Below are 72,089 nucleotides of genomic sequence, written 5' to 3'. Positions count from 1 at the left end.
TAATCCTCCAATTGCAGAAGGCGATGGCGATAGCTCCGATGGTATTTTTTGAGATGCCGAGATCAGCGAAGGGGCTATGTAGCTGGTCGGTGGTAAACGTGCACGCCAATCCTTCTACGATGGGTGTAGCGTCCTCGCTTCCTCAACATCGGCAAAACTCGAACCTGCGTCACGTATCCCCAACAATTTGCTAATCACCCCACCATCCACCAACAAGACGCTTTTTCCTAGGTTTAACGTCATTGAGTGGGCGTCAAAATTGTTCACGACATGGTAGGCTAGTTTCTCGGGAATCCCATTCACACAGAACCCTAGCAAACCCCCAAATCCCATTTTGTTGATAGCCTCTTTCTGCCAATCAGATAACCCCATCATCACTAAGAATAATTGCTTCGGTGAAGAACGTGTGTTCAATGCTGGGAGCGATTTCTGAACTGCAGGTTTCTGTTTCTTGTACCTTTTCGTTGGTGATCCACCCAACTCAGACTGCTTCCGTTTCCTAGTAGGGCCTTTAACACTCTTCCGTGGGGGGTATCAGCTTCGTCACTCGAGTCAAAGATAAGACCAGACACCTTTCCACTACGCTGAGGCCTAGACCTCGTACCTACACGTATACGGCGAAAAAATAAATAATAACATTCAAAAGTAGTTTGCATAACGGGGTGCCAAAAAAACATTCGTTACTGAAGTTAAGAAAAAAAAAACAAAATATGTTACCTGAACTAATGGATATAACCCCTTTTTCTTCTTCTGTCTTCGTCTTGGTCCGGCTCGAGCTTCGCGTTGCCGCAACCATTTTTCAGCGATTCCTGTGATACAAAAAAAACAATAATTAAAACACACACATCACACACAAACCCCCCCCTATAATGTTAGTTTGCATCTCTCTACACCTGCTAACAAAAATTAACCAAAAAAAACCAAACAGAAACCCAAAGGAAATTACCGAAAGTGTTGTCTACCCACAAAATCCAAAATCAACTCAATACCTAAACCCCTAACCATCCCCCGATGAATCCCAGCTACACATAGATTCAACCTAGTTCCTAACACTCTAATCCCCAGTGAAAAAACTCTAAACCCCAACAAAATTTGCAATCTCCGATTCTATCGTCAATCTTAACCAAGGGACACACACACCACAGAAATGTCAAAGTATAAGAAGGAAAAGGAGACCTGAAACCACCGATTACATTTTCACATTTATGAGAAAAAGGGAACCAACCTTTCTATTTTGCTCGATTGAATCTGTGAGAGACGTCGAACACCGATCCCCTGTGCTCCACCGCCGGTTACAAAATCTGGTAAAACAGGGTCGCCGGACTCTCCAATCGTCCTTGGGAATAAATCGTCGCCGGAGTCCTAAAAGGGCAGAGAGAAATCTAGGTTTTGGTGTTGGGTGTTTTGTTTTTTTGGGAGGAAGAATGTCATTAAGATAGAGAGAAAAAGTATTAATAAAGATTTCACATGCAGACTGGATTCTTCAGACGAAGAGACTACTGGCTCACCAAAACCTTTTACCAAAATACCCTTTTCCTAATAAAATATACAAAAGCAAAAAAGACAAAACATTTGAAAACTAATTTAATATTCAGATCATCTCATCCATCCATCTCATTGATCAAAGGGCTAGAAAGTGGTTCACATGGTTCTTACAACTAGAGGTGGTTTTTATTTTAGCAGTCCTATATATATATATATATATAGGAGAAGGATCCGTTAGGAAACGCCATTTATTGTGAGAACCGCGAGAAACAGTGTGAACACAAACAGTAATACCTAAAAAAAATCTAAAAAACACCCAAAAAAAGTTTTTTTTTTACTATCTTTTTTTTTTTTGTAAAAATCTCTATATTTCGTTTACAATAAAAAAAATTTCAAAACAAAAAAATTCCGAGTCACAGTTTTCTATGCACATGTGCATCTGTATCATTACAAATATTAGACAATTGCACTTTTATTTACACTACCAACTGTAGTACACTACTTTTTACGTTAACAATATTAGAAATGCACATGTGCATCTATATGTATCAACATGAAATAAGGTGTTTTGGTACACTACTTTCTCTTTCTTCTATCATTCCATCCATAATACACAAACATGCACATGTGCATTTTTGTCATTTCTTTGACAAATTCCGTAGTTCATTACAACTATTAGACAATTGCACTTTCATTTACACTACCATGTGTAATATAATATTTTTTTACATAACCAATATTATAAATGCACATGTGCATCTATATGTATCAACATGAAATAAGGTGTTTTGGTACGCTACTTTGAATACACTTTCCCTTTCATCTATCATACCATCCGTAATACACTACCATTACCTCCTACCATCCATAATATAATACCATTACCTCCTACCATCCATAATACAATACCATTACCAATATTTTCACTTTATTACATGTATGTAAACACCATTTATACTATCCAATCAACATATTACATCATAAATTGACAACTATAACCAAACCATCAACCACTAGATATAACTAACCAAAAAACATGTATATGGGCTTACTTCTCCATTCAAAATCACAAACTTTTTGTACCAAAACACGTTATATCATGGTTATAGCTAATGATGCACATGTGCATTTTGAATATTGGTAATGTAAAAAGTAGTGTATTATGAATGATATTGTAAATTAAAGTGCAATTGTCCATTCCTGATAAAGTATTACCGAATTTGTCGAAGTAATGATACATATGCACATGTGCATGGATAACTATTACTCGAAAAAAAAAGTTTTTTTTATGGTAACGAAATATAGCGATTTTTTAAGAAAAATATTTAAAAAAAAACAAATTTTGAGTGCTTTTTTGATTTTTTTTTTAGATTTTATTTTGTGTTCACATTGGTTCTCGCCGGTCTCGCAATAATGGTGGTTCTCGCATGAACCTTACCCTATATATATATACATATATATATATATATGTATATATATATATATATGGTCAGAATTTAGAGAGAACGGTGAAAAGTGTGAGAACGGTGAGAACGATTTTGGTGGTGACATGTGGCATTGATGTTAAATTACACTAAGGGGTAATATTGTCAAAAACACACTCACATGAACTGGGTGTTCAAATAAAACGCCATAAAAACACCCAATTCAGAAAAACTCCATGAAAATACCCAGTTAAAACGCCATAAAACACTCAAAAGCTATTTTTTGAGCTATAATTTATGACAGCTAAAAAAACCATTTTTTTGAACGCCATAAAACACTCAAAAGCTATTTTTTAAGCTATAATTTACAACAGCTCCAAAAAAAACCATTTTTTAACGCCAAAAGCTATTTTTTAGCTATAATTTATAATAGCTCAAAAAAACCATTTTTTTGGAAAAAAAAAAAGCTATTTTTTGAGCTATAATTTACTACAGCTCAAAAAAACCATTTTTTGAGCTATAATTTAAAAGGCCATAAAAACCATTTTGTGTGGTTTATGTGTCTAACCACCTAAATTAATATTTTTTTAGCTCAGAAAAATCATAATAACGCCATAAAACACCCAGTTCAGAAAAATGCCATGAAAAGACTTAGTTGAAAAAGCCATAAAACACTCAGTTCAGAAAAACGCCATGAAAATACCTAGTTAAAACGCCATAAAACACCTAGTTCAGAAAAACGCCATGAAAATACCTAGTCTAAAATGCCATAAAACACCCAGTTCAGAAAAATGCCTTAAAACCAGTTAATTTTTTTTTAAAAGTATATCAATAGTATACTCGTTGGAAAGATAAAAAACGCTGAGTTTTATGGTGTAATTTTTTTCGAAAAATAATCACATATAAAAAACTCATTGTCGTTTAAATATGATGGGGAAAAATGTCATGTGATTACCATGTGCACCTTTGTTTGGATCTTCCTATTTTACCCCTCCTGGTAGTTTCAAGGCCCCTATTATTTACAAAAATGCCACCGCATGAATCTTTGCCACAAACCACTAAGATCTTGTGGCTGAGAATCGTTCTCACCGTTCTTTGAGGCGTTCTCTCCTGATCCTGTTCACATATATATATATAGGGGAAGGTTCACCGGGGAACACTAAAAAGTGGGGAACAACGGGGAACCGACTCAAACGAACTCTGATTGGACTCATTCCAGCGGCGTTGGAACCGGCTCGTCGAACCCTAACTAAGATCTATTAACCCTAAACCCTAAATCCTAACTCCTAAACTCTAAACCCTAAATCTTAAAAAATAAGGCTAAAACCTAAGCTAAACCGTAAAATCTAAATTATAAACCCTAAAAGCTAAACCCTAAAGCTAAACCCTAAACCCTAAACCCTAAAGCTAAACCCTAAACCCGAAAGCTAAACCCTAAAGTTAAACCCTAAAGCTAAACCCTAAAGCCAAACCCTAAAAGCCAAACCCTAAAAGCCAAACCCTAATATATTTAGGGTTTAGGGGTTATGATTTAGAGTTCAGGGTTAAAAGATCCTAGTTAGGGTTCGACGAGCCAGTTCGAACGCCGCTGGAATGAGTCCAATTGGAGTTCGTTTGAGTCGGTTCCCCACTGTTCCCTACTTTTTTAGTGTTCCCTAATGAACCCCAGACTATATATATAAATATATATAAATATATATATATATATATATATATATATATATACAGGGCTGAGTTCATTTCAGAACTCTAAATAACTACAGAACTTTCAGAACTCCTTGTTGGTGCATTACGTCTATTGACTTCATCTTGTATCATGTAATAGGATAGGTTAGGATATCCAGTGCACGAGGTTCGAGAATTAAAGATTAGAAGTTAAGGTGTTGATTTTGCTCATAGTGATTCAAGGTCACTTGGAGCGAAATGAGAAGATTCTGATTTCGCTCATAAGGCATTTGGTCATAAATGCGAAATTAGCTCTAGTATAAATAGTGCTGCCAGATTGTTCTCAGGTTGTAATCAGTGTTAAATCAATACAAGAGACATTATAATTACTTTGAGCGTCCGTATCATTGATTCCGCCTTTGATTCGGATTAACAACTCTTCTGATCGACTCATTCGGGTTCAACAACGATCCTACAAGTGGTATCAGAGTACAGGAGGAAGAGTTTAGCTCAATTGCATCAGTTTTCTGTCTTCTACACCTTATTTTTCGAACTGAACAAGTTTCCACGGTTAAAATCGGCCAAATTTTTCACAGAATGTGTATTAGTGGATATTAACAAAGCCTTGAAAGTTACTGGACAAAATTCGACCTAAAAATGACCAAAATCGACATCCGAAGTGATTTCGCTCATATGGATAACTCCTGATTTCGCTCTAAAATACATCATGAGTTCGCTCCAAACTGACAAAACAGTGATTTCGGTCCTGATTAATCCTTATTTCGCTCAAAGAACATGTTGATTTCGCCCCAAATTGTTAAAGTCGTGATTTCGCTCCAAAGAGTTAGTCTGATTTCGCTCCTAATAGCAAAGACTGCTATTTCGCTCCAAAAGTCAACCTGATTTCGCTCCAGAGTTCAAACAGATTTCGCTCGAAAGTCATAAAGTCTGATTTCGCTCAAAGTGCTAATACTTGATTTCGCTCGATAGTGCTTTGTGTGCTATTTTGCTCGAAATTGCATCTGTGTTAATTTCGCTCGAAATTTTCAAGTCAAAATCATTTCACGACAATCGAGTGTCGGTGTATTTCAGAATATTTGATACTGTTTAAACTGATTGAGTTTGTTTGTTTGTTCTCAGTTGATTGAAGATGTCAAGCAGCGGTGAAGAATTTTACAACACATTCTACAACGCATTCACTTCCGAATCGACAGATAGAAGATCCGAGATGAGAGAATATTCGAAGGAAATCTCAGAGAATTTGAAATTCGAGAACATGTATGGAAGCCAACAGAAACCACCGAAGCTTATGAAAGTTGAAGATTTTAACTGGTGGAAAAACAGATTTGAGGGTTGGGTAAAAGCTTTCGCTCCGGAAAGTTGGTTAAAACTAAAAAGTGAATATAAAGCACCAGTGAAAGAAGGAGGAGAGTTAATAGATGAAAAGGATTTTACAGAAAAAGATATAAAAAATGTTGTGGCTGAATATAAAATGATCACATTAATCAAACAATCAGTAAGGGAAGATATTATCTCGTTACTTGAACAAGAGAAAACTTCAAAGAGTTTGTGGGAAGCGTTAGAAAGAAAGTGTGTAGGAAGTAATGAAATTATTAAAAACAAAAAGAAATTGTTACGTAAAGAGTTTGATCTATTCAGTTGCATGAAAAATGAATCTGTTTGTAAAATGATCGAAAGATTTGGGCATCTGAAAATGGAGCTGGCCAGACACAAAATCAAATATACTGACGAGGAGCTGGTGGATAAATTGTTTGATTCATTGCCAAATGATCAAGATTGGCAATACTTCGCTCTAATGTTGAAAAATACAATCAAGCCTGAAGATTTAAAAGTAGATTTGCTGATTGAAAGGCTTTAAAGCCATGATTTGGAGATAAAGAGATCTAAAGTCAACAATCCAGCTTATCAGCAGAATGTAGAACTTTACTACAGAGGAAATGTACCACAGGCTGGGTCTCCAAGAACAACTTTTTCTGCAGAAGTGCAAATTCAGTGAACAATGAAAGTCTTCACAGTGGTTTTCACAGTGGATCTTCTTCAAACACTTCAAGTCAATCTGCTTCCAAGAATTTATTTCAGTGTAATATCGCAGTGGATTTGGAGAATGGGCAGAATTTCAGTGAAGAGTCAGCGAAACAACAGATGGTTTTTTTGGCATCTGTACTTGAATCGTATGAAAGACTCGTTGCAGGGAAGATCGGCAATACCAACTTAACGAAAGAAGATTATGATCAATTAGACCCCGAGGAGATGGAACTAATGGATATAAGATGGTGCATGGCCAGTGTTGTTCGTCGAGCACAGCGGGTCATGGAGATCACAGGGAGAAAGTCAATTGGTGGACCATCTACCAAACTGGGATTTGACAAATCTAAGGTGACATGCTTCAAATGCAAACAAAAAGGTCATTTTAAGCGCGAGTGGAGAAATGCGTATGCTGATGATGATTCTGAAAACCCGTTCAAAGAAGATTATTACAAGAAAGAGATTTACCATCAGAACAAATCAGAACCGCCAAGATTGAAGCAATCAGAAGAAAGATCAAGGGCTCTTGCAGTTATACATGACGATGAAGGTTATGACTGGAGTCAAGTTTGCCCTGAAGAAGATGCAGTTGGATATGCATTTGTTGCAAATGATGATCATGATACTTGGTGGAGAAGAGACAGTGCAAGATGGGAGATTAGCAAGTTGTATGAACCATTTCAAGAAGCACAAAGAACCAAGAGATGGAATGAAGAATTGGAGTGTTACATGGATCCATAGGGTAATCCAGTAGTTGATGCGTCAAAAGTGGATTTTGATGCAGTAACCAATTTGTTTCCAAGTGAGGGCACTTTCAACACAAGAAGGCTTTCTGATAAAAGTTACTTGCCGGATTTGACGAACAAGTTAAAAGAAGTTTTTGAAGCAAGTCTACCGAAGGTAGTAGAAATGAAGAAGAGAAAAGAAGAAGAATTGAAGAAGATGATTGAAGAAGTGAAGACTATCGCAAAGCTTGCTGCTGAAGAGGAACAGAAAGCTGAAGAAGGACAGAAAAAGAAAGAAGCACTGGTGCTGAAAGAAACTGAGATTAAGATTGAGAATTTGAAGTCGGTTAGTGATGATGGTGCTGGTGACGAGAAGAAACAAGAGCTGAAACAGAAAGAGGCATCTGAAAACACCGAGGTGCCAATCATTGAGGTAAATTCTGATTCTAAAATCTTAAAACCGACTGAACAATGCAAGAAATGCATGGAAACATGTAGAGCTTGTACTAAAAAAGATGAATTAATGAAAACAAAAGAAGTTGAAATGAACAAACTTGAAAAGGTTTTCAAAATAAAATGTAAAGAAATGGTTGAAAAAGAAGAAATTTTGAAATCAAAAGTTGAAAAGTTAACACAGAAATGTCATGGTCTTGAAGAAGAAAATAAGATTTTGAAAGAAAAGTGTACTGCTAAATGTGTTGATTGTGTTGAAAAAGAATCTAAATTTTAAGATTTACAAAAACAATATGATTCTTTGAAGTGGTCGAGTCAGAGAGTACAAGAAGCTTATGATACTTTGAAAAGCCAAGTCAAAAGTTTTGATCAAAGATTGTCTGAAACTTTAGTCACTAAAGAAATGTATGAGAGAAAGTTTAAAGAAAAGCTACTTGAATTGAACAAATGTGTTGATGAAATTGCTAATCTTAAACAAGTCTTGGCTGAAAAAGAAAAGGTTGTAACCAAACTTCAAAGTTATCATAACTCTTCGTACATTCTCGAACGCATTTTCAACATCACACCAGATGACAAAGATACTGACAAGAACAAAAAGGGTATTGGTTAAGAATTTCATCAGGTACCACCACCATTGAGAAACAATTATACTTTTTTATGATGAGGAAAAGGTGGCAAAGGGTTTGAACATAGCTGACCAGTTACCTGAAAGTATCGATGTGACTTACTCCAAATCTGATGATGCTAATGATTCAGAGGTGGTAAGTAAGGTTCTTGAAAGCGTTTTGAAAGATGAGTCTACAAAAGGTAAGTCTGAATCACAGGATGAAGATGAAGGAAATCTTTATGATGGATATCTGAAAAACACAAAATCCGAGAAAAATTTGAATGATGATTCAAAGGGATTGGTTTATACCATGATTGGATCAGACAAATTATTCTTAGATGTTGTATTCCTGATTCAGAATGTGATTTCAGAAAAGGTTGATAAAGTTTTCAAAATGGTTGAGATTGAGAAGTCTGAGATTCCAAAGTTTGCTGGTAAAGGTCATACATCTTTTTATCACAAACCTGGTTTTAAGAAGAAAAACATTGTGACAACTCGAGTTCCCAAGATTCCATCTTCGCACTATTACACGTTAATTGTTTAGATTGTTTGTTTACATGACTGGTTTGTTTCATAACTGTACATGTTTGTAATACGTTGAATCATATTGTGTGTGATTTGAGTATTTGAAGTGCAACATAACTATATTGGTTGATATATGTTTGTATGGTTATATGGGTTATATATGTGTATGTATAATGTTGTTAATGTGGAATCCTCCAGCCGAAACCCCCACCCCTCTCACGAAATCACCCCAACCCAAATGCCCCCACCCGAAAACATACAATGTTCGAAAACACCTAAGTGTTTTCGTCCATTACTCACCAACGAAAACCAAATGGGCTTTGGCCCAGTAGTGTTTGTATATAGGATTTGCTTAACTGTACGCATGATCGGCAATTAGAAAACCCTAATCACATCGTCTCTCTCTCTCGCTTCCTTTGAACCGGACGACTGTCTTCATCTTGCTCGAAATCAGATTCTCTTGTTTAATCTCTCTGTGTTCGGTTAGTAGACTACTTGTTTAAGTTGTTTTTATTCTTAATGTATGCTTATACTGTAAACGTGTTCTTGACTGAAATACATATGATATAAGGAGTGATTTCATGACTCTATGCATTGTTATGAAGTTGTATTGAATAATCCTGTTTCTGTTTGATCTGAATGTATGATCTCGAAATACTATTAATGGATTAGGATCTGAAAACGTGTCAACATATTAATAGTGTTTGAATATGTGTTATGATATGAGAATTGAATGGGAGAATACACAAAATAGGGTTCATGCTAGATACGGAATACTGTGATGTTTTGGTATGATGATTAAGTGATAATCTGATTGTATAGTGGTTAACTAATCCACTTGGTTTCATGAATAGATCTGTTGAATGCAAACGTGGTTATAGTCGATGTATCAATTAGGAAATCATTAGGGTTCTGGGTGTGAAACTGTTAATGATGACACCCTAGCTCACGAAATCACAAGACCAAACGAAAACACTGTGGGTTTTCGTCACCCAAGTGTTTTCGTCAATTAGAGTTTTCGGCCCAAGAGATTTCAGCCAAAATGTGTTTTCGCCAGCAAGAGATTTCGGCCAACAAGTGTTTTCGGCCCAAACAGTTTTCGCCCAAATGTGATTTCGGCCCAAAAGGGATTTCGGCCAGGTAGATTTCGGACATTGTGTTTTCGGCACATGTGATTTCATTGAGTATTTTCTGTTAATTATGTAACCTTGTTAATTTATTTAAAACTTGGTTTAGCCTATTAACTGAGCTAAGATTACTAACTCAGTTAACTTTAATTACTATGTTGAATTCACCTAGGACACTCTGTTTAGTAGTAAACTTCATTAGCTTGTTAACTCTGTTATGCATGAAAAGGATATAAACTCAGTCAGATCTATCAACTCGGGTTAGTGTATGTACTCGGTTAAACTCGTTAACTATATTACGTCACTAACTCGGTTAAGAGTGTTATTGGGCAATTATTTTAGAATAGACTGCAAAAGACATTGATGTGGTACATGAACTGTACGGATGCAATTAATTGTTTGTGCTGCATGATGATTAACTGCCAAACACACTCTGTGATATTACTGTGATGCTAATTATATGTGAGACTTTACAAACACATACTGATTGATTATACGTGCAAACGATAGGACTTGATTGATTTCTTGCGAGCACATAGTTTAGCATACCGAGCAAACCAAGGTGAGTTCACACTTTTACTAAGGCATGGGATTCCCAGGGCATGGGAATTGGGTTTTAAAGAAATAAGGTTGAATAGATCCGTACTGACATGTTACTAGACTACCATACCATCGTCCTCGGTTGTGCAGGACACATACGTAAAACCTACGTATACTTATGCTACTCGCTATCCTCGGTTGTGAAGGATACTCACGTAAAACCTACGTGAAATTATACTCACTACTGCCTCGGTTGTGTCAGGCACTTACGTAAAACCTACGTAAACCCCCGCGTACCCCTATCCTCGGTTGTGAAGGATTACTTACGTAAAACCTACGTAAACTTGTACGTATTGCTGTTCTCTGGATATGTAGAACACCTATGGTTACGAATAGTCTAGTGGTTATACATCATGGGAAGCCCCCACCAATAGAACGTATTCTCCGCCCAGTAGAGCCACATGTTACAAACGAATATACTATTACGCATTTACTTTCTGTGAACTCGCTCAACTAGTTGTTGATCCTCTGTTACATGCCTTGCAGGTCGTTAGATACAGGGAGCTTGCACAGGGGGGAGCTGGTCGTTGTGGGCTTGGATCGTGATTGTCTTGTTAAACACTCATGACATTTGATACTTTATTATGATGGGTTTTAATTATACGCTTCCGTTAAACTGGGATAACATACTTATGTTTTGGAACATCTTTCATATGGATTTGGTTTGGTTTAATGGCAATTACTTTTACTATATATATATTGTTCTATATGATTGGTGGCTTGATCCTGGTCAGTCATGCTCCCAAGCGGTGATACTCCGCAGGTGGATTTTGGGGGGAGTGACAGATTGGTATCAGAGCCATTGGTTATAGAGAACTTGGTTTTAATATGGAAAACGTTTTTATTAAAACCAGACTATAACCAGAACAGTGCTCTCAACGATCTACAACGACGCTTCGCTCCACGTGCAAGACCCAACATCTTAGGTAATAAGGTTTATGTTTATTACCTACTTGCTAGAACTACATAGAACATTGCTCGTAGTATGCTTAGATTTCAATGCTCGTTACTTGTTATTGCTTGAAAACACTTGTGTGCTTACACTCTTCTGTCATCGCACTATTCGCGAACCTTTCTCACTTATGTTGCCTTTGATGTGAAGATCAATGGCCGGACGAATTAACATGACACAAGCCCAGCTGACGGCTTTCGTTAATGAACAAGTTGTTGCGGCACTTGCAGCTGCTCAAGCAGGTAGTATACCCTGCAGTTTAGACTCACACTAGGATCTTTAGATCCTACATTAACTCTTGTGTTTAACCTTGTCCTTTTCTTACACAATAGGTCAACACGCTCAGCAGCCCGTCTGCACTTTCAAGAACTTTATGGACTGTCGTCCAAGCACATTCAGTGGCACGGAGGGAGCAGTTGGACTCCTCCACTGGTTTGAAAAGCTCGAGTCTGTGTTCGAGATGTGTGAATGCCCTGAGGCTCACAGGGTCAAGTATGCCACTGGTACTTTAGAGGGGATTGCTCTAACTTGGTGGAACGCGCAAGTACAGATCTTAGGGTTGGCAGCTGCTAACGCCACCCCTTGGAATGATTTCAAGGAATTGATCAAAAGGGAATACTGCACTCGGGAAGACATTCATAAGCTGGAAGACGAGCTTTATCATTTGAAAATGACTGGATCAGAAATTGAAGCTTATACCAAAAGGTCAAACGAGCTGGCCGTGCTGTGTCCAACTATGGTGGACCCTCCAATCAAGTGCATTGAGTTGTACCTCAAGGGATTAGCGCCAGAGATACAGAGCCATGTGACATCGGCTAATCTTGATAATATCCAGGCTATTCAGCGCCTCGCTCATCGTCTCACAGATCAGGCAGTGGATCAGAACAGACTGCCTAAACGTATCAGCGCTACTGCTACCGTTACCACTGCTACTACACTTGCTACTCCCAGTGACAACAAGAGAAAATGGGATGGGGATTCTAGCCAGGGATCAGCTTCAGTTCAGTCACAGGTTCAACAGCGAAAGACTGACAGTTATGAGAGTCCCAGTCAGCATTCCTCAGGCAGCCACAGGCAGGGCGGATATCGAGGGAACCTCCCAAAGTGTAACAACTGCAACAGACACCACAGTGGCCAGTGTAACAAGGGTCGCTGTCAAAGATGCCTCAAGATGGTCATGAGGCCAAGGATTGTAGAAGCTCTCGGCCTGCAAATCAGAATCAGCAGCAGCCACCAGCACAGCAAAATCAGCAACAGGGCAACAAAGGATGTTTTCATTGCGGCGCAGAGGGGCACTTCAAAAGGCACTGCCCTCAGCTAAACAGGAACCAGAACAACAACAACAATAACAACAATCAGGGAAATGGCAACAACAACAACAATGGTGGGAACAACCATGGCAATGAAGCAAGGAGTCGTGTATTTGTGTTGGGGCAGGGTGATGCCAGAAATGATCCCAACGTAGTTATGGGTAAGTTTCTTCTCGACGATATTTATGTTACTGTTTTGTTTGATTCGGGTGCGGATACGAGTTATATGTCTTTAAAAATGAGTAAATTGCTAAAACGTGCACCCACACCCCTAAACACCAAACATGTTGTAGAGTTAGCAAACGGTAAAAGTGTAGAGGCCACACAGATAGTTAAGGGTTGTAGCATTGTCTTAGCTGGTCAGACTTTCTCCATCGACCTTATCCCTATAGTTCTGGGTAGTTTCGACATCGTCATCGGCATGGATTGGTTATCCAAGCAGCAGGCAGAGATTCTATGTAAAGAGAAGATCATTCGCATTCCTCGTTCGGGTAAGGAACCTCTCGAAGTTCAAGGCTTCAAGAGTGGTGCTGTGGTTGGCATCATCTCTTTCTTGAAGGCTCAGAAATGTTTACGAAAGGGTCATACTGCTATCTTGGCACTAGTTACTGATGCAGCTTCAAAAGAGAAAAGGATAGAGGATATTCCAGTTGTACGCGAATTTCCTCAATTGTTTCCTGAAGATTTACCTGGTCTACCGCCTCATCGTCAGGTCGAGTTTCAAGTTGAACTAGCTCAAGGAGCAGCACCAATAGCTCGCGCACCATATCGTTTAGCTCCAACTGAACTGGAAGAATTGTCTAAGCAACTACAAGAGCTCTTGGATAAGGGCTTCATTCGTCCAAGCTTTTCGCCTTGGGGAGCTCCAGTACTTTTCGTGAAAAAGAAGGATGGCACTTTCAGGATGTGCATCGATTACCGCGAACTGAACAAGGTCACAGTGAAGAACCGTTATCCTCTTCCTCGTATTGACGACTTATTCGACCAGTTGCAGGGGTCGAGTTACTACTCCAAGATAGACTTGAGGTCAGGGTATCATCAGCTGAGAGTCCGGGATGAGGACGTCTCTAAAACCGCTTTCAGAACTCGCTACGGTCACTACGAGTTTCTTGTCATGCCATTTGGGTTAACGAACGCGGCTGCAGTTTTCATGGATCTTATGAACAGGGTGTGCAAACCCTATCTAGACAAGTTCGTCATTGTTTTCATCGACGACATCCTGATCTACTCCAAGAGTCAGGAGGAACACGAGCATCACTTACGACTTATCTTGGAACTTCTTCGAAAGGAGCAATTGTACGCCAAGTTTTCAAAATGCGATTTCTGGCTTCGTGAAGTCCACTTCTTAGGCCATGTGGTGAACAGGGATGGGATTCATGTCGATCCATCCAAGGTGGATTCGATCAGGAACTGGCCTGCACCGCGTACACCGATGGAAATACGCCAATTCTTGGGTTTGGCGGGGTACTACAGACGATTCATCAAAGACTTCTCAAAGATCGCACAGCCGCTTACCATGTTGACACAGAAAGGTGTTACCTATCGTTGGGGTAATACACAAGAAACGGCTTTTCAGTACCTAAAGGATAGACTTTGCAGTGCACCTATTCTCTCATTGCCAGAGAGCACGGATGATTTTGTGGTTTATTGTGACGCGTCGATACAGGGACTTGGTTGTGTATTGATGCAGCGGGATAAGGTTATTGCTTACGCTTCTCGTCAACTCAAGGTTCATGAACAAAACTACACGACGCACGATTTAGAGCTGGGAGCTGTTGTTTTCGCGCTCAAGATATGGCGACACTACCTGTACGGTACCAAGTGCACAATTTACACCGATCACAGGAGTCTCGAGCATATCTTCAAGCAGAAGGAATTGAATATGCGTCAGCGAAGATGGGTTGAACTTTTAAACGATTACGAATGCGCCATCAAGTACCATCCTGGCAAAGCCAATGTTGTGGCTGACGCTCTCAGTCGAAAAGACACTCTACCTAGGCGTGTACGAGCTTTGCAGCTCACTATTCAGTTCAGTCTTCCTGCACAAGTACGAACTGCTCAGGTGGAAGCATTAAAGCCAGAAAACGTCAGGGCTGAAGCCTTACGCGGCTCAAGGCAACGATTAGAACAAAAGGAAGACGGCCCTACTATGTGACAGGACGTATTTGGGTCCCACTATACGGCGGTTTACGAGAACTTGTGATGGACGAAGCTCATAAGTCTCGCTACTCGGTACATCCAGGTTCGGATAAAATGTATCACGACATCAGAACTACATATTGGTGGCCTAGCATGAAGGCCCACATAGCAACTTACGTCGGCAAATGTTTGACGTGTGCAAAAGTCAAAGTGGAGTATCAGAAACCAGCGGGCCTACTTCAGCAGCCCAAGATACCGCAATGGAAATGGGAAGAAATTTCCATGGATTTTGTTATAGGCCTACCCAGATCCCAGCGTGGGAATGATACTATATGGGTGATCATGGATTGACTCACCAAGTCTGCACACTTCCTGGCTATAAAGGAAACGGATAAGTTCTCCACTCTCGCAGACATCTATCTTAAGGAAGTTGTTTCGAGGCACGGAGTGCCCACCTCCATCATTTCGGATCGAGATGCACGATTCACGTCAGAGCTATGGCAAGCGATGCATAAATCCTTCGGCTCACGGTTAGATATGAGCACAGCATATCATCCTCAGACGGATGGGCAGTCTGAGCGAACGATCCAAACTCTTGAAGACATGCTTCGGGCATGTGTTATTGATTTCGGCAACGGCTGGGAAAAGCACCTCCCTTTGGTGGAGTTCTCATACAATAACAGCTATCACACCAGCATACAAGCCGCTCCATTCGAGGCATTGTACGGGCGCAAATGCCGGTCACCTCTCTGTTGGGCAGAGGTGGGGGATAGTCAGATCACGGGTCTAGAGATTGTAGTGGACGCCACGGAAAAGATTGCACAAATACGACAACGCATGGCGGCAGCACACGACCGTCAGAAAGCATACGCGGATAAGCGTAGGAAACCGTTGGAATTTCAGGTCGTGGACCGGGTTTTACTAAAAGTCTCACCCTGGAAGGGTGTGGTTCGTTTTGGCAAAAGGGGCAAACTGAATCCGCGATATGTTGGACCGTTCGAGATCATTGAGAAAATAGGCAAGGTGGCCTACAAGCTAAACTTACCAGCTGAACTCGGTGCAGTTCACAACGTATTCCACGTGTCGAATCTGAAGAAATGTCTGTCAGATGAGACTCTCATAGTTCCTTTTAAGGAACTCACTATCGATGAGCGGTTGCAGTTCGTCGAGGAACCAGTTGAAATCACGGACCGGGATGTTAAGGTCCTCAAAAGCAAGAGAATCCCCCTTGTTCGAGTTCGTTGGAACTCCCGTCGTGGCCTAGAGTACACCTGGGAACGCGAAGACCAGATGACAGAAAAGTATCCCCAGTTATTCGAAACCAATACAACCGCTACTGAGGCTGAAGCTACTACTACTGAATTTCGGGACGAAATTCCAAATCAACGGGGGGATGATGTGACACCCCAGGAAAAACAAGTGAACGATACAACTTACCTAGCTTCCTCAGTAACTGCGTGCTAAATTTCGGGACGAAATTTCTTTCAAGTTGGGGATAATGTGACAACTCGAGTTCCCAAGATTCCATCTTCGCACTGTTACACGTTAATTGTTTAGATTGTTTGTTTACATGACTGGTTTGTTTCACAACTGTACATGTTTGTAATACGTTGAATCATATTGTGTGTGATTTGAGTATTTGAAGTGCAACATAACTGTATTGGTTGATATATGTTTGTATGGTTATATGGGTAATATATGTGTATGTATAATGTTGTGAATGTGGAATCCTCCAGCCGAAACCCCCACCCCTCTCACGAAATCACCCCAACCCAAATGCCCCCACCCGAAAACATACAATGTTCGAAAACACCTAAGTGTTTTCGTCCATTACTCACCAACGAAAACCAAATGGGCTTTGGCCCAGTAGTGTTTGTATATAGGATTTGCTTAATTGTACGCATGATCGGCAATTAGAAAACCCTAATCACATCGTCTCTCTCTCTCGCTTCCTTTGAACCGGACGACTGTCTTCATCTTGCTCGAAATCAGATTCTCTTGTTTAATCTCTCTGTGTTCGGTTAGTAGACTACTTGTTTAAGTTGTTTTTATTCTTAATGTATGCTTATACTGTAAACGTGTTCTTGACTGAAATACATATGATATAAGGAGTGATTTCATGACTCTATGCATTGTTATGAAGTTGTATTGAATAATCCTGTTTCTGTTTGATCTGAATGTATGATCTCGAAATACTATTAATGGATTAGGATCTGAAAACGTGTCAACATATTAATAGTGTTTGAATATGTGTTATGATATGAGAATTGAATGGGTGAATACACAAAATAGGGTTCATGCTAGATACGGAATACTGTGATGTTTTGGTATGATGATTAAGTGATAATCTGATTGTATAGTGGTTAACTAATCCACTTGGTTTCATGAATAGATCTGTTGAATGCAAACGTGGTTATAGTCGATGTATCAATTAGGAAATCATTAGGGTTCTGGGTGTGAAACTGTTAATGATGACACCCTAGCTCACGAAATCACAAGACCAAACGAAAACACTGTGGGTTTTCGTCACCCAAGTGTTTTCGTCAATTAGAGTTTTCGGCCCAAGAGATTTCGGCCCAAATGTGTTTTCGCCAGCAAGAGATTTCGGCCAACAAGTGTTTTCGGCCCAAACAGTTTTCGCCCAAATGTGATTTCGGCCCAAAAGGGATTTCGGCCAGGTAGATTTCGGACATTGTGTTTTCGGCACATGTGATTTCATTGAGTATTTTCTGTTAATTATGTAACCTTGTTAATTTATTTAAAACTTGGTTTAGCCTATTAACTGAGCCAAGATTACTAACTCAGTTAACTTTAATTACTATGTTGAATTCACCTAGGACACTCTGTTTAGTAGTTAACTTCATTAGCTTGTTAACTCTGTTATGCATGAAAAGGATATAAACTCAGTCAGATCTATCAACTCGGGTTAGTGTATGTACTCGGTTAAACTCGTTAACTATATTACGTCACTAACTCGGTTAAGAGTGTTATTGGGCAATTATTTTAGAATAGACTGCAAAAGACATTGATGTGGTACATGAACTGTACGGATGCAATTAATTGTTTGTGCTGCATGATGATTAACTGCCAAACACACTCTGTGATATTACTGTGATGCTAATTATATGTGAGACTTTACAAACACATACTGATTGATTATACGTGCAAACGATAGGACTTGATTGATTTCTTGCGAGCACATAGTTTAGCATACCGAGCAAACCAAGGTGAGTTCACACTTTTACTAAGGCATGGGATCCCCAAGGCATGGGAATTGGGTTTTAAAAAAATAAGGTTGAATAGATCCGTACTGACACTGTTACTAGACTACCATACCATCGTCCTCGGTTGTGCAGGACACATACGTAAAACCTACGTATACTTATGCTACTCGCTATCCTCGGTTGTGAAGGATACTCACGTAAAACCTAGGTGAAATTATACTCACTACTGCCTCGGTTGTGTCAGGCACTTACGTAAAACCTACGTAAACCCCCGCGTACCCCTATCCTCGGTTGTGAAGGATTACTTACGTAAAACCTACGTAAACTTGTACGTATTGCTGTTCTCGGGATATGTAGAACACCTATGGTTACGAATAGTCTAGTGGTTATACATCATGGGAAGCCCCCACCAATAGAACGTATTCTCGGCCCAGTAGAGCCACATGTTACAAACGAATATACTATTACGCATTTACTTTCTGTGAACTCGCTCAACTAGTTGTTGATCCTCTGTTACATGCCTTGCAGGTCGTTAGATACAGGGATCTTGCACAGGGAGGAGCTGGTCGTTGTGGGCTTGGATCGTGATTGTCTTGTTAAACACTCATGACATTTGATACTTTATTATGATGGCTTTTAATTATACACTTCCGCTAAACTGTGATAACATACTTATGTTTTGGAACATCTTTCATATGGATTTGGTTTGGTTTAATGGCAATTACTTTTACTATATATATATTGTTCTATATGATTGGTGGCTTGATCCTGGTCAGTCACGCTCCCAAGCGGTGATACTCCGCAGGTGGATTTTGGGGGGTGTGACAAACATGAAGGCTGGTTTGGGTTATAAAAATAAACAGAATCGGAAACCAAATGAAAAACAGGATTTGCAACAAAAATTGAATTTTGTTAAAGGAAAAAGTTTGAAAGAAGAAGAAAAACTCAAATTTGGACAACAGTCTAATGAGGAGTTTGATGCTATGAAAAAGAAACAACAACAGGCCAAGGATGCTTCAAAGAAAGTGTGTTTTAAATGTGATCAAATTGGACATGTTGCACGAAAGTGTCCAAATCCAAAGCCTGTTGATGTGGAACAACAGAAATCTGCGGATGTGAAACAAAGGTCAACCAGATTTGATTCGAAACAAACTTGGAGGTACAATACAAACAAGTTTGCTTCAAATCAAACTTGGAAATCAAACCCGAACAGGTTCGTTTCAAGACAGACCTAGAATTCTCACACATCCAGATTCAGAACAACACAAAGTTGTAAAACATCGGTTGATATGACAAAACCTCAACAGTTTTGGAAACCAAATGTTGTTCAGAAACAAAGTGTTCAAAAAGAATCATATTTTTACAAACGAGGAACACCGACAGGTCAAACCTGGTCGGTTAAGAAAAATGTCAATTCGGTAACAGATGAAAAAGTTGAGATTAAAATTGATAATGTTTTTGAGAAGAATGAAAGAAACTATCCAGTTTTACCTGGAAAGATTCATGTTCAACTACCTGAGTCTAAATAGGCTTGGGTCGCGTTGTTCAAATGATCAAATTGTTGCATGTGCAGGTGCTCAAGAACAACAAAGACTGTGAGAATGAAAACAGGAGCAGCCTGACACTTGGAGAGGAGGAAGAGGTTGCTCGACCTTGGTTTGGTTGAACAGAGAGTTTATTTGTTGTTCTGTACATAAAAAAAATGTTGATTGAATACGCCGAAACCCTCATGGCTGAACAAACATGATTACTTTCACAAGTATGAAAAACGGTTTTCAAACTGTAAAAGATCAATGGGTTGTAAATCATGGGGGTAATTACTACTTTTTTTGCAAATGATTCATAGTCAGCAGAAAATGGATGGCGAGACAAAGCTATCAGCATCGTGTTTTCAAATTTTTAATGATTTTGCATTTTAGGGGGAGAAAAATTTGTCAGAAAATACAAAAACATTAGAAAATTTGAAAAATACAAAAACATTAGAAAAGTTGAAAAATACAAAAACATGATAAAATTAAAAAAAAAATTAAGTTTTGCGTAAAAAGAGGAAATGATAGTACATCAATAGACAGTTACAGTATGCTAAAGAATTGTAATGATTAAATAGCGTTAAACAGTCTCACTGATGATATGCCGATAGGTTTTTATACATTTAGTAAACTTTTTCGGGATATAATCCTAAATTCAAACACTTGCTTATTTCGTGGGGAACACTACTTGGATATATAGGTAACCCCTGAAATCTCGTTTGAAAGGTCCCTTATTCTGAAATACTAGGTCTTTATACTCAGTGATATCTGGGGTATTATTCCGGGACTTCTGCTGAATGGAAGTTCTGACCTAGTCCCCGAATAATACTTTTCGCATTGCTTGAAATATAGCACCACCATCAGCATAAAAAACGATGAAACATTGCAAAATGCTAATCGTGTGCTGTTGAAGAAAAGATCCTCTAAAGGGGACACACCGAAAAGTCGAAGCCGTCATCTCTCTGCGTATACGGAAGTATCGACCTGAGCTCTCACGGCCCTCGCATTTAACCCCTTACAGATATCATTTGTGGTATACTCACCTGTAAGACTGAATAATTGGGATTCTGTATACGGGAGTATATTCAAGAGGTGGTGGTACACATGAATAAGTTTAAATTCCTAAAACACCTAATTCGTATCCTGAATCAGTTGAAGTTTGTATGAAAATTTAAGAGGACCAGTATATCGACAATCTAAGTGAATTGTTTAATTCTGTAAGTGAAATTAAGCTCAACGGTACTTGTGACTTGTCAAAAACTGATATGATCCTCTGACGCATACTCGAACAAAAATTTTGTCTGTAAATATGTTTGTACATATTTCTTTTTTATTTTCGACAACCGATATTTGAGATGCTGAGTTTCAAAATCTAAGTAAGCTGACTGTGTTTCTGTAAATAAAACAAGTTCATTAATTTGAAACTTGAAATTTCTATAAAAAAATTCAAAAACAGTTTATGATATCTCCAAGGTCATTAGTTTGGACTGGATGATTAACTGTGGGGGATTTGGATGCTTATATTGTTATAGAGCTAGTTTCCGATACGATTCAATGAAACTGCCAAATTCATGAGAAATGATTTAGAAAGTTTGAATTGTCAGATTGCGATATCTGAAAGCTTAAAATGTTGTTACTTATAGTTGTATAAGTGATTGCAGGAAAAGTCCAGACTACGATCCCGAGAGCAGAGTCTAAGGGGGGGAGTCTGAAGACAAGCTGGAAGTTAGGAGGAGCTTGTAGCTGGAAAGCTGGGTGTCGATCCCTAAAAGCGCGGAAGCTTGACAAAAGGGGGAGCCTGTTGAAGATGCTGATCAAGATAGAACCAGTAATGAAATTATGGTAAAACAGTCAAAGAGAGAAGCTGATCAAGAGAAGAAGGATTGAAAGATGCTTACAATGTTACAATCTGAACGAGAAGGCAGAATGATCAAAACTGAAGAGGTGTCATGACAGAGACTAGACACTGAAGACTTCGTCAATATCCGAGGGGGAGTCTGTTGGTGCATTACGTCTATTGACTTTGTCTTGTATAATGTAATAGGATAGGTTAGGATATCCAGTGCACGAGGTTCGAGAATCAAAGATTAGAAGTTAAGGTGTTGATTTCGCTCATAGTGATTCAAGGTCACTTAGAGCGAAATCAGAAGATTCTAATTTCGCTCATAAGGTGTAACACCTCGAAATTTTGTGTCCAATAATGTATTGACACGTGTCTTGAGTTACACGTGGCATTTAATATTAAATAAAGGATTAAAGTTGACAAACCTTGAAAGTATGTAAATTCAAGGGTTATAAATGTCAAACAAGGGTAAGTATACTGAATAGTAAACCTAAACGATGCTCGTACCTTCAAACGAATAAATCATGGATCGTACGGAAGCGAAACGCGGAAGAAAGTGAGAGATTACAAGCTGCAGGGGTTAACTGTGTCAACATGTTTAATTATACCTCTGAGTGACCCTTTGACGTACCCGAGGCTTTGTAACAGTAAAATACACTCACTAGAATGTACTATATAAATTCCGCGAAGTTCCGTTTTAAAACGAGAAAGTTATGATCAAATTCGTACGAGAAGGGTTAAAAGCGTCAACAATGAAAGTTAAGGCCTTCCAGATAATTAACAAACTAACCGGGGACTTAACAAGGAGGGTAAATAATCCAGGGCCAAATCGCAAAGTTGCCCCTTTAAACCCGAAAGGTCAGGTTAATAATTACCAAAGATTTTGTTATTAATTACAAAGATTTCGTAATGATTATAAAAGATTTAAAAATCTTGAGAAACTGACCTAACGCGGGCCGCGTTAAAGAATGGGGTAAGTTAATGCGGGCCGCGAGCCTTCTTTTTATACGAGTCTGATTTAAAGATCCAGGCGGCCCGCGTACAAGGCTGCCTGATCTCCCATGCGGGCCGCGTGAACCATACAGATGCAGAAAGTATGGGCAGATTCAATGATTTGGCTTGTAGACGAACTTGTGAGCAATCAATGAGGCATGGGTGCCCTCTACTTGACCCCTAGCACCTCTGGACACTTGTTGATCATCCATGAGCAATGTAGGATGTGTTGTGATGATCTTGTGCACCAAACTTTACTATAAAAGGCCATGCTTGGTTCACAAATGAAACACACCTCAAAACACATCCTCTGATCATTCTTGGAGCTCACAAGCTTTCTTCTAACATTCCTAAGTCGTGCACAAGTCTCTGTAAGTATGCCAAACCTGCTATGGCTTTGTTTTTGCTTAGATTAGCCTAAAAGTCAATCCGTCGTAACTAACGATTGACTTTGCGATAAATCACGAATGGTCCAGTGAATTGTCGAATCAAAAGTAGTTATGTGTTGGTATTTATGTGGTAATAAACCCCTAAAAGGGTTCCCTCTGATCACCACTCTAACTAGTTCAAATGTCGAGTCAAACGTATACTTAAAAAGTCAACAGAAAGCCATTTTTGCGATTCTTGCATAATCTGTAATATAGATGATATGAAACCTGTTTGAACACTTATAAAACATGATAATAAGTATATAAACTTGTCCAAGCTCGTTTGATTCGGCCATTTGCTATATTGACCCGGTTCGGAGCCGAATGTCGCAAAAGTTTGACTTTTGCTTTGACTTCAGTTCTGACCCGTTTTAGTGCAATGTAGATATGCCTTAGGACTCTCTTAGGACCAGGTCACGTGATGGTATCACCCTCTGTGACCGGTTCGTTGTTTGTCCGAGTCTTTTACGCATTTCCGTTAATTGCTTAAAAGTTGACCGTAACGCCCTTTTCAAAATAAAACGAGTATTTCGGACACGTGAAGGGACCATAACCTTGCTTATTAAATTCTAAGCATGTCCCTAAAGTTTCACGCCAATCCGAGGTCTAGAATAGGAGTTATGCTAAATAGCGCAATTAAAAGAAACTTTTGTAATAAACGGCGCGATTAGCATAACGCCTACCTAAACCAAGATTTCGTCACCAAACCTTTTACTCACTGTTGTAAATTAATATTTAGGGATTTTTTTAAACATATTTAATCATTTTTAACCTGCTCATAACCTACGGTTATGGCTACGGTTCGGTAAATAACGAATATGCCCTTTTCGGCCAAAACTTGAGTTCTATAAAGTCTTTTGACCCGATTCCAGTTGCTACTGATTTTAAATAATAAATAAAGTATTTTAGACTTTATATACTGATCGGGAAACTCAGATTTCCTGTAGAACTCTAAAACCTTTTTAAAAGTCCTTAAAATGACCGGAAAACCCCTACGGGGCGTATAATAAACTTAAACTCGTTACGGGCATCGCGGAAGGTATCCTACTGATACCACAACCTCTTTAAGGCATATTGACTTGGGAAACAAGTGTAGGACTCTTACGGTTACCCGTTGTGCCTTTCGCGCGCACGGTTCGGCTTATGTAACTAGTTTACATAAATTAGCCGATACGGGTCAAACCATATTATTTTGACCCCAAAGTCCAGAGTGTGAATATTAAACCCATATAAAACAAGTCTTCGAACTTGTTGGGTTAGAATCACATTCCATTCTCGGTTTTCGCCTTTCACGCGATTAAACCGTATCTATCCCTTGAAACTGACCGGTCTAGGCTACGGCTAATATAAAAGACCCGTTAGGATTCTAATAGGTTATTTTAAAACCTTCGTTCCAGAATAGGAGCCCCAGTAAAAGATATCTGTGATTTAATCAATTAAGGACAATACTTGCAAAGGTAAATACTTTTAACTTATTTTCCGTATTACGAGCTTGGGTTACGGTATATATAAAATTCCGCTTGATCGAGCATCAAATCTTCCATCATTTGGTGGTTAATTGAATAATTTGATCGACTCGTTTAAACAATCTTGTTACTTAAAAGCCTTTGGGGGGTTAATGACCATGTCCCGGATATCCTAGGCATCATTTTACGAAATGGCCACGACCTCGACATCCGGGTGTAGGCGTACACCCGGCATTATGTCTATATTATTAAAAGACGTAACCGTTGGTTTACGCACCTCGGTTTTACGCAATGTGGTGTGTCTATTGATCTTTAACCCGGACTAGATCCGGGCTACTGAACGCAAAGAAGGAACATGTAAGTCGTTCACAAGATTATAATATTAAATAATTCTCCCAAGTTATAAAAGAGTTTGTGCCTTGTGCATTCAAATCAATTTTAATAAACATTTTCAAAAGTGTCGGTTGAATGTATTTACCAGTGTAAACTGACGTATTTTCCCAAAAAGATTAAGTGCAGGTACTACACGTAATCGGCTGGCTATAGCTCCTTAGCATCTTAAGAAGTCTCGCAAGCTTTGATGCCTTGTCTGTTGAACAATATTTTTATCATTTTGATCCCCCTGTGGATACCATTCGACTATTGTGATACATTCGATATTACAATCAATGGTTGAATTATATTTATCTTTATGCTTCCGCTGTGCATTCATATAATTGTGTGGTTTGACTATATTGTTGCCAACTACGTCACGGTAATCCCCCACCGGGCCCACCGGTGATACACGTGGAAATCGGGGTGTGACAGGTTGGTATCAGAGCCAACATTGAGTGAATTAAACACTATCCTAATGTGTTTAATCTCAGTGACACAATTGCACATACTTGAGTCTAGACAAAAACTTAGGACAAATTCGAATTTTTATTCCAAGTTTGTCTTTTTCTTTTATTATTGTTATTTAAAGTTTTTAAAAGCAGGAAATATGGCACCTGTAATTTTCCGAGGAAGAGGAAGGGGAAGAAGAGGCAGAGGAGAGATCGTTACTCACCACGATCACGAAGCTGGACCTTCAAATACACGAGCTCCTTCGACCACAAGGAGTGAAGAACCGCAAAGACGGAGAAACCTTTTCGAACCTGCGAGGCATTCCACCTCGCACAGCTCGACGCCGTCGTACCGTCACTCGTTCGGGCCAGATTCCGAGAATGATCCCAACAACCCTCAACCCTCCTACATACCTCTACAGCGTTCAGTATCGCACCGCAATTTTGACGACCCAACTCCATACTTCATAGGTCAGTTTAACCCAGCTGACTACATTCAGGAGCCTGCAGGCTTTGTTCCGTTAGGACCACAGGATCACTTCTCCGAAGACCATATGGACGAGGACACGGATCCGACAGAACCTGCTCGTGGTACGCCCACGCATCCAATAGAAATCTCTGATGGGTCATCCTTTCATGGCACACCCTATCAGGGACCAGATAGCTTCATGACATTGTTTAATCAACACGAGTGGTACTACACGCCACCTCAGCAGACATCACAACAGTCGCAACATCCGCAAGATCCCTCCGAGGATCCACGCTTCCTGGCAGTTACACCACCACCTCCGCCACCGGTACAACCAGTAATGCCTGATCCACCAAGGCGTAGGAGGACAAATGCCCGTATGTCCACACGAGGAGGGGATTTCCACTTCAGCACCCCTCGACACTCTAGTAGTAGCCACTACCCGCCACTACCAGAAGAAGGACCTGCAAGTCCAGCACAGGAGGCGAACTCCGCACCAGTTGCACCGTCTTCGCCACCATTTGGGTATGACCACCCAATACCTGCGTACACGGGCCCAACGGCATACAACCCGTTCGAACCGTCGTCGCAAGCACATTACAATTACAACTATGAGCGCGACCCATATGTGGTAGCGGCTAGGTATAATGCCCGCTATCCCGACGGAGCTTTTGGAAACATGGGAATACCGGACTACTCAGCTCATGGGTATCCAGCACCTCCTAGACCTCCAGTTCCGCAACCGGCACCACAACCACGTTTTTCCCCACCTGAACAAGAAGAAATACTCCACCGTTTGAGCCGTGTGGAAAGAGACTTCGAGGAAGAACGTAAGAGCCACCGAGGGTTACTCAAGGGCTTGGCAAACCTACTGAAGGGCAAGAAGAAGAAACGAGACCCTTAGTCTCCTTATGGATTGTTGTACTTGCACTTTAGTCCCTGCGTGGACATTTATCGTATTTCAGTCCCTACGTGGACTTATCTTTCAGTCCCTACGCGGACACCTATCTTGTATTAGTCCCTGCGTGGACCTGACTTTTATTAAACCTCTATGTAGGTATGTACTTGTTTAAAAGTCCCGTTTAGGGCAGCGTGTAATCGTATTGAAGTTTTGGAATGTTATGTTATGAATTTCATTTTGTTATTACTATATATGAAGTAAATCGAAATCATTCCTTTTAATTTGATCTGCCTAAATAAAGAATGTTAAGAGTGAAACCTAGCCAGGTGTCTTTTAAGATCCGGCCAAGATGGCAAGACCTAATTAAAAGATTCAGATTCCCTGTTTACCTCGGTAAGCATGTTAACAATCATGACAGATGTGATTCGTTAAAATCGCACACGTCATTCTTATACAAGAATCCTTTAAAGGATTCCAAAGCCCAAATTAATGATATAATAAATCATGGGTTAAATCATCAATGAAGATGATCACTTGTTAAACATCCATTAGCGATGTAGTGCCTACGGGCTAGCCTTATCAAACATCCATTAGTGATGTAGTGCCTACGGGCCATAATTGTTGTCATAATAAGACCAAAGACAGTGGTGGTCTATGACTCCCTGTCAGAAGGGGACAAAAGAACTACGGTTCAAACCTTCATACCTTGATTCTCTGTAATCTCGGCTAATATTATAATAACGTCCTCGAGACTAGACTTTTATGCCACTAACAATATTAATTACGATTAGGATAAGTATGTTCAAATCCTAAATATAAAGTGAGTAACAAATTAACCAGATATGGTCTTCGTTACCATGGTTAATGAATTACCATAAAAGACAATTCTATAATAAACTCCTAAATAAAATTTTCATTATCTTCTACAGCAGATACAAGCTACTATGGCGAATCCTAATGGAGAAAATAGTCATACAAGTGAAGATGATTATGATAATGCCCAAGTACATTTAACGGGCGCTCAACTAAAGGCTCTTGTCGACAACGCTGTGCAAGCAGCTCTAGATCGACAATATACCGAATCTCGAAGCAGAACCGTTTCCAAACCACCATCAAAGCCGAAGACACACTCAAAATCCCACAGCAAACCATTATCCAAACCCCTCTCCAAACCCAAAAAGGACGACGACAATCACTCGTCAAATGAAAACAGTGTTCGTCGTGAAAGAGAGTATACTGATGCATCCGGTGCCAGGGGCTGCACCTACAAGTACTTTGTGTCTTGTAAACCCCGAGACTTCACAGGGGAGAAAGGTGCCGTCGATTGTATGACGTGGCTGGATGAGATGGACACTGTGGTGGACATCAGTGGCTGTGCGGAAAGGGACGTAGTGAAGTTTGTGTCACAATCGTTTAAGGGCGAGGCCCTGGCTTGGTGGAGGGCATTGGTTCAAGCCTCGGGAAAGACTGTGCTTTACAGCATGACATGGGAGGAATTCATTACTCTCATCAAAGAAAATTACTGCCCTCAGCATGAGGTGGAGAAGATAGAGTCCGGTTTTGTATCATTAGTGATGACAAACCTGGACTGCCAAGCCTACTTGACGAGCTTCAACACGATGTCTCGCTTGGTTCCATATCTAGTAACCCCGGAGCCAAGGAGAATCGCTCGTTTTATCGGGGGGTTAGAACCCACGATAAAGGCAAGTGTGAAGGCCTCTCGGCCAACGACCTTCAGGTCTGTAACTGACCTCTCTTTGTCCCTCACAATGGACGCGGTCCGACTGAGATCGCTGAGGAACAAAGAGGCCGAGAAGAGGAAGCGTGAGGACGATACCTCACGAAGGTCGGGAAAGAAGCACCGTGGGAACGGTGATGGCAAGAGAGGGACAGAGTCGAGGAAAGATGGGCAACAATCCGGAGAGAAGCCCAAGTGCAAAAACTGCCAGAAATTCCACTTTGGGAAATGTAGGCTTGGGTCGAACTCACAGTCCCAGTCGAAGTCGCATACTTGTGGACTGTGCAAGTCCAAGGACCACAAGACTGTGGACTGTAAGAAGATTAAAGATGCGACCTGCTATAACTGCAATGAGAAGGGGCACATTAAGAGCAACTGCCCCAAATTTGCCAAGAAAACGGAAGAAACCAAGAAGAATAACGCTAGAGTCTTCAAGATGGATGTGAAGGAAGCTTTGCAAGACGACAACGTAATCACAGGTACTTTTCTCGTGAATAATGTCTTTGCAAGAGTACTTTTCGATTCAGGCGCTGATAAATCCTTCGTAGACCAAAAATTTTGCAAACTGTTGAATATGCCTGTCAAAACCCTAAATGTGAAATACGAGGTAGAGCTAGCAGACGGCACGGTAGAGACCGTCTCCACTATATTAGATGGATGTATGATATCCATTAAGAACCATTCTTTTCCTCTATCTCTACTTCCCTTTAATCTAGCTGGTTTTGACATCGTTCTGGGTATGGACTGGTTATCGCACAACCAGGCCCAGATCGTCTGCAACAGAAAACAAATAGTGCTAAAGACCCCGACTGGTGAGTCGCTCACCATTCAAGGGGATACGCAGTATGGATTGCCCGAGAATGTAACTATGCTCAAGGCTTCAAGATGCTTAAAAAGAGGCTGTGTCATCTACATGGCACAGGTGATAATTGAAGAGTCCAAACCAAAGATAGAGGACATTCCTGTCATTTCGGAGTATCCAGAAGTTTTCCCCGAAGATCTACCTGGGTTGCCACCAGATAGGCAAGTGGAATTCAGAATAGATATCATACCTGGAGCAGCTCCCATTGCTAGAGCACCCTACAGACTAGCACCGACTGAAATGAAGGAATTGAGGACCCAACTAGATGAACTGTTAGCAAAAGGTTTCATCAAGCCTAGTTCATCTCCCTGGGGAGCACCTGTCCTTTTTGTTAAGAAGAAGGACGGATCGATGCGTCTATGCATCGATTATCGTGAACTTAATAAGGTCACGATAAAGAATAGATACCCATTGCCAAGGATCGACGATTTGTTCGATCAGTTGCAAGGGGCTAGCTATTTCTCAAAGATCGACTTGAGGTCGGGCTACCATCAGCTGAAGGTCAGAGATGAAGACGTACATAAAACAACATTTAGGACTCGATACGGTCACTACGAGTTCCTAGTGATGCCTTTTGGTCTCACAAATGCACCGGCTGCATTCATAGATTTCATGAATCGCGTCTGCAAGCCGTACTTAGACAAATTCGTCATCGTATTCATCGACGACATTCTTATCTATTCAAAGAACAAAGCTGACCATGGGAAACACCTACGATGTATTCTCAGATTGCTGCATCGCGAGAAACTCTATGCCAAATTCTCTAAATGCGAATTCTGGCTACGAGAGGTCCAATTTCTTGGACATGTCGTAAGCGAGCGTGGTATCCAGGTGGATCCCGCTAAGGTAGAGGCGGTCATGAATTGGCAAGAGCCAAAGACGCCTACATAGATCCGTAGTTTCCTGGGGTTAGCAGGATACTACAGAAGATTCATTGAAAATTTCTCAAGGATTGCTGCGCCCTTAACTTCTCTAACCAAGAAGAAGATAAAATTTGTTTAGGGCCCTAAGCAGCAAGAATCCTTTGATATCTTAAAGCAAAAGCTAAGCAACGCTCCTGTGTTGACACTACCGGAAGGTACAGAAGAGTTCGTAGTTTACTGCGACGCGTCACACACTGGCATGGGGTGTGTGCTCATGCAGAAAGGCAAGGTGATTGCCTATGCTTCGAGGCAGTTAAAGGTGCACGAAAAGAATTACACCACCCATGACTTGGAGTTGGGTGCTGTTGTATTCGCAATAAAACTGTGGAGGCATTATCTGTACGGAATCAAGTTTGTGATCTATTCAGATCACAAGAGCCTTCAACATCTGTTCAATCAGAAGGAGTTGAACATGAGGCAACGCCGTTGGATGGAAACCTTAAATGATTATGATTGTGAGATCAGATACCATCCCGGCAAGGCGAATGTAGTCGCTGATGCCCTGAGCCGGAAAGAAAGGATGAAACCCATCCGAATCAATGCTAAGAGCATTGAAGTCAAGAATAACTTGATTGAAAGGATATTAGCTGCACAGCAAGAGGCTGTGTTAGAAGCTAATTATCCTAAGGAAAAGTTACGAGTAACTGAGGAGCAGTTAACTCTTAGCAAGGATGGAATTTTGAGATTGAATGGGCGAATATGGGTTCCTATTTATGGAGGACTACGAGATGTTATCCTCCAGGAAGCCCATAGTTCCAAATATTCCGTCCATCCTGGAGCAGATAAAATGTATCAGGATTTAAAGGCAAATTATTGGTGGATAGGCTTGAAAAAGTCTGTAGCCGCTTATGTAGCCAAATGCTTAACTTGTGCGCAAGTCAAGGCTGAGCATCAAAAGCCATCTGGCTTGCTACAACAGCCTGAACTTCCTGAATGGAAATGGGAGTGTGTAACTATGGATTTTATCACCAAGTTACCAAAAACGAGCAAAGGAAACGACACAATATGGGTTATAGTCGATAGACTGACTAAGTCAGCTCATTTCTTACCCATAAAGGAGACTTATAGCTCCGACACATTAGCCCAGTTATATGTTGATAAGATTGTAGCCTTACATGGCATACCTGTGTCTATTATCTCCGATCGAGATACTAGATACACGTCTCATTTCTGGAAGAGTTTCCAACAATCTTTGGGCACACGTTTGAACTTTAGTACGGCTTACCATCCTCAGACAGACGGTCAGAGTGAGCGTACTATTCAAACGTTAGAAGACATGCTGCGGGCATGTGCAATCGATTTGGGTGGTAGTTGGGATAAGAACCTACCACTAATCGAATTCTCCTACAACAATAGCTACCATACAAGCATAAAGGCTGCGCCCTTCGAGGCATTATACGGTAGGAAGTGTAGATCGCCTGTTTGTTGGGCGGAAGGGGGAGAGGTCCAATTATCAGGACCAGAGATAGTTTTCGAAACAACGGACAAGATTGTCCAGATTCGGGAACGTCTCAAAGCTGCCCGTGATAGGCAGAAAAGTTACGCTGATCCAAAGCGTAAGGATTTTCACTTCGAGGTAGGTGAAAAAGTGTTACTAAAGGTATCACCCTGGAAGGGGGTGATGCGTTTCGGTAAGAAGGGTAAACTGAGCCCGAGATACATAGGACCCTTCGAGGTTATCGAACGTGTCGGGTCAGTTGCCTATAAGTTGAACTTACCAGAAGAGCTCAACGGAATTCACAACATGTTCCACATCTGCAATCTAAAGAAGTGCTTCGATGATGAATCATTGGTGATCCCACACACAGATGTGCATATTGATGAGAGCTTGAAGTTTCTGGAGAAGCCTTTATCGATTGAAGACCGACAAGTAAAGAAGCTTCGCAGGAATCATGTACCGATAGTTAAGGTTAAATGGGATGCCCGGAGAGGTCCCGAATTCACATGGGAAGTTAAATCCACGATGAAAGAGAAATATCCCTATTTGTTTGAGTAAATCTCGGGTCGAGATTTATTTTAAGGGGGAGAGGATGTAACACCTCGAAATTTTGTGTCCAATAATGTATTGACACGTGTCTTGAGTTACACGTGGCATTTAATATTAAATAAAGGACTAAAGTTGACAAACCTTGAAAGTATGTAAATTCGAGGGTTATAAATGTCAAACAAGGGTAAGTATACTGTATAGTAAACCTAAACGATGCTCGTACCTTCAAACGAATAAATCATGGATCGTACGGAAGCGAAACGCAGAAGAAAGTGAGAGATTACAAGCTGCAGGGGTTAACTGTGTCAACATGTTTAATTATACCTCTGAGTGACCCTTTGACGTACCCGAGGCTTTGTAACAGTAAAATACGCTCACTAGAATGTACTATATAAATTCCGCGAAGTTCCGTTTTAAAACGAGAAAGTTATGATCAAATTCTTACGAGAAGGGTTAAAAGCGTCAACAATGAAAGTTAAGGCCTTCCAAATAATTAACAAACTAACCGGGGACTTAACAAGGCGGGTAAATAACACGAGGCCCTTAGTTGTAAATAATCGAGGGCCAAATCGCAAAGTTACCCCTTCAAACCCGAAAGGTCAGGTTAATAATTACCAAAGATTTTGTTATTAATTACAAAGATTTCGTAATGATTATAAAAGATTTAAAAATCTTGAGAAACTGACCTAACACGGGCCGCGTTAAAGAATGGGGTAAGTTAATGCGGGCCGCGAGCCTTCTGTTTATACGAGTCTGATTTAAGGATCCAGGCGGCCCGCGTACAAGGCTGCCTGATCTCCCATGCGGGCCGCGTGATCCATACAGATGCAGAAAGTATGGGCAGATTCAATGATTTGGCTTGTAGACGAACTTGTGAGCAATCAATGAGGCATGGGTGCCCTCTACTTGACCCCTAGCACCTCTGGACACTTGTTGATCATCCATGAGCAATGTAGGATGTGTTGTGATGATCTTGTGCACCAAACTTTACTATAAAAGGCCATGCTTGGTTCACAAATGAAACACACCTCAAAACACATCCTCTGATCATTCCTGGAGCTCACAAGCTTTCTTCTAACATTCCTAAGTCGTGCACAAGTCTCTGTAAGTATGCCAAACCTGCTATGGCTTTGTTTTTGCTTAGATTAGCCTAAAAGTCAATCCGTCGTAACTAACGATTGACTTTGCGATAAATCACGAATGGTCCAGTGAATTGTCGAATCAAAAGTAGTTATGTGTTGGTATTTATGTGGGTAATAAACCCCTAAAAGGGTTCCCTCTGATCACCACTCTAACTACTTCAAATGTCGAGTCAAACGTATACTTAAAAAGTCAACAGAAAGCCATTTTTGCGATTCTTGCATAATCTGTAATATAGATGATATGAAACCTGTTTGAACACTTATAAAACATGATATTAAATATATAAACTTGTCCAAGCTCGTTTGATTCGGCCATTTGCTATATTGACCCGGTTCGGAGCCGAATGTCGCAAAAGTTTGACTTTTGCTTTGACTTCAGTTCTGACCCGTTTTAGTGCAATGTAGATATGCCTTAGGACACTCTTAGGACCAGGTCACGTGATGGTATCACCCTCTGTGACCGGTTCGTTGTTTGTCCGAGTCTTTTACGCATTTCCGTTAATTGCTTAAAAGTTGACCGTAACGCCCTTTTCAAAATAAAACGAGTATTTCGGACACATGAAGGGACCATAACCTTGCTTATTAAATTCTAAGCATGTCCCTAAAGTTTCACGCCAATCCGAGGTCTAGAATAGGAGTTATGCTAAATAGCGCAATTAAAAGAAACTTTTGTAATAAACGGCGCGATTAGCATAACGCCTACCTAAACCAAGATTTCGTCACCAAACCTTTTACTCACTATTGTAAATTAATATTTCGGGATTTTTTAAAGATTTTTAATCATTTTTAACCTGCTCATAACCTACGGTTATGGCTACGGTTCGGTAAATACTGAATATGCCCTTTTCGGCCAAAACTTGAGTTCTATAAAGTCTTTTGACCCGATTCCAGTTGCTACTGATTTTAAATAATAAATAATGTATTTTAGACTTTATAAACTGATTGGGAAACTCAGATTTCCTGTAGAACTCTAAAACCTTTTTAAAAGTCCTTAAAATGACCGGAAAACCCCTACGGGGCGTATAATAAACTTAAACTCGTTACGGGCATCGCGGAAGGTATCCTACTGATACCACAACCTCTTTAAGGCATATTGACTTGGGAAACAAGTGTAGGACTCTTACGGTTACCCGTTGCGCCTTTCGCGCGCACGGTTCGACTTATGTAACTAGTTTACATAAATTAGCCGATACGGGTCAAACCATATTATTTTGACCCCAAAGTTCAGAGTGTGAATATTAAACCCATATAAAACAAGTCTTCGAACTTGTTGGGTCAGAATCACATTCCATTCTCGGTTTTCGCCTTTCACGCGATTAAACCGTATCTATCCCTTGAAACTGACCGGTCTAGGCGACGGCTAATATAAAAGACCCGTTAGGATTCTAATAGGTTATTTTAAAACCTTCGTTCCAGAATAGGAGCCCCAGTAAAAGATATCTGTGATTTAATCAATTAAGGACAATACTTGCAAAGGTAAATACTTTTAACTTATTTTCCGTATTACGGGCTTGGGTTACGGTATATATAAAATACCGCTTGATCGAGCATCAAATCTTCCATCATTTGGTGGTTAATTGAATAATTTGATCGGCTCGTTTAAACAGTCTTGTTACTTAAAAGCCTTTGGGGGGTTAATGACCATGTCCCGGATATCCTAGGCATCATTTTACGAAATAGCCACGACCTCGACATCCAGGTGTAGGCGTACACCCGGCATTATGTCTATATTATTAAAAGACGTAACCGTTGGTTTACCCGCCTCGGTTTTACGCAATGTGGTGTGTCTATTGATCTTTAACCCGGACTAGATCCGGGCTACTGAACGCAAAGAAGGAACATGTAATTCGTTCACAAGATTATAATATTAAATAATTCTCCCAAGTTATAAAAGAGTTTGTGCCTTGTGCATTCAAATCAATTTTAATAAACATTTTCAAAAGTGTCGGTTGAATGTATTTACCAGTGTAAACTGACGTATTTTCCCAGTGCATGTACTACACGTAATCGGCTGGCTATAGCTCCTTAGCATCTTAAGAAGTCTCGCAAGCTTTGATGCCTTGTCTGTTGAACGATATTTTTATCATTTTGATCCCCCTATGGATACCATTCGACTATTGTGATACATTCGATATTACAATCAATGGTTGAATTATATTTATCTTTATGCTTCCGCTGTGCATTCATATAATTGTGTGGTTTGACTATATTGTGTCACGGTAATCCCCCACCGGGCCCACCGGTGATACACGTGGAAATCGGGGTGTGACATAAGGCATTTGGTCATAAGAGCGAAATTAGCTCTAGTATAAATAGTGCACTCATTTGTTCATTTGGCACGGAATCAGAAATTGTAACGAAGTGCTGCCAGATTGTTCTCAGGTTGTAATCAGTGTTAAACCAATATAAGAGACATAATAATTACTTTGAGCGTCCGTATCATTGATTCCGCCTTTGATTCGGATTAACAACTCTTCTGATCGACTCATTCGGGTTCAACAACGATCCTACACTCCTAATAAACAATCATTTTATATATAAGTTTTTGTATTTAGGATCTTTTTATCATCGATTATATGTATTTCTTTGATTACATACATGTTAAAAGTAGTTTACATATGTTTAATTGCCAAAATTATATATATGAGTCATAACTAATTACATATATGTAAAAAAAGTAGTTTACATATGTGTAATTATAAAATTACATATAAGAAATGATAAAATTACTTTTAACATGTATGTAATCGTAAAAATACACATAATAAATGATAAAATTATCCTAAGCATAAAAATATATAAATAAAAAGATTGTTTATTAGGAGCTCTGCGAGTTCTGTAAATATTTATGGTTCTGAAATGATCCTGGTCTTATATATCTATACTACTTTAATAAGGATATAGGAAGGACAGAATGGTAATTGAACAATGTGTTGAAAACACCCTCAATGCACAATGTACAACTGTTAAGGCACAAGAAAACACAAAACCATTTACCCTTTACAAGGTTCTACATCTGCCGTCCAATTTTGTAACTTTCTCACACGGATCAAGATCTGGACCGTCCATTTGACTTCACACGGATCACCAATTGCTTTCTCTCTCAATGCTCACACATCTCACAAAACAACATCAGATCTTCTCTCTCTCTTCTCTCTCTCTTCTCTCTCTTCTCGGCGATCTATTGCTTTCTCTCTCAATGCTCACACATCTCACAAAACAACATCAGATCTTCTCTCTCTCTTCTCTCTCTCTTCTCTCTCTTCTCGGCGATCTAGGGTTTCATGAGATCTATCACCAGATCCGTTTGAATCTATCACCAGATCCGTTTGATGAGCAGATCAAGGGTTTCATGAGATGTTCTGGCAAGGGATCCACAGATTTGAACAAGGGATCCGTTTTATCTGGCAAGGGATCCACAGATTTGAACAAGGGATCCGTTTGATGTTCTGATAAGTTGCTTTATCTTTAATCTTGATGTAGATTTGTTAGTAGATATCTTACCATGTTCTTTTGTGATTCTTACTTTTCAGGTGAAGCGGTTGACGGATGTTCGAAGGACGAAATCTGAGGTTTACGAAGGATTTTCTCATGTGTTTTGTGATGAATCGACTCAGGTTAGGTTCTAAATGTTGATTTATCTTTAATCTTGATGTAGATTTGTTAGTAGATGCGGTTATTTCAAATTAGGTTGAAAGTTTTGTGATATTTGAATTTGTATTTTTGGTGATGATAGTTAGCTTAATTTCAGATATGACATAGTGAAAGGATAAATTGTTTTTGTAGTTTTGATTTTACTTTGTTCTGTTATATTTTGATCTTTTCCTTCATTTTTGGGACTGATAAGTGTCATGGTTGTGTGATAATTATGATATTTAGGTCATTTAGATATGGAATAGTGAAAAGATAGATTGTAATGTATTTTTGATTTTAGTTTGTTCTGTGGGATGCTCGATGAGCAGATCTAGGGTTTCATGAGATGTATCACAAGCTTTATCTGGCAAGGGATCCACAGATTTGAACAAGGGATCCGTTTGATGTTCTGATAAGTTGCAATGAGTGTTATATATCTTACCATGTTCTTTTGTGATTCTTATCTTTAATCTTGATGTAGATTTGTTAGTAGATGCGCTTATTTCAAATTAGGTTGAAAGTTTTGTGATATTTGAATTTGTATTTTTGGTGATGATAGTTAGATTAATTTCAGATATGACATAGTGAAAGGATAAATTGTTTTTGTAGTTTTGATTTTACTTTGTTCTGTTATATTTTGATCTTTTCCTTCATTTTTGGGACTGATAAGTATCATGGTTTTGTGATAATTATGATATTTAGGTCATTTAGATATGGAATAGTGAAAAGATAGATTGTAATGTATTTTTGATTTTAGTTTGTTCTGTGGGATGCTCGATGAGCAGATCTAGGGTTTCATGAGATGTATCACAAGCTTTATCTGGCAAGGGATCCACAGATTTGAACAAGGGATCCGTTTGATGTTCTGATAAGTTGCAATGAGTGTTATATATCTTACCATGTTCTTTTGTGATTCTTACTTTTCAGGTGAAGCAGTTGACGGATGTTCGAAGGACGAAATCTGAGGTTTACGAAGGATTTTCGCATGTGTTTTGTGATGAATCGACTCAGGTATGTCACTCGCAACTCGCAAGGAAACCTTTTTTTAGGATCTGAATTTAATTAGTTATACCTTTGGTTAACGACTGTCACGATCACTATTATTAAAGAACAAGCTCACTCCGATCTTCTGGCTGCCGGAGAAAGTGTATCTGCTTGGAGAGTCTCGGAATTGGCTTTGGCGACGCTGAACGCTGCTTCATTCGAATCGATGGGGGCTTCATATGCAGAATGTTCCCTCACTTAGTGGTCTCATGCTCACTCAAGCAGAGGTAAAGTAAAGTTTATCATCATTCATCAATTTTCTTTTCTTTTTTTTATAATAAAGGTTTTTATATTTGCAACTTGACAAAATGTGATTTATATTAAATTTATTTTAAGTTAATAGTGTACTGGTTATAACTAATATCAAATCTTTACTAATACTTGATTTCTTTTTATGATGGTTGACTTTGCGAGAACTAACGGAGCATTAGTGTCAAGAATGGGCTGAGATTCGAATTCAGTCGGTTTTTCGCTCTTTTTTGGTAATTTCTAAGCCTTGAATATTAATTTTTAACATGCTATGCTACTGAGAGAATATAAACTTGACTATATTTTGTGTTTTATGATGTGTTTTGTTATTTTTATGCTTTTTGTTTTTTAACTGATCTTAACCCATTTGACTTATGCTACAGACAAAAAGGGATCAAGATCGGGACCGTCCATTTGACTTCACACGGATCACCATATGCTTTCTCTCACAATGCTCACACATCTCACAAAAAGGGATGCCAAAAGCAGGGAAGTACAATCTACAGGAAAAAGCAACACTTTACTTTTGTGTGAAAGACAGCTTGCTTGCTGCAGTCTCTATAATATATCAACACTCTTCCATACACTGTTTGAAAGACAGCACTGCTTGCTTCAGTCTCTATAAATAATCCAGAGATATCTACACTCTACTCACACTTTACAAACTCTCAACTACACTCAACTGAAATTGTAAGTTTATCTCAGTTGAATAATCCTACTTTCAAAACATCAACTTAACAACTTCTATTTACTTCGATTTCAGAATATATCAACTTTTTGCATTCGGATCTTGCGTTGTTTCTCGGCTCTCACATCAAGGTTTTAAAATTTTTGTCGGCTTTTCACATCTCCCTCTTGCATTGTTGTAAGTTCTTTCAAATATGACATAGTGAAAGGATAAATTGTTTTTGTAGTTTTGATTTTACTTTGTTCTGTTATATTTTGATCTTTTCCTTCATTTTTGGGACTGATAAGTGTCATGGTTGTGTGATAATTATGATATTTAGGTCATTTAGATATGGAATAGTGAAAAGATAGATTGTAATGTATTTTTGATTTTAGTTTGTTCTGTGGGATGCTCGATGAGCAGATCTAGGGTTTCATGAGATGTATCACAAGCTTTATCTGGCAAGGGATCCACAGATTTGAACAAGGGATCCGTTTGATGTTCTAATAAGTTGCAATGAGTGTTATATATCTTACCATGTTCTTTTGTGATTCTTATCTTTAATCTTGATGTAGATTTGTTAGTAGATGCGGTTATTTCAAATTAGGTTGAAAGTTTTGTGATATTTGAATTTGTATTTTTGGTGATGATAGTTAGATTAATTTCAGATATGACATAGTGAAAGGATAAATTGTTTTTGTAGTTTTGATTTTACTTTGTTCTGTTATATTTTGATCTTTTCCTTCATTTTTGGGACTGATAAGTGTCATGGTTGTGTGATAATTATGATATTTAGGTCATGCTTTAAAGGTTGTTTAAGTTTAGTGGAAAAATACTCTTGTACATCATGCTTTAAAGCGAGGTTACATAACACAATAGACTGTGATGATGATTGTATTTTGAGGGTACATAGAAGATCCGAGTAGCATCTTGGCGGGGCAATATCCAGGTTGCATAGTTCTCACTTTGCAACCGTGTGTTGCAGCCATGGCTTTACCCGTAGTTGTGTTCATCTCTCAATTACATGTCTGAGTCTTCCAGTTGAGTGTAGTTGAGAGTTTGTAAAGTGTGAGTAGAGTGTAGATATCCCTGAATTATTTATAGAGACTGAAGCAAGCATGCTGTCTTTCAAGCATGCTGTCTTTCAAACAGTGTATGGAAGAGTGTTGATATATTATAGAGACTGCAGCAAGCAAACTGTCTTTCACACAAAAGTAAAGTGTTGCTTTTTCCTGTAGATTGTACTTCCCTGCTTTTGGCATCCCTTTTTGTGAGATGTGATGTTGTTTTGTGAGATGTGTGAGCATTGAGAGAAAGCTGAACTGAAAGTGTTTGAGGCTGTAAAGTGTGAGTAGAGTGTAGATATCCCTGAATTATTTATAGAGACTTAAAGGTTGTTTAAGTTTCGTGGCAAATTACTCTTGTTGTGTACTCCGGATTTTGTGTTCTTAATCTGTCTGAACTGAAAGTGTTTGAGGCTGTGATGCGAAAGCTGAGCTTGTGTTCTTAATCTGTCTGAACTAAAAGTGTTGAGTCTATGATGCATAAGCTGACCTTGTGTTCTTAATCTGTCTGAACTAAAAGTGTTTTGAGGCTGTGATGCAAAAACTGAGCCTGTGTAATCTATCCAACAACTCAAGCAAATGTTTTCTTTGCATTTTAGGGGGAACATGGGTGCTTCTCTCCCAGGGCATACAAAACATAGGTTATTGGCGGCAGCTCGCCATATTTAACATATAAAAAAACTTTATATGTTAAATTTGGCGGACTGCCGCCAATGACCTGTGTCTTGTATGCCCTGTGGAGAGATCCACCGATTCGAGGCAAACGGCTCACTTATAAAAAGAGTTAATGCCTGATTTGCCAAATGATATCCTTAATAAACATATGTGAAGGACAAGATGGTAATTGAACAAGGTGTTGAAAAAACACTTAATGCACAATGTACAACTCTTAAGGAACAAGAAAACACAAACCCTTTTACCCTTTACAAGGTTATACATCTTCCGTCCAAATGTTCTTAATCTGTCTGAACTGAAAGTGTTTGAGGCTGTGATGCGAAAGCTGAGCTTGTGTTCTTAATCTGTCTGAACTAAAAGTGTTGAGTCTATGATGCATAAGCTGACCTTGTGTTCTTAATCTGTCTGAACTAAAAGTGTTTTGAGGCTGTGATGCAAAAACTGAGCCTGTGTAATCTATCTGAACTGAAAGTGTTTTGAGGCTGTGATGCAAAAACTGAGCCTGTGTAATCTATCCAACAACTCAAGCAAATGTTTTCTTTGCATTTTAGGGGGAACATGGGTGCATCTCTCCACAGGGCATACAAGACACAGGTTATTGGCGGCAGCTCGCCATATTTAACATATAAAAAAACTTTATATGTTAAATTTGGCGGGCTTCCGCCAATGACCTGTGTCTTGTATGCCCTGTGGAGAGATGCACTCATCTTCCCCCTAAAAAACATAGAAAACATTTGCTTGAGTTGTTGGACCGAGCGAACCTTGCATAATGCGTCAAGGGAAACTATTGGTCAAGCGAGACATTTGTTCAGGTATCCTTATTTCATGATAAAATGATTATGAATAGCTGTGCATAAACTAATCGCAAGTTTGTTTGGTATATGCAGGGTAAAAGGGAACAGCAGTGTTCAGCACTATGTCATTCTTGCTTGGTGCCATCACCTCAGTTGTCTCTGGCTTACCATCCGTGTACTTTACTAAAATTTGATCGGTGCAGTGAGCATGCGAGCGCAACAAGTGCAGCCGCAGCGGCGCGGTGAGGGCAGCCGCAACGAGCGCAGCGACATGGTTAATAAAAAAATAAAAAAACTGCCACCTCTAAGTAGATATGTATCAGAATGTACAAATTCATATTTATTGTTTTGTTTATGCGTTTAATCGTTTGATTAACGACTCGATTGATTTGTTTGTAACCATTTGTCTGTAAACGAACTTATTTATCTTACTTTAATTTTTGTATTAAGCATCATCTATCGCGCCTTTGCTGACTGACTTTTATAGATCACTACTTTAGGGAGAATGAACAATTATCCAAATATGGAGATACTAAATCTGCTCGAGGTATGATGCTGGTTGAACTTAAGAAACTAATTGAAGGAAATCCTTTATTTTGTGACAAATTTCAGTTCCAAACCTTAGGAATTCAAGATTAAGGACTCTTACAAACCTAAGACTGTTTGGGAAATTTTTGACTATGTTTTGTACATCTTACAATATAGTAGTTAATGTTAGTTATTTGTGAATTTGTATCACAATTTGAACCAACAAAAGCCTAGGTAGTCCGTCTATTTCAGGTAACATAACTAGAATCAAACAATTTTCTTTGTTTTCTCCTGAGTCGCACAATAACCACCAAACGCCATCACGAAACCACCAATCGCCGCAAATCACTGATTCTCGCCGCTGAAGAAGGCCTCAACCGACCATCACATTCTGCTACACTACCACCATCGTCGTCACAAGCCACATTGGAAACTACATCCCCGTAGATAGCCCTAAACTCACCAACCTAAGTGATACCACTCCCGCCGCATCGCGCGGGTAAGTGACTAGTATATATATATATATATATATATATATATATATATATATATATATATATATATATATATATATATATATATAATATATAATATATGGATATAAATGTTAAAAATATTTATTTTTAACGTTGTAAATACGTTGTCGTACGTGTACGACATCCTTGTGAGAGTACACTTCCACAAGTGTATGTGAGTGCATCACCATGTACTTGAGTCTTTTATACGTATACATTTACCGTATCTATACGTGTAGGTATACCGTATTTATACGTGTAGGTATACCGTATTTATACGCGTAGGTATATCGTATTATACGTGTAGGTATATCGTATTATACGTGAAGGTACACCGTATTTATACGTGTAGGTAGACCGTATTATACGTGTAGATATACCATATTTATAGTGTATTTTTATAAAAATATACATGTATTTTCCATTAGGCCTAGCCCACATCTTAGTGTTATTGAACTTAATTCATGTATTTTGTCACTGGGCCTAGTCTATGTCTTTAAGTTATTAGACCTAGCCCATATTATTAATGTATTTGGGCCGAGCCCAAGCTCTATATTATAATTATGCCAATATAAGTGTTTTATTGAAATGGGTGATTGCCTATGTATTTAAGAGATTGGGCCTAGCCCAACATTTATTATTTAAGCCCAATATTAACTTTAAAGGTCCAAATTTTATGTTCTTGCATTTATAGTAATCTTTTACTAATTACTAAATAAGTATGGTAGTAAACTTTTAAAACTACACTTAATGTTATTGTCGTTATTGAACTTACCGGTTTTTCGTTGTCGTTAATATGTATATTAAGTGTCAAACAATATTTTGTATTTTGACTCGTCGTCGTGATTTGTTAATATATAACTTTTGTGTTGAAGTTGTCCGTTTCGTCGTGAAGGTGTCATCCAATGTCCGTCGCCCGATGTTCGTAGTCCAGTGTCCGCGTCTTGTTTTATGATACCTCATAAGGGAGCGTTTTAAGTGTACGCGAAGGTTCGCGACCACCGTCATACTTGTGAATATTTGTGAGGTTTCGGTCATGGTGTAAGTGTATATTTTTCATAAGCATTATATTTAGTATTTTAGTATGTATTCCTAGCACAAATACATACACATAATATACAATCAATATACACCAAATAAAGTATTCAAACTATATAATTTTTACCAAAAATCATCTTTACATATACTTGTTAACTTTACCCATTTATTTAGTATAAAAATATATATGTCAGTTTATAAAAACTCTTGGATGATTAGGGCTTAAACCTTTTCATCAAAACTTCCTTAATGACGATTTAAGTTGCTAATCGTGTTTAACCCGCTTAATCACCCTGTTAATCTCAATTTAATCGCGATTATATTTTTAGAAAATTTTGCCATAGCTTCCCCTAAACTATGGCATTTCTCACTTTTCAAAACGCGTTTAAACAAATTTTCAATTTCCAATCATCATCAACTTGCTAATTTCATCAAAATACACCTTTCAGGTAGCTAATCCTACAACTTTTCTTCAATATTTCATGAGCTTTCATACATTAAATTTCTAAAAATTTCAAGACTTTTATGTGTTAAAAAGTTAAGACTTTTTAGGTGTAATTTTTATAACCATTTATTAAATCACTTGTTTTATTTAAAAACCAAGCTTATTAGTTCTTAAACATCAAGTTTAGACCATTAAAATCCTTAATCTTTCAAGTATTAAAACTTATATATGTAAAGCTCATGAACATGATGTTGATGATAAAGATCTAGTTGTTTAAATCATATTTTTAAGCATAATATAACAAGATCATCACTTATATAAGTTACTACACTAAATAAACAACATGATCATCATAAATCTCATGACTAATCAACCTACTTTAACCAAAATCAACATGATCATACTAACTATTTAACACTAATACACCTAATCATCACATAATACTTCATATTTTGTAGGTTATTAAGGTGTGATCAGGGTTTTTAAGTTTGATTTTTCTTAATCTTCAAGATGATCAACAAGTACTATTATAATCTACTTATAATACTAAGCTTAAAAATGATACGAAAGGGGCTTACAACTTTGCACAAGCTTAGAATGAAGATTAAGAAGAGGTTAAGCTCCAAACATGTCTCTAATGAAGCTCCATGCTTTAACTAGGCTTACATGATCATAAAAGGGTTTGATTAAGGTGAAAAAGTGGTGTTTTAGGAATGAAAATGGAGGTTTTCTTGGGTGTTCTTTGAGCCGAAATCAAGAGAAGAAGAGAAGAGGGTTTTGTTTGATTTTTTTGTGAATACAAATGATAGGTGATGGATGGAAATTAAAGAAGTAAGGTGTTATAAAAATGATCATCTTGCAAAGTCTAAAAAAATCTTCAAACCATACTCCATTTAGATTTTTCAAAATGGTAGGTTGATGGAGTGGGGCTCCCTCATGACCAAAATGGGGGGGGGGGTATTAGGTTTTATTTATCTTTTTATAAAAGTTGTGATTTATATAAGTATTTAGAGGTTTAGGGATTTTGGATAAGTTCTTGTGCCATTAGTGCTACGACAATATTTATGACGCCAAAATGTGGCTCACTAGTTCACTAGGTTGTTGGTTTAGGCATTAGAGTGGTAAAAATTCCGCTAACTAGTTCGTCAACGCAAAAACGGTGAAGTTGTAGTCGTTGCAATGTAGTACCGGAAAGTTGTGTTTCGAATATCCAATTGATATTCCCAAGTTTATTTAAGATGTATCATATTAGTTACAAGTCCTACGAACACTAAAATGCTAGATTTTAGTGTCGCGGACATTTTATTTATGTTATAATTTGGCGCGGAACGGACAAAATGTAATTATGTGCGTTTACCAGAAAGTTAAGGTGTTTTAGTGTTTAGTATCCCTAATTAGGGATTTTTATTTGTATTTCATCTATAAAGTGCGTTCGTGCCTTTCGGCGCTCGTTCAGACAGTTTTCAGAACTTGCTGGCATGAATAGTGTGTTCAGGTGAATAGTGTTTTCAGCATTTTGCCAACAATTAAGACATAGTTTGCAGTTTTCTCGCGACGTGGCAGTTGTATTAGTATTGTTTTACATATTTAACCATATCCTATGATTGCTATACTTTACACGACCTAATCATGCAATAACTAAATCGTAATGAGCGAAATTAAATGTTTAATCAAGCGTTTAAGCTGTACGGAATTGTCGTTATTTTTGCCAGTTGTCACACCACCTATCATCACCATCATGACTAGAACCTTCAATATCCACATCTTCTTCGTCTTCTTTATTATCATCTTCTTTCTCTGTCTCTGTCTCATACGGTATATCCTGTACTTCACCATTGAGAACGAATTTTGTGATATCTATTGGTTCGGATTCAGGATCTGTTTCAGGCTTAGGTCTAATCTCTGGAATAGCATCAACCTTTTCCTTCCCTTTATCAGCATTAGCAACCTCTATTTTAGTAGCAGCTTTTCGAGCTCGTTCAGTGACCCTTGCTTCAGCCTCTTCAATTTCAATTTGATTAAATTCTACTTCAAAATCAATTTCCATCTTCTTTTCTAAAACTTTGTACAGAATATCAATCTTTCGATCTTTCACCTTTTTGTCAGCTTCTAAATCACTTGCTCCTTTTCTCAATCGCTCGTTCTCTGAAACAAGACTAGTTATAACAACTTCCATTTGAACTACTTCACTTTCCAACTTCTTTACTTTGTTCTCCAGTTCCTCTATCTTTTTATCATTTGGATCATTCCAAAAATCTAAATTCATCGTGTTAATATTCGGAAATGGACGATCAGCATCGAATAAGTTGTAAGAAGAACTAGGTTGTTGTCGAGGTGTAGATCTCGATCTTGGATTTGATTGAGGTTGAGGTTGAGGTTGAGGAGATATTGGTTGTACAGGAGTGTTTGGTGTTGGTTGTGATGCTGTTGGCATTCTAATAGGAATAACAAGCTTAGCTTCAGCTTTAAAAAATGGTCATGGTTGTAAAAGAAGGTTTCCAAGTCCAAGTAAGCGCTCCAAGGTAGGTTGCCGACGCGACTTTTTTCAACACCACCTAGTTACTTGGAATCGATCAAAAGCAATCAACCTCGGCTAGAATCAGATCTAGTATGTCAACTCAGGCTGCGTTTGACTTATAAAAAAAATAAAAGATAATTTCCATGTCAATCATATTAAAGAATAAATATCATTTTCACGTATTTTGTTATAATTATTAGTAAATTTATTTTATTTGACATGTATTTAATTTCCAAAAACAAATTTCCTTATAATTTAGTGTGTTCTAGTACTCCCCGAGTACTCTCAGCCTAGGCCGGGTACTCTCAACTCCCCGCTCAACTGATTAGGGAGTGCCTAACAACTTTTGCAACCATGCAAATGGTGCACTTGTAGATGTAACTACTGGTTCAGCTCTAGTAGTTGTTGTTTCTTTGATAGGCTCTTTAGTTCTTTTTCATGTTTTCTTTATCATTGGAGACCATGTTTTCTTTACCTTTCTAGCAGCTTTGTTCTTTTGTCACTTTGATGATCTCTTAACAGTTTCAGGTTCAGAAGGTACATATGGTTCATCGTCACTATCCATTGTCCTTATCTTTCTCTTGCTTCTCTCTTCAAATTTAGCACTTGGATCATGTGTTGTTGGAGCCATTTTTGTAATCTTAAAATCACTATCACTTTTAGTCTCATCATCATCTGCTTGACCACCTGTAACCCCAAATGCTTCAGTTTCTATATTTTCAGCAATTTCAGCCGTATCAGCAGTAGTCTTTTCAGATCTTTCTCTGTCTAAGGTAGTAGAAAATACTTCATCTTCACTCTCTTCATCCCAAAGCATTGTTTTTTTGTGTTTTCTTTCCAGTAGTCTGCTTTGTGGTCGTCTACTTTTTGTCTTTTCTTTTCTTTGAATCATCTTTTTCAAATCATTTACATCTTTTCACAACAAAACCTTCTAACTTTTCGTCTTCATTGTCAGAATTAGTATCATCATTTCTCCATTGGCCTTTAGGCGGTGCCATATAATCTTTATCTTTCATACAACCAAATAATCTTTTAAAGTGAGGAACATCTTTTTCTAATTGATTCTTATACTGTTGAATCCGATCTAATGATAGATTCGTCATATGTTCCAAATGTAGCACATCAGATTCTTCCTTTGCAAGATTCGGAATCAAATCATCCAGCAACATATTCACAAACCTCAGATACTACAAAAATCTATCTTGAACCAAGTCTGTCATCATTTGCTCGAAAATCAACTTTGAAAAGTTGTATGGTAAGTTCAAAGTAAGAGTTGCAATCATACACATCAAGTAATCAACTGTAACATCATCTCCACCTTTCCTGTGCCCCATAGCATGAATTACCGAATGCATAAAGAATTTATAAGGCCTTGAGATATTCGCTTTTAAAAAATTCATCTCATTGACGTGCCCTGTGTATCCCATCCGATAAAAACATCCCTTCACCATTCGCTCTGGGTAACCTGTTGGATCTTCAGGTCTATCACCAAATGCTAATACTCTTCTGATTTGATCTTAAGTAATAACCACCTCTATGTCATCATTTTGGACTTCAGCGAAAGAGTGAGTCGCTGGCAGATGAGCAACAAATTTAGCGTTTTGCTAGAAACGTTCTACATGTGATCAGTATGCCTAATGTTGATCTGTTAATGCTTTCATTATACGCATTCACTCCATAAATTCCAGAATTGGCTTAAAAGGTTCCATCTTCGATACTTTTTTATCTAACACACAACACATGTTGTGTTTAGGATCAAAGTTCATCGCTTTTGCCCGCACAAACAAAATAATCGAACACTTAGAAAAATTTTCAAAATCGTCAAATTTTGTTGCGGATGAGACTTGGTACAGTTGTACATGAGTTTTGAACGGATGTGAATACCTTTGTGTGAATGAACAACAACACATACACACAACTTACTTTTGTACGAAGGTAAATTCTATTTTTACTACAAAGTTACTTCCATGCTGATGTAACTACATTCGTGCATATGAGTTACTTCCGTGCAGACGTAACTTCCATCCTTTCAAATTCCAACTTTTTTTACAAGTTTTCATCAAATTGAATGTTTTATTAGAACCTAAAAGTGCTGAGTTACATTAATATGTGTTCAGTTTTATTTTTTATGGTTTATATTGCACAAATCTAAGTTTTTAACATACTAAGGCTGATTTTATAAAATTTAGTCCAATCAGTTCAAGTTCTACCTTTCCCATTGTTGATGGTGTGCAAATCAACCACCACAATGTAAATTTTTACAGAGTTTGGACACTTAGAAAGTTTTCTCTCGAATTCAGTCAACTGGTGTAAAGAAAGCTTTGGTGTGAATGAAGTTTCATTCGTGTGAATGAACTTATGTAGTCATTGTTTACCATCCGTGCAAAGGTAATACCTTCATGTGAATGTGAGGATTTCAAGCAGATGAACTTACATCCGTGTGAAAGAGCTTCCTTCGTGCGAATGTGCTCATTCGTATGAAAATCCAATTTTTCATTTTTTTCAAATTTCAAACATTTTACCAGTTTTAACAACCCACTCAGTTAACCTAGTCCAAGTTAATGACCCTGGTCACTTGATTTGTCTACCAAGTCCAAGTTAATGACCTTGGGTGAACACTTTGTGAACAAACTAATATTTTCTGTCAAAGTTAAGTTTCAAATTAATGAACTTGTAATCTTTTTCATAACATTTTATCATCTCAAATAAGCTCCAATCCGTTGTTTTCCAGATTTTGATCAGCAAGTTCGGATTTTAAAAATCAGTATTCCATCATCAGCAGTTGAAAATAAGATGAAATAAAATCTTTTTGAATTTTCCAAAGTTTATGCTAAAACACACTGAAAAATCTTGTAGGTTTCAGAAATGAAATAGCTATGTACAAACATATTTACAGACATATTTTTCTGAGTTTGTGTAAGACGATCATACCAGTTTTTGAGACAAATCACCAACACTGTTGATGTGATTAACTTTAAGTCTTAAACAAGTTCACTTAGATTGTCAGTATGTTTGTCCTCTTAAACCTCTACACAAAGTTCAATTGTTTCAAGATACGACAATTAGATGTTTTAGAACTTGACTTAATTGTGTTCCCCACTTCAGAATATACTACCGTATCAAGATTCCCTAGATTTCATTTTACATGTGAATATACATAATTGATATCTGTATCTGGGTTATGCGATGCCTTGAGAGCCCAGGTTAGTACCACCGTACAGACAAATAGATGAAGGCTCGAGTTAAAAGTGGTGTTCCATATTTTGGAATCTTTTTACTACAGTTGTCACATCTGTGAGGACCGTTTCGATCCTGAAAATGCTCCGGCTGATTCAAATAAGCACTCCGTAATGTGTGAAATCCATTAGGAATGTTGACACACACAAGATTTCATCTATAATCACTGGTTTCATTGATGATTTTATGTTACAGATCCAAGAAACCAAAGTAGCAGAGCTTCGCTACCAAAGTTCAAAAGTTACAAATGAGAATATCAACACTCTTATTTATACTAGACGCCATTCGTGCAAAGCGCCTACGAGCGGATGGACTTTCGTGCGCAGGGTCCTTCGTGCGAAGGGTCCTTCCTCTCGAAGGTCCCTTCCTCTCGAAGATCAAGTTACGTATTATTATGCATACAAACATGACTCAAAACATTGACGAAGGCAACATACATCATGTATCAACAATCTCCCCCTTGGATGTTGCCGTAGTCATGCTTCACTTTCTTCAAAATTTTCATAACTTTAACATTCTCGTAAATCAACAATCTCCCCCTTGCTTTAACAGTCTTCATTTTGTCAAGTCAACAATCTTCATCTAAACTAGAACTTCCTTTCTTTTTATCAAGCTCCCCCTTGCATTAAGCTACTTGCTCTACTCCCCCTTTCTCTCAGCTTCCTATCTAAAACTCACCATCATTCAAATAAACATTTTAGATTCAAACTTTGAGATTTTTAAATCAAACTTTATCAATATTTTCAAATTTCAAATTAATAACCCTCTAAGATAACCAAAGTCTTAATGACCTTGATCGTCCGATTTATCTACCAAGTCCAAATTAATGACCTTGGTCGACAATATTGCGAACACACCCCATAAAAAGGTAATCGTTGGCCACGCTGGCATCCTTGTTCCACAAAGCCCATAAAAACCCTTGATAAACAGAGTTTACATCCATACGTATCAAAATCAAAGCATTTCGAAAGAGGAAAACTCCGAAATTGCATTCAACAAACATTACTTTTAATCAAGATAATATCTTTTTAAAAGATTCTTAAAATATTTAACCTAATTTCACCATGGCTCTCGAACTAAAATCTTCTTACAACTACTTGTTGTATCTTGGAAAACACCAAGAACACGGTTTTCACTCTATGGTTGACATCATCACATCCTCCAAATACCTTAACATCCTCACTTCCAAGGACCCCATTCATTTATCCACCCTTAGGGAATTTTGGGAAAATACAAAATTTTTGCTCCAAAACAAAAAGCCCTACATCATATCCTCTACCGTCAATAAAGAACGTGTTGAGATAACTCTAGAATCCATTTCCAATATGTTCAATCTACAGGATTTGCCAGGTGTGGACACTATTCCTAAAAATGATCTACATAGTGAGTTTATAGAAATGGGAAATGAAGCTCAACTAGTTGGAGCAACACTTTTAAACCAAAATTCTCACCATAAATGAAATTCTTTTTCCATACTCTCTTGGTTTGCATGTCTACAAAGACCACAACTTTTAATGAAATTCCCCTAAAAACTCGGTATTTAAGGTATGTAATCTTGACAAATTCAGATTACAAGTTATCCCAGACATTGTTTATGGATTTGGTTGCAAACATAAAAGAAATCAAGAGGGGAACTGGCAATCCTTTTCAATTATATCCAAGATTGTTAATCTTTTACCTGAAAAATGTTATAAGACAAGAAAGTTTGAACATGGTGAAGCCCTTGAAATTAACAGTCTTTCAAACGAAACATTTACCCGCATGATGACCAAAGGTCATGAAAATGTGGGTGAAGAAACTATTTTTCAAAACCAGGCAACAGATGTTACAACATCTGTTGCTGAGCCCACTGCTCCTGGTGACCAAAGTGCATAACCCAACACTGTGGAACACACTCCAAACATATCCACAAAAAAAACACTTCAATTCCATCCCCAAATCCATAACAAAAACCAAAACGAAGGTATCTGTGGGGGTTGAGATTCCAGAGGTACTTGTTGTAACACAAATGCAGCAAACATTTGTTGTTACTTCCTCACAATAGATGCAATCATTTCCACCCATACAAACTCCTCACTCATCCTAACAAAAGAATAGTGTTGTAAGCACATGGGAACTAAGTCAACATTGAGAAGATTAACTTGAATATCTCTTCTCAACCCCCTCTCCCAGGGCTGCTTCTCTTTTCACTCAACCAACACAAAAATAATTCCAACATCATTTCAATGATTACATGATTTAATTGATAACATTGACTTGCATATACCTAGCTTCTCTTAACAACAAGTTACAGAGAGTATACTTCAACAAGTGACTAGGGCAAGCTCAGAAACCGTTACTATCTCACAAGTAGAAGAGGCAACACCTCATGTGTCTCAAGAGACACTTGTAGGTATTTCAAGTGGGGCAACTACTACAATTGTAAAGACAACAGTCTCACATTTGGACAGTGGTTACATCATTAAGACCCCCTTGAAGCCAACAACTGTTGAGACAATAGTCTTTTTACCAGTTGGAAGTCCCTAGTACCAAGAAAAAGGGGTACCTGTTTCAAAACCAGGTACAACCACCTCTGGTGGGATTCAAATGATCCTATTAACTTAAGTGATCGGCTAAACTATTCAGAATTGACGGGCAGAGTCACCAATTGGAGTCATCAGTTGAAGAAATCAAAGAAATGATGAAAAGTTTGGTACAAAACTCAAGGCCTCAACCAACAGATGCAGAAGTTGGGTGCATGCATAAATGTACCTACAATTTCAAAAGCAAGCTGCAAAAGAAAAATAAAACATGCATATGTAATTAGTACGAACAATGGTGGATGCTAAGTACAAAGAGACTCAAGCAGAGGATAAAGCCATCAAAGGCTTCATCCTTAGAAACATTGGTACAGCTCTTAACTCTACCCAAATATCAATATGATGCCAAAAAGGGGGAGGAAGAATGCATAAGAAAGCTCCCACCTCTGGTCAAAAAGTATGGAAAAAGGGCTGACATTGTTGAACTTAAAAAGGCAAGGCAAGAAGATATTGCTAACGTAGTAGAAAAAGAAAAGAGGAAAGACACAAGGGAAGTCAATACGCAGATAACAGTGCAGGAGTTTATTGAAAGCAAGAAAATCCAAGATAATCAAGGTTCTTCAAACACCTGCTACTCAAACCACTGTTTTTATATCTTAAACATTTGTTGCCACTACAAAAGGGACAACAAATGTTACAACCACACTACCACCACCACCACCACCAATAGATAAGTCTCCTAAAGGAGTTCTCATTCACAAAAGAAAACCAACATCAAAACTTCCACAACCACCAATAAAAACACCGACACTTCAAACCATAACTAGGAGAACAAAGATTTAGCAATGAATTTAGTCGTTGAGTATGTTTTTATAGATCGTGTTACATAAAGATTCAGCAATGAATTTAGTCGAAGCAAATGGCCCTATTCGACAAACAGACAAACAGGCAACTGGAAAATCTAGTTGGGAATCTTATATAAAAATCTTTTCCTTGAACTAGCAACCAATTACTTACACAAATACCTACACAAATGGGCCTTTACGGACAAACAACTAAAAATCTAAGCGTAAATTTTATCTGAAATCTTATTACTAAAATAGCGACGAATTACTGAAGGAGCTTCCATCAACAAAAAGTTCCCATAAAAATGACCATATCCAGACTTATCCACGATGGGCTTTCATCAGTAATTCATAGATTATTGTCATTTTTCACAGGTTATGACATCTAGCATGTCACACCCTGACTTTTGCAGAAGCATGATTATGGTGTGACTTTCTTAATATCATTGCATTCAATCATAACATCAGCTATATGATAAAACCATAGGTTTGTCATCCCTTAAATAAGTTTAAAACATAACAACATCGTTTTAAAACGTAGACTACAAATTCTAGTTTTACAAATCGTACAAAATGCTTTTGAGTTCATTAAAGACTCGACAAAAGATATTGAATAATACCAAGGTTTGAAAGACATGTCTCGTCCAGGAATAAGACACATCGTCCAACTCAAAGACCATGGATGACATCTTTATTCTTAACGCAGCATAAAAACTTCCAACGCCCGCCAGATCCATTAAAATTTCCTGAAATACATGTAGTTTGAAAAACATCAACAAAAGTTGAGCGAGTTTGAAAAATGTTGTAAGTATGTATGTAAGTCCCCGGTATGTAGCAATAAGGAAAAAGAGATCACCAATGGTTTGCAAGGCCATTGATATGTGTGAAGTGATGCAGGAAGACTCAAACCTAGCAGATTTTGGCGTCAGGCACATAGTCACCTCATGGTCCACTCAGCGGACTCAGGAGTGGGGCTCGCTACACCCGAATAGATCTATCACTCATTGTAACACCCCGTGTTACCGAAAGTCAAAGTCAAAGTCAAAGTCAAGATTGACTCCTTTGACTATAGTTAGTCTATTTTATGTTTGCGATTACGTTAGTTGTATTATGTGGAGTAAGTGTTATTAATCAAAGTAATCGAATGCTCAAATCAATGCGAAACGCTAAACGACTGTGAATAATAGGAAGTAACAATGCGATAAAGTCAACTAATCAATAATCGAGCTAATCTAATCATCATCGAACTCGAAACTCGAATTACGCGGATTCTGGTGTTAGTATATGTGAGTGTGTGCCTTATGTGTTACTTGTGCGTGTTTTATTTATGTTATGTGTGGTAATCAATCCAAACTCGAATCGAAACTCGAAACTCCATCGAACTCAATCAAAATCGAATTAAGCTAATTGGTGGCGAAAAGACAGCGCGAGATATAGATGATTGTATGTTAGATATAGTGGTTGGGGTTAAAAGTAATTTGAATAGGAAACTCTATCGTACACGTATCGTCCTCAATCGAAATCGAAATATCGGACATCGTCGCACCGAACGCTCGAATCAGGCAGCTGAACGATCAGGCTCCCAGCCGATCGAACAGCCCAGCCGATCGGACTGCCTGTCCGATCGGACAGACTGCTGTCCGATCGGACAGGCTGTCCGATCGGGGTGCCTGACCGATCGACCAGCCCTTTCCTCTTTTGGAAGCCTATAAATACCCCTGTCATTGTCATACTTTCCACTTTTGGAAAGCTCTGACCGACCAGCTCGTGCTCTCACCCTTTTTCTCAGATTCCTTCTGATTCTGGTTAGATTTCATCCTAAATCTTGTACTTTCTTGATCTATACACACTCCTACACCTTTCTACCTTTCAAATCTCACTTTTTAACCGTGAAATCATCAAGATTCAAGTGTTTAAGGATGATGTCATCATAGTGTTCTTGAGGAACTCTATGTTTTGGCTCCAATCCATCAAGAATCACTTGGATCTAGCCGATTTCCACATAAATAAGCAAAGATCTATCATAGATCTAAACATTTACACGGTGAAAAGGATTGAAAGAATGTTTTTCCAACTTGCTTTCAGCTCTTTTACACTCAATGCCTTGAAACCGGTAGAAACAGAGTTTGAACCGACTCACTTATCATCCTAGTAGTTGTGCGGTTCAAGATTCAGGTTCTATCCACAAGATTCACCGACTTCGGGTTACACGTTAAACTCCGTTCCGAACAGTTCACCGGCCGGGTTTGGGTGATTCCTGTCCAAGCAGGAGAAACAAGTAAGGACGAGGGTTCTATGGTTCAACTCGTTGTCAAAGTACCTCGATATAACGTCAAACAATCAGAACAGCCAAGGGTTAGACGAACAGGCCGACCAGGTCAGGAAGCTGACCGATCGGGCGCTGTCCGAACGGACAGCCCAGCCGATCAGATAAGCCAGCCGATCGACCAGGCCAACCGATCGGCGAGCACATGGCCCCACACTTTAACAAATTCATGAAGTCTAGTATTGAACGAAGTGCTGTTCGATCGGACTACGGTCTGATTTGAATTACTCTTCAGATCATGAGATACTATGCTTCAACCCTTAATCGATTTTCAACTTGTTCAACACGTTGGAGTGCCACCCGATCGGTCGAGCCGTCCGACCAGGTGACACCCTGATAAGAACTGTTGTTGAAGTACCTAACCGATCGGTTAAGCCGACCGATCGAACGGTCTGTTCGATCGATCGACCTGAAAGGTAAGGATACTTCAATGTTTTCAAATACTACAACAAAAACCTCAAAAGGTCAAGCCATCATACAAAAACACATCCTTCTCAAAGGAAGAAACAATCCACTCGAATAGTCCATCTGATCAGCCTACCGACCGACCGGACAGACTGTCCGAACGGACTGGTTAACCGAACGATCAAGCCGTCCGATCGGACCTACCGTCCGATCGACCAGGCTGTCCGACTCTCCAACACTTGTTTCCATTTTACGCGTACTCATCGTTATACTATCGAACTATTCATGCTAACCCTTCTCTCAAGTGCTCTCTTCAGTCCATCAATCACTGTGGGCATACTCGAACCCTTTTTTGCTTTAGCACTTTTAGGTGTTACATACGTTACTTATTCTAAATCACAATCGAACACACTACTCAATAATTTCAATCGCTAACCATTACCGCATGTATATGTGACTAAATGAATGCTTGTTGTTATATTTACACGTGGAATGTTGTCTACCTGCCTTAACGACGATAGTACTATAGTTTGGACTCAGCACCCGTTCAAACGGGGGTTGTTAAGGACAATTGTCACACCCCCAAAATCCACATGCGGGGTATCACCGCTTGGAGGCGTGACTGACCAGGATCAAGCCACCAATCATATTGAACATTGCAAGTAATAAATAAAGTTCAACCCATCAATATAAAAGGTGTTCAAATCAAAACATATTTAAGTGTTTAGCGGAAGCATAAATGTGAAACCCAACATAAGTATAAAGTTCAAAATGTCATAATGTTTTTAACATGGCATCCACTGTCCATGTCCCACAACAACTGCGCCTCCTAGTGCGAGCTCCATGAGTACCTATCGACCTGCAAGGCATGTAGCAGAGAGTCAACAACAAAGTTGAGCGAGTTCACAGTTGATTGTTCAGTTAATGAGTTCGTTTCAGAAATTGTAAGTTCGTTTCATAACCATACGTTACCCAATATCTTTGTTTCCAAACCTTTACAATAATAAGTGGGGGCTTCCCATGTTGTATGTACTAGACTAGTTGTATCTATAAGTGCCCTTCCCAATCCGAGGACAACGGTGAATATGAGTTTACGTAGGTTTTACGTAAGTTCCCTTCCCTAACCGAGGACAGTACGTAGCGAGTACGTAGGTTTAGCGCTGGTGTCCTTCCCAATCCGAGGACAATAGTACGTAGGTTCTAACACTGGTGTCCTTCCCAAACCAAGGACTATAGTACGTAGGCTTTACGTAGGTTGTAGTACCGGCGTCCTTCCCAAACCGAGGACGGTGTTAAGTAGTCTAGTAGTGATGAAAGTACGGGTAGTTATACAAATCCTATTCCCAACCCACCGGGAATCCCATGCCTTGGAAGAGTGTGAACTCACCTTGGTTTGCTCGGTTTGGTTAACTACTTGGTTCCAATTAATCAGTTCGGGCCTATCGTATGCATGTGTACGTAATCAGTTTATGTTCACGAAGTTCACATATAAGTACAATCATAGTGAGTATTGAATCAGTGAGCACCAATTAACACAAAGCACGTATTCAAGTTCATGTAAGTCATGCTTATCATTTAACAACAGTTAACTAACCTAGTTAACCCTTAACAGAATTAAACTAAGTTACTGTGCCGTTTACCCATTCGAAGAAACACACCTGTTTCGTCGTGACTTCCCTTCGACGAAACATATCTGTTTCATCGTGTTCCCTAATCGACGAAACTCCTTTGTTTCGTCGAGGTGTGATTCGTCGTCTACAGCGTTCCGTCACTAGGTCAGTTACGTCGTCAACAGTTACGCATATCACGGGAACCCTAATCATCAGTAGCAGTTACATAATTCATCATCATACAATCAACCCAGCCACAACAGATCAATGATAAGGATCATGGTATATCATTATCAAAACCTGAACAGTGAATAATACGAATAGAATCACAATTTCTCCATATCTAGTTCATTAGACTATCCTCTGGATATCAAACCCTAATCATCTCATCTTACATGCATATATTTTCTAATAACCCCAAACCGAGATTACAATCATTACAAATCAGTCATCACTAATAGTCACGCAAGGAATTCATTAGCATTTTTTAAGCCCTAACGATTATAGAACAACAGTCACCGGATTCGTTACACAAAACAATCACACAAGGTATGTACTGATTTAAATCAAGCAATGGTATCAAGTAATTACACACTAACCAGTTCAAGATGAATAAGTACGAATTCGAGAGAAGGTAATGGCTGTCGTCGCACAGGAGAGGGAGGGAGAGACTCTAGGGTTTCTGATCACTAAAAGTGTGACAAATGAGATAGAATACTCGATCAATACTCGCGTAACGGACTGGGCCCTTACTGGGCCTTGGCGAATCATTGAGCCGGCGAAACGGCTTGTTTCGTCGAGATGTTTGTGACGAACAACCTTGTTTCGTCGATAAGGGTTATGGTGAAACGCTTTCCGTTTCGTCGTTGTGGGTTATGGCGAAACACTTCTGTTTCGTCGGGTATAGTTCTCATCTCAACCGTATATAGGTTCATGTTCATGAAACTAGACATTTTAATCACAATAAACAGATAATAATCCAAACAACCATCTCAACTTATAATCCATTGTACAGTTACAAGGCAAACAAGTCGTGTAAGCAAACAGCTAAACAATTAACGTACAATTAACGTGCAATTAATGCGAAGATGGAATCCTGGAAACTCGAGTTGTCACATTATCCCCAACTTGAAAGAAATTTCGTCCCGAAATTTAGCATGCGGTTACAGAGGAAGCTAGTTGTGTTGTGTTGTTTACTGGTTTTCCTGGGGTGTCACATTATCCCCCCCTTGATTTGGAATTTCGTCTCGAAATTCTGTAGTAGCTTCAGCCTCAGTAGTAGTTGCATTATTCTTGAACAACTGGGGATACTTGAGTTTCATTTGATCTTCTCGTTCCCAGGTTAACTCTGGGCCACGACGGGAGTTCCAACGAACTCGAACAAGAGGTATTCTGGTGTGCTTGAGGACCTTAACGTCTCGGTCCGTGATTTCAATTGGTTCCTCGACGAATCGCAACTGATCGTCGAAAGTGAGCTCCTTCAAAGGAACTATAAGGTCCTCATCTGACAGACACTTCTTCAGATTCGACACGTGAAATACGTTGTGAACTCGACCAAGTTCTGCTGGTAGGTCCAGTTTGTAGGCCACCTTGCCTATTTTCTCAATGATTTCAAACGGTCCAACGTAACGTGGGTTAAGTTTACCTCGTTTTCCAAAACAAACTACACCTTTCCAAGGTGAGACTTTGAGTAGCACTTGATCCCCAACCTGGAACTCGAGTGGTTTCCTACGCTTATCAGCGTAGCTTTTTTGGCGGTCACGAGTAGCCACCATTCGTTGTCGTATCTGAGCAATTCTTTCCATTGCGTCTACTACAAGTTCTGGACCCGTGATTTGACTATCACCCACCTCTGCCCAACAAAGAGGTGATCGGCATTTACGCCCATACAATGCCTCGAATGGGGCGGCTTGGATGCTGGTGTGGTAACTGTTATTATACAAGAACTCTACCAAAGGGAGATGTTTTTCCCAGCCATTGCCGAAATCGATTACACACGCACGCAGCATGTCTTCTAGAGTTTGAATAGTGCGCTCAGACTGCCCATCCGTCTGAGGGTGATAAGCTGTGCTCATGTCTAATTGAGAGCCAAAAGATTTGTGCATTGCTTGCCACAGTTCCGAAGTAAAACGTGCATCACGATCGGAAATAATAGAGGTTGGCACCCCGTGCCTCGAAACCACTTCCTTTAGGTAAATGTCTGCTAATGTAGAGAACTTGTCTGTTTCCTTGATAGCCAAGAAGTGTGCAGACTTAGTGAGTCGATCCACGATCACCCAAATAGTATCATTCCCACGTTGAGATCTAGGCAGGCCAGTAACAAAATCCATGGAAATTTCCTCCCATTTCCATTGTGGTATCTTTGGTTGCTGGAGTAGGCCTGATGGTTTCTGGTATTCGATCTTGACTCTCGCACAAGTCAAACATTTGCTGACGTAAGTTGCTATGTGGGCTTTCATGCTAGGCCACCAATACGTAGTTCTGAGATCATGGTACATCTTATCCGAACCTGGATGTACTGAGTAGCGAGTCTTATGTGCTTCATCCATCACCAGCACACGTAAGTTTCCATAATGTGGGACCCAAATGCATTCTGTTACATAGTAGGCGCCGTCTTCCTTTTGTTCTAACCGTTGCCTTGAGCCGCGTAAGGCTTCAGCCTTGACGTTTTCTAGTTTCAATGCTTCTACCTGAGCATTTCGTATCTGTGCAGGAAGACTAGATTGAATGGTGAGTTGCAACGCTCGTACACGCCTAGGTGTAGTATCCTTTCGACTGAGGCGTCGGCCACCACATTGGCTTTGCCCGGATGGTACTTAATTGTGCATTCGTAATCGTTCAAAAGCTCGACCCATAGTCGTTGACGCATGTTTAATTCCTTCTGTTTGAAGATATGCTTGAGACTCCTGTGATCGGTGTAAATGGTGCACTTGGTACCGTACAGGAAATGTCTCCATATCTTAAGCGCGAAAACTAGAGCTCCCAGCTCTAGATCATGTGTAGTGTAATTCCTTTCGTGAATCTTAAGTTGGTGCGAGGCGTAAGCAATGACTTTATCCCGTTGCATCAACACACAACCAAGACCCTGAGTTGATGCGTCGCAATAAACTACAAAATCGTCTGTGCTTTCAGGCAATGAGAGAATAGGTGCGCTGCAAAGTCTATCCTTTAAGTGCTGAAATGCTGATTCCTGAGTATTACCCCATCGATAAGTAACGCCCTTCTGCGTTAGTAAGGTGAGAGGTTGCCCAATCTTGGAAAAATCCTTGATAAACCTCCTGTAGTAACCTGCCAAACCCAAGAATTGGCGAATTTCCGTTGGTGTGCGAGGTGCAGGCCAGTTCTTGATTGAGTCTACCTTGGATAGATCAACATGAATCCCATCCTTGTTTACCACGTGGCCTAGAAAGTGGACTTCACGAAGCCAGAAGTCGCATTTTGAAAACTTGGCGTACAACTTTTCTGTTCGAAGGAGTTCCAAAATGAGTCGTAGATGCTGCTCGTGTTCCTCCTGACTCTTAGAGTAGATCAGAATGTCGTCGATGAAGACAATAACAAATTTGTCTAGGTAGGCTTGCATACTCTGTTCATAATATACATGAAGACTGCAGGCGCGTTTGTTAACCCGAATGGCATGACCAAAAACTCGTAGTGGCCGTAGCGAGTTCTGAAGGCTGTTTTGGAGACGTCCTCATCCCGGACTCTCAGTTGATGGTAACCTGACCTCAGATCATCAATGCGTGGAAGAGGATAGCGATTCTTCACGGTCACCTTGTTTAGTTCGTGGTAATCTATGCACATACGGAAGGTACCGTCTTTCTTCTTAACAAACAACACTGGAGCTCCCCAAGGCGAAGAGCTAGGACGAATAAAACCTTTATCCAAAAGTTCTTGCAGTTGTTTAGACAATTCTTCCAGTTCGGTTGGAGCTAAGCGATAAGGTGCTCGAGCTATGGGTGCTACTCCAGGAGCTAGCTCGATTTGAAATTCGACCTGACGATGAGGCGGTAGCCCAGCTAAATCTTCAGGAAACACTTGAGGAAAGTCGCGTACTACCGGAATATCCTCTATTCTCTTCTCTTTCATTGATGCATCAGTAACAATTGCTAAAATAGCGGTGTGGCCTTTTCGTAAACACTTCGGGGCCTTAAGAAAGGAAATGATGCCCCCACGGCACCACTCTTGTCGCCTTGAACTTTATAACAACCCTCGCTAAAACCGACACCCTCATAATAGTTCTGACACCCTAATATATCTTTAAATGTCTCAACATGTTTTTATATGCACCCCGTATGTGAAAACCGAGCCCAAAATACAAATATAACATATAAAATAAATTAAAACAATAATTATTAAGTTGAGGCGGGCCGCATTGACCTCACCCCAACACACGGCAAACCTAGGTGGTGACCGGGCCAAGCTACGTGTTGACCCAGCATTGATGTGGGCCGCGTAAGCTTAGCCCATTCTTAACGCGGGCCGCCTGGAAGTGCGATTTCAGCCCTATAAATAGAAGGCAACGAGCCTTCAGTCCATCGTTCAACTTTCTTTCTTTATTCTAAATTTCTGTAGTGGCGTTACTATACCCGGGTATTATACCCCCTAAAATAGCGAGGTTCTGCTACGATGTAAGTATTATAACCCCTGGAGACGTATTAGATACGCTGCCCGATTGATCTAGGGTTCCGTAACGGCTGTCGTGGTTCTGCCCGACGTAGTCGTTGGAATACCGTCTCGGGGAGGGTATTACTAATGTTAAAAAGGGTTATTATACTAACACACGTGCATTTGTGTAAATTATAGATATTCACCAGGAAACCCTAAAGAATAACCTAAGACATCAATGTGAGTGATCTCCTTTTTGTTAACAGTTTTTACAAAACCTTAACCTTTTTATAATGCAATTTAGCAGCGATTGAGTCTTTGTAATTCTACAATTACTGCCGGTACGTTGGGGCTTTGTATACAAAATGTGAGTAACGTTACCATTGGACGAAGAGTTAGCCAATGTGTAATATGACCCACAAGTCAGGATTGACAGTACTGAATGAGTAATTGGGTAGATATAAACATTGTAATCGCCCTCAATACTGTTTAAATTAAATTAATATTTCTTGATTAAACTGGGATTCACTCACCAGTATTTCCCACTGACAAAAGCTTTTTAAAACGCGTTTCAGGTAACACAATGTGAAAGCCAATTAGAAGCCAGCTGGACAACACTGAAGGCTTGGAAAAGTGGCTATAAAAGTTACCTAAATAAAAGAAAGCGTTTATTTCAATAAAGTGGGATTTATCCCTGTAAATCAGTTTGTAATAAAAACTTGGGTTTTACCCATTTGTTTAATATTATAAAATATGGTGGTTTACTCTGATTTAATATTTCCTAACTACGGTCCTGATGAAAATTTCCGCTGCCAAATAAGTAATTAACATGATACCACCGAAACTGGCTCACGGCCGCCCGTTCCCGGGAACTAGGGATCTGGGGCTGTGACAGAAGGTGGTATCAGAGCTATGCCACTGATTCAGCCACAGAAGTGTTCTGCTGACATCAAAAATTCAAAGTGTTAGGAAATAAATTATGGAAATACGTGTATAATTGTATTTCTTGCTATGTGTTATCTGACTATTTGTTAGTTTACAGTATGAGCGACCAAGAACCCGTACCACAAATTCCAAACCCAGTTCTAGAACCTGCACCCCCAATGAGTGCAGAAAATGTCCAAGAAGTTAGGACTTTTGGGGAGGAAATTTTAGAAAGCAGTGAGAGAATGCGACAGGTGGGAGAACGCCTCGTATGGAAATACGATGAGCGTAATATGGATTTTTGGATGAATCCATATCAGTGAATGTGATGACAGGAACGGTAGTAGTAATAATAATAATAATAAAATAATATATGTGTGGATGTGTTAGAAAAAAAAAACTACGGATGCCTACTACTAGTATTGTAGCTTTATATTTCAGTCAGTATTGTAATTTAAATTTCAGTACTAGTGTGTAATGATGCATACTATATAAATAGAGTAAAAGTCGCAATACTCGACGCTTTTGGTTAAAAGTGCGTGTCATGTGATTGCCTATATTCAAATATTAATTGTGATATTAATATTTGGTAATTGTTTAAAATTCAGATAGCCGACGAGGAAAATCAAGATAATCTGAATAACGATAACCAGAGTAACAATAACGTGGTTAATGAGAATCCAAACAACAATGGAAACCAAATGGATAATAGTGCCGTTCAACACATAGTGGCACAAGGAATTATAGATGCAATGCCATTTATTATTCAAACAGTTCAAGAAGCGAATAATAAAAGTAAGCATAGCAGTAAGCGACCAAGTGAACCGGAACACAGCGTGAACAATGGACCCGTACTTCAAGCGCCCATTCCCAAAAGAAGAAGAACCATGCCATATGGTTGTTCTTACAAAGAATTCTGGTCCTGTAAACCAATAGAATTCTTGGGCAATTAAGGACCCATTGCAGCCTTACGCTGGATAGAGAAAACTGAGGCTGTTCTAAAAATAAGCAAATGTGCTGAAGAAGATAAGATAATGTTTGCTTCAAATCTGTTTAAAAACGCAGCCTTAGAATGGTGGAACACTATCCTAGAGTCAAGAGGAAGTGATAGGGTTTATAACATGGAATGGGAGGAATTTAAAAACATGGTAGAAAGGAAATTCTGCCCTCCCAATGAAAAGGAACAGATAGCAAATAAGTTCCTGAATCTTAGAATGGCCGGGGTAGACAGTAAGGGTTACATTACCACATTCTTTGAATATGCTAGGATAGTACCAACCCTTGCATCACCAGAACCAGTGTTAATCTCCCGTTATATCTGGGGATTAATTGGAGAGATTAGACATGTAGTCAAGGTAGCTAGACCTCAAACTATAGAAGAAGCTGTAGAACTAGCCAATACCTTGACAGATGAGTTAATCCGTACTAGGGAAGAAGATCAGAGGAGAAACTTAACTCAGAGGCTTACTCAAGAATTCCGTTCTGGGAATTCCAACCGTAGAAATGTAGGGTCTACATCTGCACCTTATTGCAAGTATTGCAAAAGGAAGCATTCTGGAAAATGCTCCATATGTTGCAATTTTTGCAAAATGTCAGGTCACAAGGAAGAAGACTGCAGAAAGAAAGCCAACAACCGAATATGCTTCAACTGTGGAGAAAAAGGTCATATCAAGCCAAACTGTCCGAAGTTAGCGCCAGTTGCAAACAACAAGAACACTAAAAATGCTAGAGCATTTGTTCTAACTGCAGACGAAGCTAGGCTAATACCGGACGTCATTGCTGGTACGGTTTTAGTTAATGATATTTTTGCTAAAGTATTATTTGACTCTGGTGCAAACCAAAGTTTTATTAATACTTGATTTTGCAAACTCCTAAATCAATCATTAACTAAACTACCACAAGAATGTCTAGTAGAGACAGCAAATGGAGAAACCGTTAAGATTTCTGAAGTCTTGCAAGAAGCAAGAATAGAAATTTTTAATCAAAAATTTATTGCAAACCTTTACCCAATGAATCTAGTAGGATTTGATGTCGTGTTAGGAATGGATTGGTTAATAGCCAATAAAGCTAATATCTTATGTGATCAAAAGTCAATTCAGATAAAATCACCAAGAGGTGAAAAGATCACAATTAAAGGAGATAACCATCTAGATCCACTAAATTCATCTTTGTGATGAAAACTGCAAGTTATATAAGGAAAGGATCAATAGTGTATTTGATTTCTATAATCACTAACACTAAAGGAAAAGAATTAAAAGATATTCCAGTAGTGTCCCAGTTTTCAGATGTCTTTCCAGAAGAATTGCCAGGACTACCACCAGACAGAGAAGTTGAATTCAGAATTCACCTGTTACCAGGGACAGCACCGATTGACAAAGCACCTTATCGTTTAGCACCCGCTAAAATACAGGAACTGAAGAAACAATTAGACGAATTGTTGGAGAAAGGATTTATACAGCCAAGCTCATCGCCATGGGGAGCGCCGATTTTATTCGTTAAAAAGAAGGATGGATCAATGCGTATGTGCATTGACTACCCTGAATTGAACAAAGTCACGATTAAGAATCGGTATCCATTACCGAGGATTGATGATTTGTTCGATCAACTTCAGGGAGCTCGATTTTTCTCTAAAATCGATTTAAGATCAGGGTATCATCAATTAAAGGTACAGGAAGAGGACATTCCTAAAACCGCATTCAGAACGAGGTATGGTCATTATGAATTTACTGTCATGCCATTTGGTTTAACCAATGCCCCAGCTGCATTTATGGACATGATGAACCGAATATGTAAACCATATTTGGATAAATTCATAATTGTCTTCAAAGATGATATTCTAATTTACTCTAAAAGTAAAGAGGAGCATGCAAAGCACTTGCACTTACTTTTAAGTTTATTGAGAAAGGAACAGCTTTATGCTAAATTTTCAAAGTGTGAGTTTTGGTTAGAACAGGTACAATTTGTCGGACATTTAGTTAACCATGAAGGAATTCATGTAGATCCAACAAAGATCGAGGCAATTACCAAATGGAAAACCCCAGAGTCACCAACTGAGGTTAGAAGTTTCTTAGGATTGGCCGGTTATTATAGAAGATTTATCCGAGATTTTTCTAGAATAGCCATCCCTTTAACAAAGTTAACCTGTAAATCTGTTAAGTTTGAATGGGGACCAAAACAAGAAGAAGCCTTTAGAATTCTTGAGCAAAGATTAACCCATACACCCATACTAGCGTTACCAGAAGGAACTGAAGACTTTGTAGTCTTTTGTGACGCTTCTAAGTTAGGTTATGGATGTGTATTAATGCAACGTCAAAAAGTTATAGCTTATGCCTCTAGGCAACTTAAGAGTCATGAAGAAAATTATTCAACCCATGATTTGGAATTAGGAGCTATAATTTTTGCCCTTAAAATTTGGAGACATTATCTTTATGGTAGTAAGTTTACCATATTCACAGATCATAAGAGTTTAAGGTATGTTTTTGGGCAAAAAGAGTTGAATATGAGACAAAGACGCTGGATGGAGTTACTTAGCGATTATGATTGTGATATCCAGTATCATGTAGGAAAAGCCAGTGTGGTGCTGATGCTTTAAGTCGAAAGTATCACGAAAAGCCAAAAAGGGTATGTTCTCTTAAATTAAATCTACAAGTAGATTTAAACAATCAGATTAGAAAAGCACAAGAAACAGTAATCAAGGAGGATACTGAAAAAATAAAAGGAATGATTAAGGAATTAGAACAAGGAACAGATGGAATTTGGAGGTTCCATAAAAAGAGAATGTGGATACCTAAATTAGGAAATTTACGTCACCATATATTAGAAGAAGCTCATAAATCTAAATATACGATGCATCCAGGAAGTGATAAAATGTACCAGGATTTAAGGAAAAAATTCTGGTGGATAGGAATGAAAAAGGATGTAGCAGCCTATGTTTCTAAATGTTTAACTTGCTCACAAGTTAAAGCTGAACATCAGAAACCCTCAGGTTTGTTACAACAATTAGAAATGCCAGTCTGGAAATGGGAATTGATAACAATGGATTTTGTTACCAAATTACCCAAAACAAGAAAAGGTAATAATATAATCTGGGTGATTGTAGATAGGCTAACCAAGTCAGCTCATTTCTTACCAATGAAGGAAACCTTTAGTATGGAACAATTAGCCAAATTATATGTAAATGAAATTGTTTCATTACATGGAATTCCTTTATCAATCGTTTCTGATAGAGATAGCCACTTTACCTCTCGTTTTTGGTCAAGTTTCCAAAAAGCAATGGGAAATAAGTTGAACTTAAGCACAGCTTATCATCCTCAAACGGACGGACAAAGCGAAAGAACCATTCAGACAATGGAAGACATGCTTAGAGCTTGTGTAATTGATTTCGGAGGTAATTGGGACGAACACTTACCTTTAATAGAATTTTCTTATAATAACAGTTATCACACAAGTATCAATGCTGCCCCATTCGAAGCACTTTATGGACGAAAGTGCAGAACCCCAGTCTGTTGGGCAGAAATTGGGGAAAAACAATTATCTGGACCTGAGATAGTACAAGAAACAACTGACAAAATCATTCAAGTCAAGGAACGACTGAAAGCAGCGCGTGATCGACAAAAGAGCTACGCAGATAACAGACGCAAACCATTAGAATTTCAAGTAGGAGATAAAGTATTATTAAAAGTCTCTCCTTGGAAAGGAGTGTAAGATTCATCAAGAGAGGAAAGCTTAGTCCCAGGTATATTGGACCTTTCAAAATTCTTAAAAGAATAGGACCTGTAGCCTAACAGCTACAACTGCCAGAGGAAATGGCAGGAATACATGATGTATTTCATGTATCTGATCTCAAAAAGTGTCTAGCTGACGAATCACTCAGAGTACCTCTAAAGGATATAGAGGTAAATGAACAACTCAAATTTGTAGAGAGACCTCTACAAATTGAAGATAGAAAAATTAAGAATCTCAAGCATAAGAGATTAGTTCTGGTCAAAGTAAATTGGGACTCCAAAAGAGGACCTGAATACACATAGGAACTTGAATCAGAAATGCAAAAGAAATATCCACACTTGTTCTAGTAGATCTCGAGGACGAGCTCTAAAACAAGGTGGGGAGGATATAACAACCCTCGGTAAAACCGACACCCTCATAATAGTTCTGACATCCTAATATATCTTTAAATGTCTCAACATGTTTTTATATGCACCCCGTATGTGAAAACCGAGCCCAAAATACAAATATAACATATAAAATAAATTAAAAACAATAATTATTAAGTTGAGGCGGGCCGCATTGACCTCACCTCAACTTCACGCGGGCCGCATTAGAATGCAACCAGAATCCGCTGAAATCATTAGTTGATGCGGGCCGCGTACGAGTTTGTTTAAGTTAAAGCAGGCCGCGCGCGACCTAGAATGTGGCGCAGCCCTGGGCCGCCACGTGGCCCAACACACGGCAAACCTAGGTGGTGACCGGGCCAAGCTACGTGTTGACCCAGCATTGATGTGGGCCGCGTAAGCTTAGCCCATTCTTAACGCGGGCCGCCTGGAAGTGCGATTTCAGCCCTATAAATAGAAGGCAACGAGCCTCCAGTCCGTCGTTCAACTTTCTTTCTTTATTCTAAATTTCTGTAGTGGCGTTACTATACCCGGGTATTATACCCCCTAAAATAGCGAGGTTCTGCTACGATGTAAGTATTATAACCCCTGGAGACGTATTAGATACGCTGCCCGATTGATCTAGGGTTCCGTAACGGTTGTCGTGGTTCTGCCCGACGTAGTCGTTGGAATACCTTCTCGGGGAGGGTATTACTAATGGTAAAAAGGGTTATTATACTAACACACGTGCATTTGTGTAAATTATAGATATTCACCAGGAAACCCTAAAGAATAACCTAAGACAGCAATGTGAGTAATCTCCTTTTTGTTAACAGTTTTACAAAACCTTAACCTTTTTTATAATGCAATTTAGTAGTGATTGAGTCTTTGTAATTCTACAATTATTGCCGGTATGTTGGGGTTTTGTATACAAAATGTGAGTAACGTTACCATTGGACGAAGAGTTAGCCAATGTGTAATATGACCCACAAGTCAGGATTGACAGTACTGAATGATTAATTGGGTAGATATAAACATTGTAATCGCCCTCAATACTGTTTAAATTAAATTAATATTTCTTGATTAAACTGGGATTCACTCACCAGTATTTCCCACTGACAAAACCTTTTTAAAACGCGTTTCAGGTAACACAATGTGAAAGCCAATTAGAAGCCAGCTGGACAGCACTGAAGGCTTGGAAAAGTGGCTATAAAAGTTACCTAAATAAAAGAAAGCGTTTATTTCAATAAAGTGGGATTTATCCCTGTAAATCAGTTTGTAATAAAAACTTGGGTTTTACCCATTTGTTTAATATTATAAAATATGGTGGTTTACTCTGATTTAATATTTCCTAACTACGGTCCTGATGAAAATTTCCGCTGCCAAATAAGTAATTAACATGATACCACCGAAACTGGCTCACGGCCGCCCGTTCCCGGGAACTAGGGATCTGGGGCTGTGACAAACTTCGAGAGGTTCTTTACCAGAACGGGGAATACGAACAATCTTTTCCTTGCATAAGATCTCTGCTTGCTGTTGGGATAACCAATCCATCCCAATGACGATGTCGAAACTACCCAGAACTATAGGAATGAGATCGATAGAGAAGGTCTGACCAGCGAGGACAAGATTACAACCCTGAACTATATGTGTGGCCTCTAGACTTTTACCATTTGCTAACTCTACAACATGCTTGGTATTAAAAAGTGTTGGTGTACGCTTGAGCATTTGACTAACTTTTAGAGACACATAACTGGTATCAGCACCCGAATCAAATAAAACAGTAACATAAAAGTCGTCGAGAAGAAACTTACCCATCACCACATTAGGATCATTCCTTGCTTCACCCTGACCCAGCACGAACGCACGACCCCTAGCACCGTTGTCATTATTGTTTCCCCCATTGTTGTTTCCATTATTGTTCCCGTTGCCTTGGTTGTGGTTCTGATTCTGATTCTGATTTAGCTGTGGGCAGTGTCTCTTGAAGTGACCTTCAGCGCCACAATGAAAACATCCTTTGTTGCCCTGTTGTTGTTGCTGATTCTGCGGTGCTTCCTATTGCTGCTAGCGATTCTGATTTGCAGGCCGTGAGCTCCTGCAATCCTTAGCTTCATGACCCATCTTAAGACACCTCTGACAACGACCCTTGTTGCACTGACACTGTGGTGTCTGTTGCATCTGTTGCACTTTGGGTGATTTCCTCGATATCCACCCTGCCCCTGACTACCATAAGATTGCTGACTAGGACTCTGGTAGTCATCAGTCTTTCGCTGCTGTGCCTAGGACTAAACTGTAGTCGAACCCTTGCTAGAATCTCCATCCCATTTTCGCTTGTTGTCACTGGGAATAGTAGATGTAGTAGCGGTAGTAGCACTGATACGTTTAGGAAACTTGTTCTGTTCCACTGCCTGGTCTGTGAGACGATGAGCAAGACGAGTAACATCCTGGATAGTAGCAAGATTAGCAGAGGTCACATGGCTTTGAATCTCTGGTACTAAGCCTTTGAGGTATAACTCAATGCGCTTGATAGGAGGGTCCACCATAGTTGGACACAAGATGGCCAGCTCGTTTGACCTTTTCGTATACGCCTCTATCTCTGACCCTGTCATCTTCAGGTTAAAGAACTCCACTTCCAACTTGTGGATGTCATCACGAGTGCAGTATTCACGCTTGATCAATTCCTTGAAGTCGTTCCATGGGGTGGCATTAGCAGCCGCCAACCTCAGCATCTGAACTTGCGCATTCCACCAAGTCAGCGCAATGCCTTTGAAAGTACCAGTGGCATACTTCACCCTACGAGCCTCAGGGCATTCGCACATCTCGAAGACCGATTCGAGCTTCTTAAACCAGTGGAGGAGTCCAACGGCTCCTTCAGTGCCACTGAATGTGCTAGGACGACAGTCCATGAAAGTCTTGAACGTGCATACAGGTGGCTGAGCGTGCTGACCTGTTGTGTATAAGAACAGGACAAGGTTAAACACAAGAGTTGGTCTATGAGGGTAGCATCTAAAGATCCTAGTGTGAGTTTACGACTGCAGGGTATACCTCTTGCTTGAGCGGCTGCAAGTGCCGCAGCAACTTGTTCGTTAATCAGAGCCGTCAACTGGGCTTGAGTCATGTTAACACGTCCACTCATGATCTTCATATCAAAAGGTAAACATGAGTGAGAGAGGTTCGCGAAAGTGCGATGGCAGAATAGAGTAAGCACACATGTGTTTCAAACATTAGTTGCTACGTTTATCTAGGCATACCATGAGCAAAGTTCTACATAACTAACAAGTAGGCAATAAAAAAAAACATATCACCTAGAATGTTGAGTCTTGCACGTGGAGCGAAGCGTCGTTGTGGATCATTGAGCACTATGCAGGTTATAGTCTGGTTTCAATAAAAATTTTTTCCCTTATTAAAACCAAGTTCACTATAACCAATGGCTCTGATACCAATCTGTCACACCCCCAAAATCCACATGCGGGGTATCACCGCTTAGAGGCGTGACTGATCAGGATCAAGCCACCAATCATATTGAACATTGCAAGTAATAAATAAAGTTCAACCCATCAATATAAAAGGTGTTCAAATCAAAACATAGTTAAGTGATTAGCGGAAGCATAAATGTGAAACCCAACATAAGTATAAAGTTCAAAATGTCAGAATGTTTTTAACATGGCATCCACTGTCCATGTCCCACAACGACTGCGCCTCCCAGTGCAAGCTCCATGAGTACCTATCGACCTGCAAGGCATGCAACAGAGAGTCAACAACAAAGTTGAGCGAGTTCACAGTTGATTGTTCAGTTAATGAGTTCGTTTCAGAATTTGTAAGCTCGTTTCATAACCATACGTTACCCAGTATCTTTGTTTCCAAACCTTTACAATAATAAGTGGGGGCTTCCCATGTTGTATGTACTAGACTAGTTGTATCTATAAGTGTCATTCCCAATCCGAGGACAACGGTGAATATGAGTTTACGTA

At 39.2% G+C, this 72,089-nt stretch overlaps 1 protein-coding gene across 1 annotated transcript; it reads right to left on the bottom strand.

The window, feature by feature from the left end:
• Window positions 1–45,738: 45,738 nt before the first annotated feature.
• LOC110881477 lies at window positions 45,739–46,473 on the bottom strand. Its single transcript, XM_022129719.1, has one exon. It carries the CDS (start codon window positions 46,471–46,473, stop codon window positions 45,739–45,741), a length of 735 nt encoding a protein of 244 aa, XP_021985411.1.
• Window positions 46,474–72,089: the final 25,616 nt, after the last annotated feature.

The sequence above is a fragment of the Helianthus annuus genome, chromosome 10 (genome assembly GCF_002127325.2).
Source record: "Helianthus annuus cultivar XRQ/B chromosome 10, HanXRQr2.0-SUNRISE, whole genome shotgun sequence".
In the NCBI taxonomy this organism is placed as follows: Eukaryota; Viridiplantae; Streptophyta; class Magnoliopsida; order Asterales; family Asteraceae; genus Helianthus; species Helianthus annuus.
Note: the sequence above shows the minus strand (reverse complement) of the source record. Positions and strands in the feature narration are given on the sequence as shown.

Coding starts and splice junctions, on each gene's coding strand:
- LOC110881477 (XM_022129719.1), bottom strand. CDS start 46,473: ATGCCAACAGCATCACAACCAACACCAAACACTCCTGTACAACCAATA.